General features: G+C 46.9%; 1 protein-coding gene across 1 annotated transcript; it reads right to left on the bottom strand.

Annotated features, from left to right (window-relative positions):
- Positions 1–6,139: 6,139 nt before the first annotated feature.
- ADD2 (adducin 2) lies at positions 6,140–34,948 on the bottom strand. Its single transcript, XM_032229522.1, has 14 exons — positions 34,766–34,948; positions 33,276–33,411; positions 32,317–32,468; positions 28,545–28,625; positions 27,560–27,709; positions 26,616–26,759; positions 26,035–26,133; positions 18,172–18,348; positions 16,687–16,944; positions 15,408–15,527; positions 14,294–14,383; positions 13,313–13,469; positions 12,944–13,075; positions 6,140–7,816 (listed from the first exon to the last, which is right to left on the bottom strand). Exons 1-14 carry the CDS (start codon positions 34,946–34,948, stop codon positions 7,506–7,508), a joined length of 2,190 nt encoding a protein of 729 aa, XP_032085413.1. The 3' UTR covers positions 6,140–7,505.
- Positions 34,949–66,790: the final 31,842 nt, after the last annotated feature.

Below are 66,790 nucleotides of genomic sequence, written 5' to 3'. Positions count from 1 at the left end.
TATTCTGCTTTATCCACACTACTTTTCCCAGGATGGTGCGCTGCTTTTTCTGGATTTTCCTGGGTGGAATTTAATGCCACTAGGAACTCTTGATCATTGGTCTGCACCTTGGCCCTTGTACACCTTTTTATTGTCCACTGCTGGTGGAAATGGAGTTTAAAGCTTTGGTGCTCCATCGCTGGAGGTCTTTAAGAAAAACCATTTGTCTGAAATCATATAGGGTCTCCTGCTCGAGCAGGGGGTTGGACTAGAAGATCTCCAAGATTCCTTCCAACTTGTTATTCTATATGTTTAGGTGGACAGGGGCTGAACAGACCCTCAAGTTGCCTCGGGAGATTCCTATCGAGCTGCTGTAGGGCAAATGCCAGAGTTCAACTTGCAGATGGTTTCAGTTCCTGTTGTCACCTCACATGGTCTGGAATGATCAAAAGGTTGCTGACCAAACAGCCAAGAAGTGCAGCAGGTTGTAAGGCCATGTTCATCGATTACAATACTTCTGGCAAGAATACATAATGCCTCCAAATAGAGAGTGCTACCAAAATATTTACCAGTTTAAAAGGGCTCCCTCCCCTCCCCAAATAGTTGTCCATTTTGTAACTGGAATATAACTAATAGAACCTAATTTACTATGTAGCCCACCTGACATTCAACTGCTGAGAAAAGTATAATCTGGAAAATGGAATTTCTATCTTTAATCTTTCAAAACAGACTTTCGGGCCTAGGAATTTAGCTTTTGGCTAAGTGCCTTGTGCTGGTTCATATAAAAAAAAGACATTTCCAAAACAGTTTGATATTCTGGTAAAAGTTTATTGGTATATGCTTTTTTTCTTTTTAGACCGATCAGATGAGACAAAAAGTTGTTTAAGGAAGTCTCTTCTTAACATTTAGCAATGTTTGGCCTAGACTTTTGGAGTTGGTGTTGGGGGTGGCCACCACAGCCTTGGCAGAAGAGTACAATTTTACTACCATTAGATGGTCAAGCAGAAGAGAATGAACAGCCAACTTTAAGGAGAAACATGCAGCAGCAAAAAGCAGAATGGCAAAGCGGCACCATTGGGAAGGCCTCAGCTGCTAACTCACTATATTCTTTTGAAGATAGTAACTACTCCAGTGTTTGGAAACAAAGTACAATATAAAAAGGAAAATATTAAATTGCCAAGGAACAAGAAATAAGTTGCCAGTCTAATTTTCTCAAGAAATGAATGTACAGAAATAAAAATACATGGTTTTGTGGACTGAGAAAGGAATCTTGAGTTGCACAAGTGATTGCCTGATAACAAAATTCAAAGGTAGACTTTACAATGTCAATCAAAGGCCAAAGTGGAAGATATCTTTATTTACAGAGGGAAACATTAAATAGCACTTTAAAGCAACGATTGTCAGACACAGACATTTAATTTTTGCAGCTCACTTGAGACATAGCATTATTATTACATTTCCTTCTGGCTGACCTGGGCCTCTCTGATAACTGGGGGTGGGTGAAAGACCTTCCTGCCCTTCTCGGATCTAGAATATGTTGCCCATCAACTCCCGTAACTCCCCAGGCCACTTTTTCTCCTCCTCTGTGGAAGACCACGTCCATGGACTTGAAACTAGATGTAGTCCAGCCATCTCTTAATACCAGTATGCTACACTTTAACGGTTGAGGTATACTCCAAAGGAGCTTTGTTAGAAGTGCTTGCAACCAATACGATCCAAGAATGAACTGCCTGCTACACAAAGATAAACCTATCAGTAGTTCTGGTTTGATGTTTGGTAGATATCAATCATAACTTCAGCAAAGCTATCATTGCCTTTTCCTTGTTTTAGAAATGTCAATTTGTTGTTTTGTCTCAACATCCTTGTTGACATGATTAGCTTTATCTCAAGCTATGTATGTTCTGCAATCACATTGTTTTGCAGATATAAAAAGTGATTTAGGGCACAATATCTTGCACCCTGAAAATCCTGCATCACTTCTGACCATAGAGAGACCATCTTGTATGCCTGTGTTTCCTGCCCCTCTCTGCCCATTTCCAGATAAGCAGTGAAACCCTCTGATTGCCCCATCAGCACCAAGCTCATTTGAGAGCCAGAAGATGTGAAGATGGAAGAGGCCAGGCTATGAGCAACAGATGGGCAGGCCTAATTTCAGTGCCAGTGCGAAAAAGAACTTAAATGCATAACTTTTTCACCTTGGATTCCTTGCTCAGATGAGCTTCTCTAGACCACCCCCTTGAAAAAGGCTTACTCAGCTTAACTGGAGAAACACCACCCACCGTTTCTGGATTAGGAGGGAAGCCATCAATCATCTGCACAGTACAGCAGTAATTGAAGTTATTTCAAAAGTCCATACTTGAACAGCTAACAGGAAACAAATGTTTCTGGGAACAGACTTATAAATGAATAACTGCTAAATTGACATGTAATTATATGGTGAGGAGTCTTTTTCTCTAACTTAAATACCTCTCTTACAAGTCCTGTAAAGCGAAAGGAGAGGTGGTTGGTATTTAATTACACATTTACTTGCTTATTATTTTCAAAGGGCTATAATCCATCAGGAACCCATTTAGTGAAGCTTGAAAAAGGGTATCTAATAGGATTTTTTTTAAAAAAAATCAGATATTATAAGGAACATTTGACTATTTAGCCAGATTTTTTTGCTTTGAGAAATTATGCGAAAAATGGAACTGACACCCAACATATAGTTGAGAAAAATGACTACATAAAATGAGAGAGCAGTGGCTAAAAATAAGGGAAATATCCAAGGTTTAAAGCAGGTAATCTCCGTTTTACACAGGGAGGAGTTTCCAGTTGCCTATGAATAAGAATGTGATTATCTCTAAACTTTTAATCTCCCCACCATCTTTCAGTTTCTCCTGTGTTTCTTAGAGCCCATGTGGGGCAAAAGCCTGCTACCTAATCAGACAGAAAGCAAGCCTCCCCTCAGTTGGTTGGATTCCCCTAGCACCAGCCACGCTTAGCTGTTCCATTGGTCCCAGGCAGCCCTGGCTGCCCAAACCCTCTTACAGGAAAGTGGACCTGCTGGCAGAGCTGCTGAGAGCATTCGGACCATAGTTCCCCCTTCCCTCCCCCCATTTTGAACTCTGAAAGGACAAGGAGCTTTCAGAGTCTCATTCAGTTTAATTCCTTCCTGCAAAATCTTCGCCCCTGGGCCTTGGACGCCATTGGCCTCTGCAAACACCACCGGAGCCAACTATGTTGCCAAGCAATTGCCAGGACGTTTGTTGTGGTCAGCTCTTAGGGAAAAATGGCATCTTAAGGTTTTGCATTTTGGCAGCATCCACTTTACCCCCACTTAATAATGGAATATTGGCTGAGAAAGGCCTTCCTTGTTCGTGGGGTTAATTCAAGGGCAGCATGAATAGATTGCTGGTGCCAAGAGGTACAGATCTGAATTGATCCAAGAGACGATGAAGCCCAGGTCAGAAAATCCCAAAAGGTCTTGATCCCTCTAATTTCCAGTGGACAATTCAGCAAGTACTTCATTTATTTACTTGATTTATGTGCCGTTTTTCTGTTTTCAGTGAACTGTTTTGGTTCAGCTGAAAGACTGTGCCAGAGCCCTAGGTGGTTTCCCAAGAAGACCAGAGTGAATCCCTAAGGTTTAGATTAGTCTGGTGTTCTCTCTCTCTGCTATTTCAAAAGGCCATTCTTCATCGGACTGCTTGGTAGTGGAAATGATAGCATTGATCGCATTTGTCCAGCTGCTGTGCTGACACACAAACTGTCACTCAGAATCAATTGCCTCCGTTGTTTCATCCTTTTGCATGTCATTCAAGCAACAAAATCAGGAAGGAAACTGCAGTTTGATTTAAATACCTGCTGAATAACTGTAATGAGTTCTGCATTTATGCCCATTTCTTTTAATGGAGTTTGACTCCTGGGATCCACAGCCCAGGGCCAAAACTGCTTTGTGGACCAAGCAGCAGCTCTTCAACCTGCATAGCTGGCCAGAAGCAACAGCTCAGAAAGGAACATGGGGGGGGGGCAACTCAAATCCCCCTTGGCCCCTTCTCAGGTGGATTCTCTCTACATGCCCATTATTAAATGGCTTAAAATAATTGGCTGGTCTGTGGAAGCACCAAAGACAGAGGTATTTTTATATTTTGTTAAACATCTCCAGCAGTTTACTTTGCATATTCTGAATTATTTACTTCTCAATTTCCTATTGACAAAAGGGAATTTGGTCCTTGTTACAAGAGAAATGAGCAGCTTTTTGCAAAGCACCAATTTCGAAGCACTTGCCTTTCCATCGAGTTGAAGCAGAAGAGGACTTGACTGTTTTACCACCAAGCGGTATTAAGCCTCCTCGCATGCGTTTCCACAGGCACGTACACAAAAGCAGCAACACAACATCATTATCTGCCACTTGAACTAGCTCCCTTCTGGGATGCAGAGCCTGACCTCGAGAGCTAAGCTGCCCTGTATTTTATTGCAGGGTGGATCTCAGGACATCTTCTCCCTCTGCAATTTGCAAAGTGTACGTTTTTAGGTAAGTCAACCCATCCTATGAGAAGATATGAAAAATGTTTTGCTGAATTGCGTTCAAGTGGGCTGCGCTCTCACTCGCAGCATCGCTCAGCTAAATGCCCCGTGACCGGCTCAAAGGAGCTGCTGGCTTCTCCCTTTTCTGTCTTTGGCTCTCAGGAGATTGCTTGGTGTGGGTTCCCGTCTGCTGCTGCCTGGACTTCATCCTGTGGCAATGGAAGCTGCAAAAGTAGCTCTATCTGTTGTATCCACCCCACCCCCCTTTTCTCTAGGTCATTTTAAACTTTCAGCTATTCCAACCACAAGGCCTAGAAGATGCTCGGTAAGGCCTGCTTCATGTTGCTGAGAGCTGTTCGTCCCCCACTCTCTCTGGCAAAATAGAAGCTCTGGTGGGAAACATTTAAAGCTCTTTATTACAAGAACAGGAATGGCACAATTTGTTCCAATAGAGCAAAGTTTTCCCCTCCAGATGATGCTAATTTCCACTTTACACTAAACTGTAATGTTTTTATTATATTGTTTTAGCACCTTGGAATAAGGTATCTGCAGGCAGAAGGCTGGCTGCCTTGTTTTCAGCCTGTTATTTCAATTCCTGCCATGAACCAGTTCTAGGAGATGGACCGTTTCTGGAACTGCAGTTGTTGGCATGACAGACTACTCCTAGCCTGCAAATAGTTCAGCAGCTTTGTTAGAAGTGCTTGCAAGCAAGGGGAGGGGAGGTTACTCCTAGGGGGGAAAGCCTTCTTTTTAAAGAATTGAAAAGCTGCTTCCAACAGGCCAATTTAAATGAGAGCCATGCAGCTTCCAGGGCCCTGTAGAGGGGAATCTTTCCTTCCATTTCACCCGTGGAGTTTTCTTCCTGCAGCCAGTCTGGGTGGGAGCAATCAGGGTCTGCAACAATCTGACTTTTCTTCCAAAGGCTGCTCAACCCCCCAAAGTCTCCATTTGAAGAAGGCAGTCTGCTTATGGCACGGAGTAGGCCCATGAATCTCTCAGGCTCCCTCCCTCGCCTTGTTTTTTGAGGAAGAGAGAGAGAAGAGAGCAAAACGGGAGGTGGGTTTCCTCCTGCCACACAGGTTTGGGATCCTGCAAGATCTTGATGCCTCTTTGCCCTTTTGAAATAGAAGGGAAGGAAAATGGTGGGGGAGGGGCCTTTGTCTGTGACGGAGCCCCACTGCCCAAGCAGGTGGGGAAGACCAAGGAAGGCTGGGATGACAGACAGTGGCTTAAGGGGGGGATGGGCAAGAGTTGGCAGAGAAAAGCTCACCAACTGACCAGTTCCACCCACCTTGACTGCCACTCTGTGAAATATCAGCTGGGACAGAAAGGTTGGCGAAGGAAATGAAGGCTACACAAAGATTTTGAGACGTTTTCAAGGAGGATCTTCCTGCCACCTCAAGGCCAGAGGCTGGTTCTGCTGGCTGGCACCACCAGACATACAAAAGGAAGTAAAACTCTGCCTCTCTATCCCAGCCGAGAGTTTATGAGCCATGCTAGACACCACATCACTTCTCCTGGCAGAAGCAAAAGGCCATTTCTGCACGGAATACATATTCTTTAAAGCAGAATGCAATCACAGAAAACTTTATCGCCACTTCAGTAAATAATTTATGCATAACAATATTCCTTAACGGTGCAGTGAGAAATTACTTCTACAAGCTTAATCCATTGCAATTTCAGCAGTACTCATTGCACAAGTTATTATTGGCAGTGTGTGTGTGTGTGTGTGTGTGCGCGCAACTATGTGCGTGCATGTGTGTTCTTTGCTCTTGATATTCCCAATGGACACAGTAGAACTTAGGTGACTGACATGGAATAATAGCTGGATGCGATGCAGGTGAGGTGAACTCCAGATTTCTGACCCACCTGAGACCCCTCGAGAAGGGGGTTCCATGGTTCCCTTTGGATGGCGTGTCAAAAGAGACTCAGCAGTCTACCTGAGAGGGAACCTTTCGATCTCAAAAATGGGCCGGGCAGCAAGGAACTTGCAGCCCAACTGCAGCCTAATCTGGCACCTTCTAAGGGTTTTGTATCACAGCTGCCCACTTTTCCCATTGCAGATGAGGAGTTGGGAAGCTCATCGATGCAACTCAGAATCTGCCCCAACTCAAGACACCTGGTGCAGACACGCAAGTGGTGGGTCCCCAGCACTCACGGAACCCGCTGCCTTCCCTTTCCACACCTCATCCACTCACCCAGATTTGCTTCTGTCCGTGGTTTCAGGGGGGCTGCTCAGAGGGGGTCTCTGGGAGATGGCACTCTTCCTGCGACCATCCAGGATGGGAACTGCTTGCTGCCACCCCCCGTCTCTGGGAGTGCTGCCCCACAGTACCCACCTAAGTCTCCTAAGGCCTTTGGGGCCATCCTGTTGCAGGTAAAGGAGGCTGGGGGTGCTGGAAGGCCTCCTGGTCAGATTATCCCACAATAAATATTAGGTTTCTCTGGCAGCTGCGGCTGCAGTGCAAGCATCCTTCTGCTCCTGAAGTTCAGAACAACTTTCATCAGGGAAGATGTGGCCATTTAACAAGTGTGAAAAGCACCCCTGCCCACACGGGTGCAAGCCCCCTCCTGCTTCAGGGCCACCCACGGGCCTTCAAGCAGCCCTTAGACGGCATTCCACGGCTTCCCTCCTTTGTGCAAGAGCAGCAGGCTAGAAGTGGCTGATGGGTATGTGAAATGCACCCACTCCCTCCCACACGGAACTTAAGATGCCCACAGATTTCTCTCAGGCGTGGTTGCATCTGTGGCTCCACAGACACGGGTGGAAGAGGGAAGATGCCACGGGTGCTTCTTGTCTTCCCCAAAGGCTCCACGAGACAGCCTCGAGAGGAGCGCCATGCCAAGCCGGGCTCCTCTTGGGGGCATTGATAAAAGATGGACCATTGCTGGGGAAGCTTCCCCTGTTATCCTCATGATGTCGCAGCGAGATCAGAGGGGGCAGCAGAAGGCAAGAGGAGGAAGGGGAGAAGAGGCGAGAAGAAGAGGCGGCCTGTGTGTGTGGGGAGAGGGAAGACTCAGGACTCTGCCTTCTCTTTCTTCTTGCTTTTCTTCAGAAAGGAGGGGGCCCGAAATTTCTTCTTCTTCTTGGAGGGAGATTTGGAAGGTGAGCCTTCGGGGCTCACGGGCCCACTGGTGACCAACTCGGTTTTGTCCTTTGGGCCCTCGGGGGTGTCTGCATTGGTGTTCAGCTGGCTGATCCCCTTGCTGAGGTGCTCTTCCACCGTTTGCTCGTCCTCTTTCCCGTTGACCTCCACCGCCTCCGGCTCAGCTTTGTCGGCTGCGGCAACATCAGCAGGGCCCTGGCTGCTGCCCGGCTTCTTCCCATCTTGGAAAGAGAGAGAAAGGAGTACTGAGTGTTTACCCCGAGGAGCTGAGCACCGAGAACCCAGCCCTGCAAGCCCCAAAGGCTGAGGCGGGAGAGGCCAACCAGGTCCGTGTCACTCCGGGCCTCTGGCAGGCTGGCTAAGAAAGGAAGGGGGGCAGGAAAAGCTAGGCCTTCAGCAGGGACAACTACGTGGGTGGGTGGGTTGCTTTGTTTTTTAAAGTCACAATGGGGTCCAGCCTGCACAAACACCTGTAAAAAGGCGCAGGCCTGCGATCCTGGGCCCGCTCTCCCCACTCCCCCATGGGCACCGCTGGTCTGGAGGAGCAGGCAGGGGGATGAAATGCAAAACCAGCCTCCCACAAGCTGGCGCCCTTGGAATGGGCTGCACAACCCCCTTCCCACTCAACGGGTGATGGGAAAAGAGCCCAGCATAACGGTAGGGGGGGGCTGTTGGGGGGTGCCTGGGGGCCAAAGAGATGCATCAACCAAGCTTCTGGATAGGAGGAGCAGAATCAAGAAGTCAGCCAGAACCCAAACTGTTCCAATGGAGTTGTGTGTGGCGGGAGAGAAGGGCCAAACTCCCCTCTGGGGGCTGAAATCCTGCTGGAGACTCATCCACCGTGGAAGCCCCCCCCCCCCGTTGCCTCTTGAGGCTGCGGAGGCCTCTGGTGGATGAGGCTGAACCCCTTTCTTAGCCCCCCCCTTTATTCTTGCCGTTTATGGAGCCGCCCTGGGAGAGACACAGCTGGTTTTTCTGCCTACGGAATCTCTTCCTCTCTGGGGAGGGCAGGATTTGGTTTTCAGGGCTTGTTGGGAGGCTGCATTTCCAAAATGGGTGTACAGGACCATGAATTTAGTAGCACCTAGATCACAAACTAGATGTGATTTAAATCAAATCCAGTGAAAGCTTTCATCGTAAACATCTCATTCTGCCATGAAACATTACAACTAGACAGCCATTTTTCCTATGCCCATAGTTTGGCGGTGGGTTGGGGGGGGGAATGCCATGGTACATTATTGAATCCTCAAGCTGCGCATATGCTGCTGTAGGCTCACCGGACCAACATCCCTGACTAGCAGGTGAATATCCCACTGTTAATGAGGGCTGAAAGACCACCTTGCCTGGGACCACCTGCTCAGGTGCCAGCAGATGGGAGATCTTAACTGGGAGTGCTACACTGGGATCCTCGGAGCTATGGAACAGTAGCTGGTTTCTATCTAGGACTGCAGACATGTTCTATGGACTATTGATGGCCACAGAGCAATGATGCCCACTGCAAACATTCAGGAAGCTTGCAGAATTAGGAGAGAATGCATCTCTCCCCCTCTATGTCAGACGTAATTTAGGAAGGAAACTGTCTTGAAAGGCATTCAACTGGCTCTGAGGTTTGGTGATGCCCAGGACAGAACGACAGGACAGTTGCTGGGCCAGGTGTCTGTGAACTGGGCAGCTCCTCCTCCCACTAATAGTCATGGAACTGCATAAGCCCCTTTTTTTAAAGGAAAAGAAACACCTGGACAAAACACCCATAATTACAGGCAGTTCATCTATCAAGTGACAGGTTCTTACAGTAAGAGGGGACCGTCAGGTCAATTTTCCTTAACCTGCTGTCTTCCAGATGTTTGAGAACTTCAATCGGGTTAACTAGAAATTCTAGAAGTTGCCCACTCAGCCTCCTGGAGGATTTGTGCTGGGGAATGTGACAGGAGTTCATTTGGTAGTAACTCCTTCCTCTTGTGTAGTTCTCCAGAACATCTAAGGCAGTCCTCCCCTAAACCTTTTGCAAGCTTCCTGCATGCCAGCTGTCACTTCCTGTGACCATCATGCCCCCCAATCTATGACTTCTCATGGGGCCTTTACTGCTCCAGCAACCCATGGCCTTGCTCGGCCCAGCGCGTCCCCTCCCCTCCCCAGGGAGGTAGCTGGAAAGGGAGAAAGCAGCCTCTCTATACTTACTAAAGTGACAAGTATTCAGAACCAGAGGCAACTCCTTGGATGAACGCAACACATGAAAAGAGAAAGGGAGACATTGTGGAGACAAACACGCCAAACACAATGGGGCAGAATGAGACAATGGCAAAGAAAAAGGGAGAGACAGACAGACACACACACTAGCACACCTCCTCCTCCCACCTAAAGGAGCCACATAGACCAGGACTTTCTAATGTCAAAGGTCCAACCCCAAGAGGAGGGAAATACAGAGTCCCTGGCCAATGACCTCCCCAACCTTTCCTTCTTTGGATGAGCAATGACCATCGGAAAAATTCTCCATCTTTTACTGCCAGTTCTAATTCAGTCTGAGAAAGGAATTAGTTTTCAAAATTTCTTTTGAAGGACAAGATAACTGGGCAAACCACCCTTGTGGGGCCCTTGTACTCCTTTGGTGACAGATGCCTGGTTTGGCATTTGTGGAAGGCTTCTCTAGTAAGCGACTGTGCCCCCCCCCCCAAAAAAAATCCCTGAGGGAGGGAAGCTATCCAGGGAATTCCCTCCACTGAAGCTCTGTGCCTGGGAAAGGCTGAAGAAGTCCTCCTCATAGTGACCCAGGAGTCAGGAATGAGAAGCACTTTAAAACAGTGTTTCTCAAACCTGATATCTTTAAGATGTGCCGAATTCAACTCCCAGAATTCCCAAGCTGGAATTCTGTGGTGGAGGTGCACATACCTTAAAGTTGCCAAGTCTGAGAAACACTGTTTTACAGACGGAATGCAGAGTTGCTGGCATAAGCCACACTAGATTGGTTGCATTCAGCGCCCTCAGTGGTCAGAATGCAGCATTGGAGACACTCTGCCCAGAGCCTGGAGTTTGATTTTGACAGAGCTTGAGGTGGGCTTTGGAGGTCAGTAAGAGGACCTGGATAGTTGGGGGTCAGAGGCTGACTCTGTAAACCGCTTAGAGAGGGCTGTGAAGCGGCATAGAAGTCTAAGAGCTACTGCTATTGTGAAGCCACATTTCACCAGTGTGGTCACCAATGATGAGACACCTATTATGGTGCAGATCAGGCCACCCTCAAACTTGACTTTTTAAAGATGTTTTCTAGCCATTACTTAAAGCAGGATTAGCTGCTCTGTCCAAAACCAGGCTTGATCTCCGTTATCTTTGCTACATCCAGAGATGCAATCTGGGTCATTGGCCTAAACTCTGGACTTGATATTATGTTAAACCAACGCAAATGAGACTTCCAATAGCTGACAGCAATGCGTAAATCCTGCAGCTTGGCGATAAAACAAGCTAATCAAAGGAAGATGGTGGGAAGCTATTTGCTGGAAAGAGCTAATGACTATTATTAACTCAATTTTTTTATAATGCAGACTGTCCTCATTGTTCTCAACAGTCTTGATATTTTGCACCAGGAGGAGGAAGAGGCTAATGTAGGATTGCAAGGTGGTGTGCGTTTTGCTTCTTTCTCACATCAGAAAAAGCCCCCTAGCAGACGAGGGCTACAAACGGGACAGATGGCTCCCTGGCAGCTTTTGATCTCAGCCTTGGCTTGTTTGCATACTATCTTCTTTTGTTTTCTTAGGAAGTGAAAAATTGTATGCATGTATTTAAATTTATAGAAATTCTTGTAAAGTTCCTTGGAGAACTGTCCAAGAAACAACATCTGGGGGAGAAATAGCAGACTGAAGATGAGTCTGTGAAAAATGGAGCAGATGACTGCAGCAGAAGTGCCCATGAATGGACTGGCTCTTTGTAATATCCTATATGGACACGGGGAGGACTTGAGATTGCCCCAAAGTGCTCCAGACAGTGGCTCTTTGCAAGGAAACTGCAAGAGGCCAGTCTCTGGCAGGTTTAGAGCTCTGGAAGACGAGGAAATAATCTCCTTGCTCAAGAAACTGCAGTGAGGGTTTTTGAAAGGATACTAGATTCGCATAGTTGGTTTTCTAATCACTTTTGGAAGTTACATTAACTGCTTTTCAACTTTTATTAACCTTTGGATCAACAAGTCTGAGAGTGCCAGGTGAATTTCCTTCAATCCTTACTGAAACTAATTATTAACTACAAGTTAACTACAAGTTTAAGAAATTAAGAATATATTTTATTTTTGGAACAAACAACAAATGTATGAAAAGAATTTTGATTTTAGAACTTTATAAAAAAAGCCAAGGGTCCAGATAAATTTGAAATAATTTTTTGGAATTAATTATAAAAAATCCTTCCCTTGGGGGAATGCTTTTGTTTTGATTAAAGAATTTTAAAAATGTCTGCCAGTATAGCTAAAGCGTGTCTAGAAGATAATATGGAAGAGGAATAAGTTTCTTCAGAAAAGATGGAGACAGATGTGGAAGTGGATTTACAAATGACAGACTACGAATGACATGGAAAAAGAAGCTACACTAGACATACAAGAGAAACTGGATGATGTCTTAATAAGTAAAATGGATATACAAATAGCAAACTAAAAGAGTGATTTGTATAATCTTCCTATATTGGATTTACAATAGATGCTTGTTAAAGCTTTAAAAAAATTTCTGAAAAAGAAAAAATGAAATCAAGATTGATAAAAGTAAAAGGAAGAAATATAAAATTGGTTTATTTGATCTAGGTTCAAATAGATATGTTGTTATTTCTGGTAACCCTTGATGGACTTTTGATGACCGGGACTGAATGACAAGGCCTTGAATGTTTGTTAAGAGGTAAGAGAGGGGATAATATATATTTATGTATTTTTATTTTTTACTTTCTGCACTATTTTTCCTATTTTTTATTTTACTTTTATGCTTGTATTAGTTTGGTTGTAAAATTTTAATAACATTAGTCATAAAAAAGAGAAATGTCCAAACGGTCAAGAGGGCAGCCACAACTCTTCTCAGGACTGAAAATCCCACCTTGATTTTTCTGATACACTGAGAAGCAGATCCCCCCTCAATCGTTTCTGATTATCTATTATGGCAGGTGATCCAGCTAGCAATCTTGAAAACGGGACCCCCTCAGGCCTCATTCGGTTAGCCACAGTGGCCAGACGGGGGTTCCCTGTCCTCTGCATCTAGTCAGCTCAGGCCAATCTCTCTCTAGGGTTTCTAAAAAATCCCATCCAAGCTGGTGTCCATCCCGCATCTGGTGTCCAGTCGTTCTAGAGATCATGATGGCCCTCAAATGTTTAGGCTGCAAAGGCGCCCTACCTTCCGGAGCTTTGGAGGGAGACCCGGCAGGGCTCATTGCCCCAGGCTTTGTGGGGCTCTTTTCGGGAACGCTGAGGGTGGATTCTTCAGGGGATGTCCCTTCCTCCTCTGGGCCACTGTCCTTCTTTTCCCCTGGAAGAAGACGGCAGAAGAGAAGAAGAACTGGCAACTCAGACTGGAAACAAAGGCAGTGGGGCAAAAGTCGTGTCTCCTGAGTTTCTACCCACCAACTTTTTGGATCCCCTAAAAACGTTCCCTGGTTTCTCTGAGTCAATAGTGAGTTCAGCTGTCCCTTCCTGCCTTCACTGCAGTCCTTGGGGCTTCTCAAGCCTGCAGCCTGAGTAGCAATGATTGCCCCAGGAAACTTACCATCCAGGCCCAGCTTCTTCCTTTCCACCTCCTTCTTGTATTCCTCTAGTTCCTGATCGGTTAGCTGGCTGAAGGGGTTGGGGGGCTCGGGCTCAAGAGAGGCCTCCACGCCAGAGTTATCCTTCACCTCTCCATCGGCCAAACGACTCTCGGTAGACTGAAACAATAGAGAAGCCACGCATGACTCTCCCCTGGCAGTTTTCATGCCACAACTCCCCACAACTGAGTCTGAAACCAACTTCCTATCAGCATCCATGATGAGTTCGTGTGGCTGGATGGTTGTGCGCACACAACGATGAAATGAGCAGTGCAGAGGAGCCTTTCTCCCTTTTGCCCACGTATCATGGCACAGCCTGTGCGCGTGAAAGAGCCGAGGGTTGTAAGGCATCCCCTGCAACCCTCCTTCTGCCATTCATCTGAAAGCAGCAAGTGCCTTGGGCCCCACCTTCCCTCGCTTTGGCCAATTTCAATTTCTGAAAGTTGGCAGGGAACTTTAGGAGCCACTCCACATTTCTGCCTGCCCCACTTCTTCCCCTGATACACAAATAAAAGAAAATAGGCTGCTGGTGCACACAGCCCTCCCCACTAGCAGTTGGGTGACACTCCCTGGAAACTTTGAAAAAAGGCTCCCTGCCATGGCATCCTTCTTCATGGTTGTTAAAAATCCTCTGCTACTTGCAATGTTGGAAAGCAGCTCAAGGGCATATTTGCAATGAGCTCTTCTCACAACAGGCAAATTTGCCTGGCAAAGCACGAGCCAGAGTCGGCCTTGTCTAGCTGGCATGAGGAAGAAAGTGCGTGGTGCCACCTCCCCCTCTTGGACCCAGAGCCGAGGGCAGAGCTACCCCTCCAGCCCGCCTGGGATTTGCTGCTTCCGCTGCCCATGGCTGGGGCTGAAGAGGCCTGAGAGGGAGTAGCACAGGCTGGGAGGAACTGCCAAGCCTGATGCTCCTGATGCCAGCGCCAGCCTGTGATGCCTACCGGGCTCCTGCTCTGCTCTGCGATCACGCTGGCCAGCAGCTGGGACTGGGGTCCAGCCGATTTCACCTCCTGGCGGTTCTGTTCTCGGATCTGCATGGAGACAGACATGCCTGTCATGGGGGAGGAGCTGAGCAGGGACAGCCCTTATGTGAAAGGCAAGGGAGGGGGAGGCAGACGTCCCCAGTGGGCAGAAATAGGCCGCTGCCCGTCCTCCAGACAGGGAAAGCCACTCGGGCCAAGGAAAGGGGGATATGGGGAGGATGGGTCTGCCTGATGGCCCAGGAGAGACCACCTCCAAACCACCAGCCAGTCTCTCTGGCCCCTTGCCTAGTGGCCTTCCGAGGCCAAGACAGAGAGGTGAAGAGTAACTCCAGAAGAAAGGGAGGGGGCCAGATGGTTCCCATCACTGCAAGGGAACGAGAGCTGCTGCCTGAACGGAGAAGCCATACACGGCGCTGTGTGAAGGCCAGGCACCATCCTTCCGATGATCTCACCTGCCTCAGTGGCAACCTGGTATCCTGATGCCCATGGCATCCTTAGTGTTGTTTGCAGTTGGGTGTGTGCGGGGCACAATTCCCCCGTCTCCTTTCACAGAGGCTGGGCAGAGGTTGCGACGCCAGAGGGCAGAAAATAAAGCCCAGCTCAAAGATGCCTTTGCCAGCAGCAAAACCGGACACTGAATCCCAGGGCTGGGAGGGGCCTTGGGGAGCTGCTGGCCCAAAGCCCCGTCAGAAGTAGGAGACGCGCTTGGCCCTGACACACATTCCAAAACTGGGTGGCACATTCAGCTTGTCAACGTAAAGCCTGTTTAGTCAAGGCCGCTTCTGGACGGGCTGGGCATTAGCTCAATTGGTGAAGGAGCTCAGAAAGGCTGGTTGGTTCTTTCTCCCTCAGAACCACCAAAGTCCCAGGGAGCCTGAGAGGAATCCAACCCCCTGATGGCCTCCATGGCTGGGAGGGCGAGCAGACCTCATCTCTGCAATCCCAACATCTGACCTGCCCGCTCACCCGGAGCCTCTGCTCTTTCTAGGAAGCCCTGGGGACAGCTGAAACCAGGCCCCAGGAGGGAGGGGCCACTTCGGACAGCGACCGGAGGAGCCAAACCGTCCTGTACCTTGTTCCTCATTTCCAGGACTTCTTGAGGGTCTGTGTAGAGAGGCACAAATTGGTTGGGGTTCTCGATTCGGATGGACATCCCACTGCTGGACTTCTCCACGTCCTCCGCTTTCATCCACTGGAGAGCATGGGGGAAACAAAAGAGAGGTTAACTGAAGGAAGGCCAGGGGCCTCCCTGGAGCAGCCCTGAGATTCCACGGAGGGGCCTGGAGGTTGGAGAGCAAGCTGGGTGAGTTAGCTTCCACCTGGGCCCTTCAGGGACCCTCAATGGCTGCCTCCACCCTGCTGCCGGAGAGGGTGGGGGAGCATGAGAAGGAAGGGAGAGGGGCACCTGGCTTTCTTCACCCACCCAGACAAGGCTCAGGGCTGTTTTAGGTGGTCAGGCAAGAGGGTGGAGATGGGGTCAAATCTAGTCAGAAACACGTTTTGCTAAATGTTTGATAAGAAGGTGGGTCCTGTGGCTGCATTCATAACTGCAGTAGGAAAATGTCCCCTTTTACTTTGCATCATTTAGTCAAGGCAAGAACTGCCAGCCTATCCTCCTGTCCAGCTTCTCTGGTCCCTGGGGGGGGGGGAGTCCTCTGTAGCCCCCATGGAGCAGCCTCTGACTCACCTGTGCCCAACTTCTCTACCCACTATCCCACCCTGCCTGCCTGGCTTTAGCTCTTCCTTCCAAGGCCCCAAATCTCAACCCATCCTGTGGCTTCCCAGCTGGGGAAATGATATAATTTGGCACCCAGCAAGGGCCTCTGGAAGCCCACAAGCTGGAAGGCGGGCAACCAAGTCCTCTTCTGGCTCCTGGACTCGGATGCTGCAACTGTCTGGGATGGACTTCGTTGGAAGGCAGGCGCCATGCAGCCATCTTGCAAAGACCGTTTATTAACCAAGGGAGGTGAGTCCCTTCTAAGAGGCTTCTGGATCTCCGGAATGGGTCTCCTTCTGTGGAAACAGCTGATGCCTGTGACTGCCAGACCAAGAGGGAAAGCTCTCTGCCAGGTCTCAGAAGATCCAACCTCTGAACTTCCCCAGTTGCCCTGGGGCTTTGCTCTCAATATGACTTTGCCAAGACCTGAGCTTTCTTCCCCGCAGCCAATTAGAGCCATGCTGGCTTTTGACCTTCCTGCTCTACTGCACTGCTCCTAAATCTACTCCCCACAAGGGGAATCCATAGTCCGGCTCCCCCCAATTTCTACAGTCACCAACAGGATGGTCGTCCTTCCTCGGCTCTCCTCCCCTACTTTGTGCGCAGGGCAAGAAGGTGCCCCCTCTCTTCTAACCGTGGCTTTGGATCTCTGGCCGCTGGCGCTGCCTTGGCTGTCCTCGGCCACCTTCACACGCAGGTAAGTGTTGGGCGTGTTCAGCCAGCGGGTCTTTTCCTTCTGTTGCTTCTGGGCGTGTTGCCGGAGGGTGGAGATGGGCCCGGCCTCCTCCTCGAAGACGAAGGCCGTGACAGTGGCTGGGATCTCCACCTCACTCTTGTGCTTCGTCTTCTCCTGGACAAATGGGTAGCGGTACGCATAGCCAGTCCGGTAGCCCTGGGAGAGAGAGAGAAGGAAGACACTGCACATCGCTGCTCCCACCAAGAGCCTGCCTGCCTTCCGCACCTCTGCCTGGGACCCAGTTCATGCAAATTCCAGCCTCTGGATTGGAACTCAAAACCCTGAAATGCCTCCTGTTTGGTAAACGTTCTTGGGCTGGGATTCTCCACCTGTGTGTTTGCCTGCACGGGTGACATTTCTGAAAACATAACTTTATGACCAATGCCCACTTTTACCACTTCTGCAGAGTCCCTCAGTCACAGGATCACCCTTACAGTCCGTACGCCTTGTTCCTGTGCCTGACCTGCTATTCTGCTTCCTCCCTCCCCCAACAGAATGGAGAGATTAGTGGAAGGGATTACAGAAGATTAAGCAAGCACACAATAGGGAATATATTTTGAAAGAAGGTGGTGGCACTGGCAGCCCCAAGTTTGCCACACAAACAGACCAATGTTATTCTCTATTGTATGCTTGCTTATTCTCTTGTAATCTCTTCTTTTCTAATTTCTCCACTCTACAAAGGGGGGGGGGGAATTCTGTAGGCAATCTTTCTTATGCCTTACAAAGCAGAGAGATTGGAGAAGATGGGATTATAAGAGAGTAAGCATGCGCACAATGGGAAATTTTGAGCTGCCACCACAAGCGTGTTCGTTTCAATGTCTATTTCCCACTGTGTGCTTGCTTACTCTCTTGTCATCCCTTCCTTTCCTTTACAAATGTAAATACAAACATTAATTTCCTTCTTATTAATGATCCCAGCACCAGGGTCACATTCCAAAAGCCAGCACATTTGCAGGAATGTGATTTCCTATTTAGCAACTGGTTTGTTTAGTGATAGAGCTGCAGGTCCCAATTAAAGCCACTGAATGAGGACTACCTATACCTATTTTGTCTTGCAAAGCTCTTTTGATTCTGAAAAGAAAGAGGGCTCTGGAACTTCATGGAGATGCTGGAAGACCACACGGAGCCTTGAAGTGAAGACAGCAATCATCCACCAAGGGTGCTTCGTGTGGACATTGTGTAGTCCCTCAATGGCTGAGCTCTTTTTTCTAAGCAGTCCCTGTCTGATGGGCCAGCAGAAGCCCTGCAAAACCCACCTGCTCAAGCTTGCCTCTTTCCCTCCAAAGACTCACTTTGGTTTACAAATATCTCCCCGCAGAAATGCCAATTTTATGACAAAGGCAGGGGACGTATTGGGGGGAGCTTCTCTGCTCGCAAACCTACTAGATTGTCCAGCATCCTCATTAGTGCTTCAAATTCATGCTCTCCCAGGCGGCTCTTCTGCATGGGCCCAAAGGTGCTGCCAGCCCACCGGACCAGACCCACATCGTGAGGCCTTTGTTTCTCTCCCTCCAAGAGGATGAGATGCTCAGGTCCACCGGCGCTAGACAAGGCAGCGACCTGGAGGAGGCAGGTGACAAAAGAGAAGCTGAGAGGCTCTTATCAATTCAACCACTGCTCAACCAACACCATATAGATTTCTTATTTGGGATAGTTTGAGGTTATGTGTTGGAAGGAGGGAGGGAGGAAGGAAGGACGGACGGACAATCTTGTCATGTATGATAAGGGAAATCCACACTTGAGCAAGGAGACGATTCTGGAGGAATTGCAAGTTATCATCAAGATTAGAATGTCACCGGGCTTCCGGTCTGGGCGTTGTCTGTGGGAGCTGTTTCGTTTTTAGCAGCTCTGGACCTGAGGCTGCATTAAGCTGTCTAAACAGCATCCATCAGCTGTTTGACAGATTGATTACCTCTCCTTCGGGCAAAGAAGGAGAGGTGAGAAGCTGAGTTTGGGAAGTGCTCCATTCAACCTCCTCCAGGAGATAAATCTTGGGTGTGGAAGGTGTGAGCCGCCCTATAACCCAGTGAATTCTCTGCACCAGGGATTTTTTCTGCCTTTTTGCAGAACAAAGCCATACGTCCACCCCCAACTCAACGATTGATTTATACCTGATTTCAACACGAGCAGACAAATACCGGAGAACTTCTAATTGTATGTATTACAGACTTTAACTCCATTTTTCTAAAAATTTCTTCTGATAAACTACGAGGCAGAAAGTCAAAGATGGCGCCAAACAGTTTTGTAGGCGTGGGTGTGCTGTGATGTTACCGATTTTCACAGAGCTCAAAGTATTATAGAGTTCAAGATCATCTAAAGATCATTAAATCAGTAGTGATTTATTAGTAAACTACAGAGTAATTACTGGAACAAGCGGCTTGCCTGGATTTATTAACTGGGTGCAAGATAAGATTAACTGAGGAAATGGCTTCTAAGCAAAAACCGATTAACACATCTAAAAGCGCTGGTAGTTCACCTGCTCTGGCATCTAAATTACAGTCATTACTCCCCTCCCAACCCCCTCCTACTCCTGCTGGGGAACCTTTGACTTGAGAAATACTGCAAAAAGTATTAAATGATGCTTTAAAAGATCATGCTGCCGTGATGGAAATTAAAATACAGGAAAAGATCTCTGTTGCTTTTAAGGAATTGTCGGAAGAAGTTATGGGTTCGGTCCAGATTCTTAATCAAGGAATTAGAGATGATATTTTAGAGGCTTTTAAATGCTTATCTGGCTACGTATCAGGAATCGAGGATAAATTGGAAGATCTTAGTGATTCCAATATTAACCTGGTAACAAAAATGGATGTGGCCCAATGCATGGTTGAAGATGCAGAAAATGAAATTATAATGTTGCAGTATAGACAGATGGAATTTGCTTTAAGGATAAGGGGCCTTAAAGAGAAAAACCAAGAAAATCTGAAGGAGATCTTCTCAGAAGCTTTTGATCAACTAATGGGACGGCCAGGCAAATTATGACAGGCAAATTGACAAGATATATCGTGTTAATTCATGGTTTGCCAGACAAAAACAACTCCCAAGGAACATTGTGGTGTATTTTGCCACAAAGGATACGAGGAATTTGATATTGCAAGAGTCTTAAAAACCAAGTTGCAAATTGGGGGTCAGGAGGTGACTGTTTTGAAGGAAATACCACCCAAAATGTTGAGATCAAGAAAAGTCTATGCCTTTTTAGTGGATGAGCTCAAAAACCATCAGTTACAGTTTAGATGGGAAGCTCCAGCTGGGTTAGCAGTTAATTACCAGGGACAAAAATATTGTCTTAACTCAGTATGGAAGGCTAAAGATTTTTATAGCAATATACTGAAGGCTGAGCTCCAGGACCCAGAGAAAGAGAACAAGAAGGACAGAACAGACAGAAAGATACCCACGGATCATTACTACTGGACCAACTTCCTCTGCCGGAACTAGAAGGAGCAAAGGAGGAAAGGCAAACCTGCGTGGTCACTAGGCGTATGGAACAAGAGTTAAAAAAGCAACAAACTTTGCAACCAATGCATGTAATGGTTAAAGAAGTCACAGATTTTAGTTCAGAAGTGGTGGGAGGAGCCAGGCCGAAAGCCAAACTACAGGATTTTCAGATGGCTCTTAAAAAGCTTCATTGTATGATAAAATGGGCTCAAAATATTGAGGAACCAATAATGTTGGATACATGGGAAAGAATTTGGGTAAGAAATGTGAAATTTACACAAGCTCAAAATCTGAGAGAAAATTTTTACAAGATGTTTTATAGATGGCATTTAGATCCTAAAAAGTTGGCTTCTATGTATCCGAATGTACAGCCTAAATGTTGGAGGTGTGGTTCTCTCGATGCTACATATTATCATATATGGTGGACCTGCCAAAAGGTTAAGGCATTTTGGATAAAAATATGGTGGGTCATGCAAAATGTTTTTAAAAAAAGGATAAAGTTTATTCCTCAGTTATTTTTACTAGGTATATGTACTGATTTTACAGTGGTAGAGACCAATTTGATTCTGCACCTGATAACTGCAGCAAGACTGTTGGTGGCGCAATATTGGAAGAAGGAAGACTTGCCTACAATCCAAGAATGGACATTGAAAGTAACAAACTTAGCTGAAATGGCTAAAATATCGGCATATCTCAAAGATCATTCAAATGAGAGATATAAACGAGACTGGAAAAAATGGATTGACTATATACAAAATAAATACGGGACTAAGAAATTCCAGTTAGCCTATGCTTAAGATCAGAAATGATTTAAACTGTTAAAAGTTAGTTCAGTAAGAAGAAGCTAAGTTCAATCTAGAATGTCATTAATTTCTTTATTTCTTTTTTCTCAATAGATTTTAGACTGTGTTAGTTAAAAATCCATACCGTGTACGGGTTCTGGGAAGTCGGGGGGGGAAGGAGGAGGGGGGATGGGGGGGTGGAGGGAGGGAGGGGTACACACAACAAAAAAAAATTGTATTTCAATGTCTTAATGATTGACAAATGATGACATATTTGTGTTTGTTTTTTTTCAAAGAAAACTAAAAAAGTTCTCATAAAAAAAAAAAAAAAAAAAAAGCTTCAGGGAGCTAAAGATGACAACTAAGTTCTTAACTTGGAACGTTAATGGCTTAAATTCACCACAGAAAAGGAAGAAAATAAATCATTATTTGAAACAATTTAAGAATGACATAATTTGCCTGCAAGAGACACATATTAGATTAACTGACCAGAAATATTTGATCAATGCAAGACTTGGACAACACTTTGTAGCCTCTGCCTCGGAGAAGAAAAATGGTATAGTTATATACCTAAGAAAGGACATGGAAGCTGAATTAATTGAAGCAGATTCCCAAGGAAGATATATTGGAATAGAACTGTCAGCCTCTGCTTTGCTGCTGCTTCGGCTGCCATTGAAACGGGGAGGGGGGGCATGGTATTTGGGAAGGGAATCATTATGTGCTGGAGGAAGATTCTAGATGCTGGCCTGACCATCTCACTGCGCATGTGGAGGAAGGGAGTTTCCCCCCAAGGTTAACTGTCCAGCATTCCGTCCTGGTGATGTTTTTTGAAGATATCTCCCACCTGACAGTTGGGTGAATTATAATTGGACTATGACTGGGGTGCCAAGGGGAGGGGATTGAACTATACATGATATTCTTTGCTTTCGCGCCTAATTAATCAGATTCAGCTTTGCTTCACTACTATTCGTTTGTAATTAGTAAAAGTACATTTAATTTCAAGCAAATGGAGTTGAGTGGTTTCTTTCCTGATTATTAAATGAAGTAGCACCTGACAAGAACTGGTATTAGAAGGGAAAAAGATGCTCTTAATGGGAATATATGCTCCCAATCAACAACAAGACAAATTTTACAAAATGTTCCATACTAAGCTAATACAATGGGACTGTAGATCCTGCATATTAATGGGCAATTAGAATGGAGTTCTAGATACCAAGAAAGACAAGAAGGGTCTCCTGCAAAACATCCAAACGCGAGCGAAATTACCTAAGTCTTTTTTCGATATGATGGATGATATGGAGCTAAGGGATATCTGGCGAGAAAGAAATGCAAGAGAACAGGATTTTACATTCTTTTCTCATAGACATAAATCTTTTTCCAGGATTGACTTCATATTAACAACAAATGATTTGCTTTCTAGGGTAAAAAAGACGAAGATATGTTCCAGAGCCTTAACAGATCATAACCCGGTTTGGATGGAGTTGGAATTTGGGAAGGAATCTAGAAGGTCTTGGAGATTAAATGAAAATTTATTTAGATATGAGAAAAATGTTAATGAATGTTAAAAACTGTTGAGAGAATATTTTGTCTTTAATATGAATAAGGACACATCTATGGAAATGGTTTGGAATGCAAGTAAAGCGTACATGCAAGGAGTCCTAATAAATTTAAATTGGTTACATAGACGTAAACAGGGAGGAAAAAGAAATGAACTAGAGGAAGAGATTAGGAAGAGAGAACAGGAGTTAATATTAAACCCAGGAGATAAGAAGATTAAAGAAGCAATTACCCTATTATGAGCGCAATTTTATATGCTGATGTCAGATCAGGTGGCTACTAATTTGTTATATGCAAAACATAATACTTTCTGTAACCTGGCAGATGGTTAGCATATTTGACCAGGAAGAAACAAAAATCTCGCAATATACCAAAAATGTATTATAAAGGGAAGGAAGATTTTCAACAGGATATAATCCAAAAGGCCTTCCTTGAATTTTTTATAGAATTATACATGAGTGACAAAATACAAGGTTTAGATATAGATAGATACCTGGACAAAGAAAAAATACCTATAGTTAAGGAGGAGCAGAGGGAAAGATTGAATCAACCATTAACCTCGGGGGAAATCCTCTAGGTAATTAAACAGTTAAAGGCTGGGAAAGCACCGGGCACAGATGGTTTGACAGCGGCTTATTACAAAAATTTACAATTAGAAATGGTAGAACCCCTTAAGGAATTATTTAATAAAATCCAAGTGGAAGGGAAGGTACCTCCATCTTGGAAGACAGCTTTCATATCCCTGATACGTAAAGAAGATCAAGATCTTAGTCAACCAAAAAATTATAGACCTATATCATTACTTAATATAGATTATAAATTTTTTACAAAAATATTAGCAAATAGCTTAATGTTAGTTATTCAGCAATTGATTCATAATGATCAAACCGGTTTTATACAAGGCAGACAAATGAGAAATAATGTAAGACAAATTGTTAATATACTGGAATATTTGGGAAAGAATAACCAAATCCCTGCAGCGCTTATATTCTTAGATGCCGAGAAAGCCTTTGATCGAGTGAATTGGCAATTTTCAATGAAAACAATGCAAAAGATGCAAATAGGAGAGTATTTTCTACAATCAATCAAAGCAATATATCAGGAACAAACAGCACAAATTATAGTCAATGGAAGTTTAACAGAACCATTTAAAATCGAGAAAGGTACAAGACAGGGTTGCCCCCTATCACCATTATTGTTTATTTTAACCTTGGAATTATTGTTGAATAAAATACGGGGGTCAGATGGTTTACAGGGAATCAAGATTAGGCATCAAAAATATAGACTACGTACATTTGCGGACGACTTGGTTATAACATTAATCCAACCAGAGAAATCTATCAAGGTTTTAATGAATATGATTAATCAATATGGCCAAGTATCTGGGTTTAAAATAAACCTAGGAAAAACAAAGATGCTAGTTAAAAACATGAACACTAATCAAAGGGAAGACTTAGAAAAAATGACAGGATGTGAAATAGTTAAAAAGATTAAATATCTAGGAGTCTACATCTCAACCTCAAATGGGAAACTATATAAGTATAATTATGAGCCACTACGGCATAGTATACAGGCAGAGATGAAAAATTGGGAAAAATTACAATTATCTTTGTTGGGAAGAATAGCAGCAGTGAAAATGAATGTCTTGCCTAAATTTCTATTTCTTTTTCAAATGATACCAATACTTTAAAAAGATGCAAACTTGCTAGGATGGCAGAAGGGTATTAACAAATTTGTGTGGGCCGGGAAGAAGCCGAGAATAAAACTTAAAATAATGCAAGATGTACGTCAGAGAGGAGGTTTGAAATTGCCAAATTTGAAATTATACTATGAAGCAGTAGTTTTATCACTAATCAGTGATTGGATTAACTCAACAGATCATAGAATACTTAACATCGAAGGGCATGATTTGGTATATGGTTGGCATGCTTATCTGTTATACGACAAGAAGGTGGATAAGAATTTTAGAAGTCATATTTTAAGGAATGCTCTACTGCGTGTCTGGAAAAAATACCAACATAAACTAAACGACAAAATACCTATATGGGCAATTCCCAGACATGCAATAGAGAATGTAAGTATAGCACAAAAACAGGATGTAACTACATATAAACAGCTTCTTACTATAGAAAGAGGTGTATTACAGCTAAAACCCTTGAATGTATTAAAAGAGGAAAAGGTAATCCAAACATGGTTTCAGTATGGACAGTTACAGGCCAGATGGAAAAAAGATCAGAAAATTGGTATTACGCAAAATGAGGATAATTTACTAAAACAAATTAGGGATCAAAGTCAAATGCATATAAAAAGGTTATATAATGTATTAATATAAAATGGATTCAGAAACAGAACTAGTCAAAGATTGTATGATAAAGTGGGCACAAAATTTTGAAGAACCAATAATGTTGGATACATGGGAAAAGATATGAGTAAGAAATGTAATATTCACGCAAGCCCAAAATCTGAGAAAGAACTTTTATAAGATGTTTTATAGATGGCATTTAGATCCTAAAAAACTGGCTTGCATGTATCCGAATTTATAACCTAAATGCTGGAGATCTGATTGTGTTGATGCTACATATTACCATATATGGTGGACTTGTAAAAAGGTTAAAGCATTTTGGATAAAAATATGGTGGATTATGCAAAATATTCTTAAAAAGAGGATAAAGTTTACCCCTCAGTTATTCTTGTTAGGTATAACTACCTATTGTACTGTTATAGAGACTAATTTGATTTTGTACTTAATAACGGCAGCAAGACTGTTGGTGGCACAATACTGGAAGAAGGAAGACTTGCCTACTATTCAAGAATGGACATTAAAAGTAACAAACTTAGCAGAGATAGCTAAAATATCAGCATATCTTAAGGACCACTCAGATGAGAAATATAAACTGGAGTGGAGAAGATGGATTGACTATATTCAAAATAAATACGGGACTAAGAAATTCCAGATAGTTTATGACTGAAAAAATGAGGAATAATATAATCTGTTTAGAGTTAGCGTAATAAAATAGGAGTTAAAGCTCAAATGAAAGATGATACTAACTTTCTTTAAGTTTATTTTAGAATATGTTTGTTAAAGATTTACACCCTGAATTTATTCTGGGAAGTCAGGGGGGGGAAGGTTGGGGGGGGTTGGGTTCGGGTGGGGGAGGGTGGGGGAGGGTAGGTAAATATTTGTAAGAGATTTTTTAAAATTTTCAATAAAAAAAAAGATTAGAATGTCACCAAAAATAGCATATTAGGAAAATGTTTTCCACAAGTAATTGACACAAATCTAACCCCCCCTCCAAGCAAGTAGTCATTATAGTGCTTTGACACGCTAACAAGAAGGGAGAGAGGAAGAAAATTCCATTGAGGTATATTATATTTGCAGGCATCTCCTTCTGATTAGAACATTCCCTTCGGTCTACTTCTATGATGCAAAGCAAGGCAGGAGGCGAGCGCCTTGTTTGGTTGCTCTGGAGCTCACCTGGACTTCACAGGCCGCCTGCAAATGGAAGACCTTGTAGAAGGCTTCTTCCACTGTGTCTCCAAGGGTCACCAGGCCATGATTCCGGAGCACTAAAACCTGCCCAAAGAAATAGCAAGAAACAGGTTCTGATACAAACAGCTAAAGAAGATGAATATGTATCTGCGATATGTATCCCGGGGGAGGGCCTTCTCTGTGGCTGCTCCGGCCCTCTGGAACGATCTCCCCGTTGAGATCTGGACCCTCACCACCCTTCCAGCTTTCCGCAAAGCAATTAAGACCTGGCTGTTCCGGCAGGCCTGGGGCTGTTGAATTTTTCACCCCATCCGAGGTTATGACTGTTGTTGTTTTTAAATGTGTCTGTCTTTTTATTTTTTATTCTGTACCCCCTTTGTTAGCTGCCCTGAGTCTCTCGGGAATAGGGTGGCATACAAACTGAATAAATCAAATCAAATAAGTTCTTCTCAATTCCATACCTCTCCCATGTTCTCATGCAAGGAAGTATAAATCCCAGTTTGGGCAGAGATTTAGTTGACATCCAAGATTGCATCAGAACTCAAAGCCCCCCTCCCAGGCCTCACCTTGCAGGTGGGTCCAAGGCATTTCTGCAACTCAATTCTGTCTGCCTCTCCCTCCATCTCACCATTGAAGTCAAAATACACCATGTCACCTGCCAGCAATGCATCATGGGAAATTGGCAAGAGGCCTTGTTTCATTGCGGAGACCTGTGAGGGAAGGAAAACAAAGATTTCCCTGTTTTGGCTGCACATAAAAAACTCTCTACATGCTTCGAATGCATTTCCAGATCAAACAGAAAACTATCCAGAATGAAACTCTCCTCCTTTCTTTACGTTAAAATACCTGCAAGATGCAAACAGAACCATTGACCAAACTGACTTGGAGTTGCAAGCCCTCCATACCTGGAGGGCAGCTAAGGAAGAAAAGTTGTCCTACAGACATGGGCCAGCGAGAGAGGCCTCCTTTTCTAAGCACCCCATGAGGGCCTCCTGTTGGAAGGAGGGGCAAAGCAAGTGGCCGTCAAGTCCCTTCAACATTCCCATCCTTGAGGGCTTCTTCCCAGAGGCTTTCTCCTCCCTTCCGGATGTTACCCCTGCCTCCCTTCCGGGTTCCTTGCTTGGTGACGTCCCAGGTGCTCCGGTTCCTCCTTTCCCTTCAGAGGCTGCGTGGGGCTCTGCCCTCTGCAGAGCATTTCTATGCCAGCTCTGGGGCGACATCAACATCTAGCTTCACACACTGCATTACCTCTGGATTGCCCACTATCCCGGCTGGCTCACACAACCCACACAAAACAGATCTACAGTGTAACACAAGGCACGGCAATGCATGATACAACTGTGAGAGTTGCATCTGGCTGGAGGAGTCCAGGGGTGAAGAGAAATGGGATGGAGGGCATCTCTGAGAAGATGCCTGTCTTGTCCATCCATACACCTGAAGCTTTGCTGTGTCTCAGCATTGTGCTAGATAGATGGACACCCGTCCCGTTCCCCCCCATCCCTGCCCTTACTGCGGTCGTGGCTGGTGTGTGCAGATGGATGATGCATCTCACATCAGGCCGAGCCGCGTAGATGGCCGAGTGCAGGCTGAATCCTCGGGGGTCGACTGGAAAACTGGTGCTGCCTTGCTCCACCACCTTCCCCAGGATGTTCACTTTAATCTGTGAAGTAAAAGGGGAGGGGGGAGGACATCTGATGAGAAGACGGGCCCCTTCCTCGGCTGACGTCTACAGAGAAGCTTCCTTCAGCCAGGGGGAAAAGAAGCAAGGAGGTCTGAGGTGGGGAGAAGATCCCGGGATCCTAAACTCATCTCAAGCTTACAGAAAAACCAGCCTGTGGCCTCTCTGGATGTGCCTCCCCTCTGGGCTTGCTGACCTTCAATGATTGTTGGTGTACCCAGCGTGTGTCTCCACGCAAAGTGGAACGCCTCTACTTCAGCAGAGGCTACCCCGGCCCCTCTGGGTCTGTCCCACTCCCTCTCAGTTAGAGAGATACGACTGCCGAATAATGTCCCTTAGGCTCCCTCCTCCTGGCTCCTCTGTAGGAAGAGGACTCCTCTCCTCGCCTCAGCAGGCATCTCCCTTTCCATTATTTTCTCTGTGTTTTATATCTTAACTTTGTTATATCCTACCCAGCCCCCAGGATGGAAAATTTGAATTGGCCCAAATGTTCCCTCTTCTTTGCCCCTGGTCCATGCATGGGAGATCTACTCAGGACAGAGTCTGCCATCCAAAAAAGATCTCTGAAGGGAGGGGGGAGAAGTCACCTACACGCGAGGCTAACATAGTACACTTGTGCACCCGTCTTCCAAGGGGCAACCTGTCAGTGAAATTCTAGAGAGGATTTTGTCACCTGTCCCTGTTTTCAGGATGAGCAGTTTCATTCCAGACAGGCTGCTCTTTAAAGGCAGCTGTGAGCGAAAAAATACAGCTGGTTGCAAAACTCCAACCTGCAGTCGCGGGAACAGAGCTTGACCCAAGAGTTTTGCATTCTCACCAAGCTGGATGCTGTAACTTCATGACAGGAGAGGCCTTCGGGACAAACCAGGAAATGCTCCTGTTCTTTGCTGACTCTCAGCTGTGAAAGGAAGGAAGAGTCAATTTCTCCTTCATTCATTGGTTAAGAACATAAGCAGCGCCCTGCTGGATGGGATCCCTGGACCATTTTGTCCAGCAGTTGTCACACTGGCTGGCCAATCGGCAAAGGAAGCCCACCGATCTTCCAGCAGATGGCTCTGGAGGAGGCTCCCCTGCCCTCAAGGCTAAGAGCCATTAATCCCCAGAACTTCAAGGAACTGCTTATTCCAAGAAATGTGTGTGTTCAACTTGATGCCCTTGTCATGGTCAGATCACTTCCTGCTGAGACTTGATTTTCAGAAGCTGCTCCCCCACTGCAGGGAGGTGGGGCCGATTAAATGGTTCCGCCCCAGGTGCCTGACTCCCTTGCCCACAATCCGACTGAGTCCTTGGTCGCTGCCTGGAATACAGCGGCGGCTGAGGCATTAGATCGGCTTGTGCCTTTGCGGCCTCTCCGCGGCAGTGGATCCAGGAGAGCACCTTGGTTTACCAAGGAACTCCGGGAGATGAAGCACCAAAAGAGACGCCTAGAGCGACGCTGGAGGGCTAGTAACTCTGAATCCAACCGAACACTACTAAGAGCCTTTATTAGGACATTTAGTGGCAACACAGGTGGCAAAATGTACTCATTTTTCTGCTCTTATTGCATCCGCAGAATCTCGCCCGGCTGCCCTGTTTAGTATAACCCGCTCCCTCCTGAAAGGGAGGGATGCCGGGGAACCCTTACAGGGAAGAGCTGAGGAATTTGCCCAGTTTCTGTTGGACAAAGTCACTCAGATTCAGACGGACCTGGACTCCACTTGGACAGTGCCAGTAGAGATGCCGAGGGAGGGCCTTGATCAAACTTTGTGGAGTGAGTTCCAGCTTGTCACTCCTGAGGAAGTGGACAAGGCCATGGGAGCGATGAGTGCCGCCACCTGTTTGCTGGACCCGTGTCCCTCCTGGTTGGTTTCGACTAGCAGGGAGGTGATACGAGGCTGGCTCCAGAGGATCGTGAACACCTCTCTTCAGGAAGGATCTTTCCCACCACCTTTGAAGGACGCAATGGTGATACCCCTCCTTAAGAAGCCTTCTCTGGACCCAGCTGTCCTCAAAAACTATCGTCCAGTCTCCAACCTCCCTTTTTTAGGGAAGGTTGTTGAGAAGGTGGTGGCCTTCCAACTCCGACGGACCTTGGATGAAGCGGATTATCTAGATCTCTTTCAGTCTGGTTTCAGGCCTGGTTACTGCACCGAAACCACTTTGGTCGCGCTGACCGATGATCTCTGGCGAGCCAGGGATAGAGGACATTCCTCTATCCTGGTGCTCCTTGACCTCTCAGCGGCCTTCGATACCATCGACCATGGTATCCTTCTGCAGCGGCTAGAAGAGGTGGGGGTGGGAGGCACCGTTTTGCAGTGGTTCTCTTCTTACCTCTCTGGCAGGTCGCAGTTGGTGTTGGTCAGAGGACAGAGGTCGACCCCTAGGCCCCTTAAATATGGGGTGCCGCAGGGCTTGGTCCTGTCCCCCCTCCTATCTAATATCTACATGAAGCCGCTGGGTGAGATCATTCGCAGGCACGGGATTAAATACCGTCAGTATGAGGACGATACCCAGTTGTATCTGTCCACCCCGTACCAACTCAGTGAAGCGGTGGAAGTGATGTGCCAGTGCCTGGAAGCTGTCAGGGTCTGGATGGGAATGAACAAGCTTGCACTCAACCCTGACAAGACCGAGTGGCTATGGATGTTGCCTCCCAAGGATAGTCCAGATATTCCATCTCTAAGCCTGGGGGGGTCAAATCTTACACACTCCTCCTAGACCCGCAGCTGACACTAGAACACCATTTGTCAGCTGTGACCAGGGGAGCTTTTGCCCAGGTTCACCTGGTGCACCAGTTGTGGCCCTACCTGGACCGGGAGGCACTTGAAATGGTCACTCACGCCCTCATCACCTCAAGACTCGACTACTGTAACGCGCTCTACATGGGGCTGCCCTGAAAAGTGTTCGGAGACTACAACTTGTCCAGAACGCAGCCGCGTGAGCGATACTGGGTGTACCGAGATACACCCATGTTACATCCATCCTCCGCGAGCTGCACTGGTCTCCGAACGCACTTCAAGGTGCTGGTTATTACCTTTAATGGCTTAGGAGCTGGATATCTACGATATCTACGAGACCGTCTTCTGCCACATAGCTCCCAGCGTCCGATAAGATCTCACAGGATGGGCCTTCTCCGGGTGCCGTCGACTAGACAATGTCGTCTGGCGGCTCCTCAGGGGAGGGCCTTCTCTGTAGCTGCCCCGGCCCTATGGAATGATCTACCCCCAGAGATCCGGACCCTCCCCACTGTCTCGGCCTACCGAAAGTCTACCAAGACCTGGCTGTTCCGGCAGGTCTGGGGCTGTTGACCTCTTGTATGAGGTCCAGCCCCACTAAGGCTGAGTGCATGTTGTGTCTTTTTATCTTGCCTTGTCTCTCTATTTTAAATTTTTTAGTATTCTTTTAAATTTTTTTATGTAAGCCGCCTGGAGTCCTTCGGGATTGGGCAGCATATAAATTTATTAAACTTTAACTTTAACTTTGATACTGCAGAACTAACAAAGATTCAAAATGGTTCACAATCCAATAAAAATATGTCATCAATTAATAATAATTAATCAATTATGTCCACATAACAAAATTAAAATTAAAACTGTAAATAAGGGAGTGGAAGAGGAGTAATTACTAATTATGCAGACTCTGGTAACCTCATGACTCCTGCAACACACTCTACATGGAGCTGCCCTTGAAGACTGTTCAAAAGCCACAGCTGGTTCAAAATGGAGCAGCTGGGACACGAATGGGCACTTCTTCTTACGCCCAGCTGCCCGGGAGGCTTCGCAACATGCACTGATGGCCACTTGACTTCCAGAGGCCATTGGGGTGCTGAGCATCACCCTTCAGTAGCCTTATGGCTGGTGGTTTGAAAGGCTGCCCGTCTCCACCAGTTTCTGCCTTTCTGGCATGGCTTGGTGGAGTGGAGGCCTCTGGCTTTGCCAGCCCTCCCAGTTAAAGCCAACAGATTCTACTTTATCTAAAGCTGCACAAGCAGAATCTTACAAGTCTAAAAGTATAAAGCTTCTACTCACCACTTTCAATAGCCTGAACCACGAGGGAGGAAGAATCCTCTCCCAGTTGCTTTTGATGATGGTTAAGTGACTGCAGGCTTCTGTCCCTCTAGCTTGATAGCCATAGCCCTTAGACTTAGATGCCGCTTCCCAGTGCTTTACAGCCCTCTCTAAGCAGTATATAAGAGTCAGCCTCTTGCCCCCAACAGTCCTGCCTCGAGGATATCCAAGGAAAGCATCAGCTCAGTCACTGGCTGGTCTGTAGTTCAAAGATGGTTCTCCAGGCTCTGCCTAATGACTCATGAAGGATACCCAACAAACAATCTCTTCATTCCACTACAGTGGTTAGAAGGCAGTTTTGCAGGCTAATTCTGCTGACTGCCAATTGCCAGCAATTTGAATCTCACCAGGCTCAAGGTTGACTCGGCTTTTCATCCTTCCGAGGTGGGTAAAATGAGGACCCAGATTAAAGAGGATCTTAGGCCCTTCTAAGACAATTGCTTCCTTTAAGCCCAAAGTGCAATCTTGTTAAAAAAAAACCTGAAGTTTTATTTCCACCCGCAACAAAGGCTGGCCAGGAGAGAGGAGGGTGGCATGACTCACCGTGACTGTGGTGCCGCTGAGCTGTGCCCAGCCATAAAGGTCCAGCAACCGGTAGACACCGCCAACTTTGCAGCGCATGAGCCGCTCCCCTTTGGCCAAGGACACAGAGTCCATGCTATGGAGGTCATTGATCGGGGTCACTGTGGAAAGGTCTGCAAAAGAAAACCAGGGATGGAATTGCCAGCGGAGCAGCATGAGGAGGCTTTGGGGCCGGACCACTAACTCAGTGGGTTTCTTCCTCCACTGTCGCTCAGGAAATCCCACCTCCCTGCTTCTTCCCCTCCTGTGCTGGCTTCAAAGTTTAGAGCAGAGATGCAACCAACTCTTTTGCAGACACTTGCAAAACCGGGGTTGTTCAGAGCTTATGCAGTGGTTGAAGATAAATTTTCAAACTGTATGTTTCTTTATACTGTAAGGAAACATTTCTCAATCTTGGCAACTTTAAAAGTGTGTGGACTTCTAACTCCCAGAATTCCCTGGTGAGCACACTGGCTTCCATCACCCAACCCAATTAGCAGCATGCAAAGAACGCAGCTGCATCAGGAGAGGCTGCCGCTTACAGCAGAAGCCAGTAGAGGGTTGTGTGGCCCAGAGTGGGGTCCCCTGTTGACTGGCAGCCTCACTGCACCCCACAATCTGCTAGAAGGACCTTCAAAGAATAGACAGTCACCAAGAGAGGGGATGGCAGCCCTGTACCTCCCTCTGTAACCTGGAGGCCCAGGGGAGATCTGGGTATAAAATCCAGGAATTAGCAGAATTAAACTCCAGGAAGAGCAGCCCAGTCATAGACGACCCCACAAGCTGGAGAGAGCCATTCTCAGGAAGGTGGGCAGGGGAGGTCAGGTGGGGGAATGGCAAGGAGCTCAGCCAACGTCAGGAGAAAGGATGGCAGAGGGGGAGGAGGGGGACCACTTGTTCAGAAACATGGCCCAAAGACCCTGGATGAGAGGCTAACGTACTCAAGGGCGATGGAGGGAAGACGGAGGGAGCCGTGGTGGCCATGAACTCGGCTATCTGCTGAAGGGCCCAGATGTTGGAGTTGTTTCCTTTCTTCATCTGCTCTTGGATGAGGCTCTCCAGCTCCTCCCTAAAAGACTGAAGACACCACAGAATAAATCCCAAGTAGCCTCCCAAGGTGGCTTCCAAGGGGCAGCTGCAACAGGTGCATTTGTCACGTGAACCTTTGGAAACGAGGCGGAGAAGCTCTCGGAGGCTCCCCTGGGATAGGAAGTGGCCTTTCTTGAAGGCCAAACACTGAAATTCCATGTAGCTGAAGTCTGTCAGTGTTCGGCTGAATTGTGACACTGGCTTCCTCTTCAAGTACAGCTGTCAGAATGTTTGTCTTTTTAAGATGCCACAGTGCACTTTTAGGGTCCCCCACTCACTGCCTTGACAACCAATGCCCCTCAAGTTCTCTCTAGGACCCCAACTGAGTCCAAAGTCCTTCCACACAAACTTCACTCCTAGTTTTCTCTCAAGCTTTCTTGGTCAGGCTGGTGTTGCAAGGAATCGCAGAAAACCATTCTGTTCTTACTGTTAAAACACCCCCCCCTCTCCCTGTGTGTGTGTTTGTGTGTGTTTGTGTGTGTGTGTGTGTGTGTGTGTCCGTCCGTCCCAGTGATGGCCTTTACTGTGCAATCACTGTGCCTTCAGCATGGAATTTTATTGGGATCCCAAAACATCCTTCTCCACTAGAACTCTCCTCCCAAATTTCATCTCTTATTTTCCATAAAAATCTTGTGAAAATCTTACTGCAGGCCTTCTGGAGATCTACTAACAAGCCCTGCTCTACACCCCCTGCGGTTCCTCTCTTCCACAGCACCTGCCGTCAGTTCCCTGGGCCAAGCCCGAGGCTGGCAGTCCTGCCCAGCATCTTATCCAATGTCCGCACCTAAAAGCTCCCCACAACCACCCGGAATCCTGTGAAAGATCACTGGAAGAAAACCTCAAGGAAGTAGGGCAAAGCTGCACCAGCCAAAAAGGGCCAAGGAAGAGGAAGAGCAGTTATTTCCACTTCCCTCCCTCCCGTCCCCTTCTCTGCTTCCTGCTGGACCCCCTTAGCCGAGGCCCTGGAGCCATTGCCATCAGCCCAGAGCGAGAAAAAAGAGCCCGGGATGCAGCTCTGGAAACCAGCTGTAGCTCTGGAGACCCAAAGCGCTGAGCGAGGGCTCAGGGTTCCCTCCGCTTCCCCCCTGGGCCCAGGCAATTCAGCCCAGGAGGGCAAAGGGCGTCTCTTCGGCTCCCCCCCCCTGCTCCTGAGCCCAGTGCAGGGACTGGGGGATTCAGCCTGAAGAGGGACCTTTGGATCCTAACTGTGAGGGCAGCCCAGTTCAGGGCAGGTCACGTGGCCCTCCAGGGAGGTTCTCCCCTCCCAGCATGTGGAGATCCTCTGCCCTTGCCTTGACCCTCCACATGCAGCTCGTGACCCCTCTGGGGGGAATCTACTCACGGGGCTCTGCAGAATCATGGTGACTCTTTTTTTCTGCTCCATCAGGTTGAAGTCTTGGCGCAGGTCCGCAGCCATGTTCCTGATGCGCAGGTACTCAGGGTCATCTTCCGAGAATCGGTCAAAGTAATGCTGGCTCTCAGCAGGGAGCGAGGAGACCTCCTCGGGGATGGTTTCGTCACTCATTTTTAAACTCATAGTCAACTTTGGGGAGCTGCAAGGAAGCACCAAAAGCCACACTTCAGGGGCATGATGGAATCTCCAAGCAGAACCCTCACAAGGGGGCCTCTAGAGAGGAATTCAAATCTGGAGCTCAATCCTCAATTTTGCCCAACCAATTCCCGGAGAGTGGGAGCTGTGTCCATTGATTGACAGTTTTGGTAGCTGGAAAAGAACTCATTTGCAATGAAACCAGTATTTATTTGGTTATGAAAAAGCCCTTTCTCAACTTACAACCGTTCACTTAGTGACCTTTCAAAGTTGCAGCAGCACTGGGAAAAGCAACTTACGACCATTGCAGCATCCGCAGAGTCACATGATTAAAATTCCGATGTTTGGAACTATCTTATACTTATGACGGTTGCGGTATCCCAGGGTCATGTGTTTTAGATACGAGGAGGCGCTGAGGTAAATTGAACAGGAACCTTTATTACAACAGAACTGACAGCAAGCTCAGAACATGCGCGCTGGACAGCGCCGCCTGACAGCTATTTATACTGATAGCTGTCAGGCGGCCGGCCAATGGGGTGGCTGCAATTCTCCCGCCGGCTGGCAGCCGCGCCGGGACCAATCAGCCTCTTGCAAGGCGTGGCTCGGCTGCCAGCTGCGTCAGGTGGACGCAACAATGTGACCACCTTTTGTGACTTTCTGACGAGCAATGGGGAAGCCAGATTCACTTAGCAACAGTGTCACTACCTTAACAACTGCAGTCATTCACCTAACAACCGTAACAAGAACGGTTGTAAAATGGGGCAAAATTCCCTTAGATGTCTCATGTAACAACATACATTTTGGGCTCCATTCTCCCTGCCCCTCCAGTACAAGAGTGGCTTCTGCTGTCTCCCTCCCACTCTCTAAAGATGGAGGCATGGGGCCTGTTGCCTAGTTACCCAGGTGTACCAACAATGTAAAAATGAAGACTGGTATTAAAGTAAGGCGGAAGCTAGAAAAGGCTTCCTTCCAGCCAAGGAGAATTTGCTGCCTCCTAAATGCATTGAATGTCTTTCTAAACTTGCCTTTTTTTCTAAGCACTTTTGGAAGGTGGTTTGCCAGAAAAGAGCAGGCCTGGGGATGGGCCTGGAGGGGCCCTTGACCCCAGAGAAATTTGTATTTATTATTATACTTATATGCCCAGGCCCTTTCTATTTGCAAGGCTCCCATTCTGGATCAGACTCTAATGATCCAGCTGGCCCAATATCGGGGGTCCCAGAGAATGGGGGGAGGTGGTGCTGCCTGCCTGTGGGTGCTCACTGAGGCCAGAAAAGGTGCCCATCTCTTTGAGGAAACCCCTCTGAGAATCTCCCTGGGAAGAGCTGGGCAGGGGAGAAGGGCCAGCCCTTGGGTGCATGCCATAGGGAGAGAAGGGCATCGTTGGGTTCAGAGGCCCCGGAGCCTCCCCTGGGGAAGAGGAGGGCAGCTTTAGAAGAGGCCACATTGCCACGGGACTTCAGAGTGAACCACGGCCAGGCCAGACACCCGGGAGGCTGTCATAGTCCTGGATAACATGGGCCCAGCGTTTTATACCATTCTGAATCACACTCAAAGAAACCAGAAGAGCCGGTAGGAATTTTAACACACTTATTGACCTCTTGTCAGCCTCTGTTTTGCTGCTTGCTTTCGGCTGCCATTGAAACTGGGAGGGGGGGCATTGTATGTGGGTGGTGAAGTGTCAGCACTGGAGAGATTGAATAAAGGGAGGTGTTCTCACCATCTACTGCGCATGCTGCAGATAAAGGATTGCCGCCCAGACCAACTGTCCGGCATACCAGTCTGATGATGTTTTTTGAAGATATCTCCCGCATGACACCTGTGGTGTGTACTGATTGGACTATGGGCTAAGGTTACCAGGGAGAGGGGGTTGGGTCACATATTGATATCTATGATTACGCGCACTTTTGCCTCAGACCTCTCTTTGCTTAGCTACTATCTACTCATGACTAGTAAAAGTACTCTTAATTCTGCAAAATGGAGTTGAGTGGTTTCTTTCTTGGTTACTGAGTGAAGCAGCCCATGACACCACTCCTCTCATTAGACGGGATTTTTTGCATTTTATAACCATGAAAAAAATGTTATTTGCAAGAGCAACAGGTTTTCTGAGTTCTGATAAGTCTGATTAATTAAGGATGAATTACCTCTCCCTGTTTAAAAAAAGGAATTCTCCTGCAGAAGCAACAACTCAACCTCATTTGCTAGAAACTAGGAGATTTTACTTTGCTTTGCATATGTCCTGTATGCAAAAAACATCCCTTCTATTCTAAAAGTAAAGGAGAAGAATGGATCCCAACCCCTTTTTGTTTAAACAAAATCTTTCCAGGGCCAAAACAGGAATGTTTTTTAAAGTATTTGATTGTACAAGGTAACAAAACTCCAAAGCAACCCAAAGGCTCAGAAAAAGGGGGGCATTTCTGCCATCCAATTGCAGTGCAAGTGTGATGAAAATCTCCCCCAGAATAATTGCTTCACTGCCTCTTCACAACTGAGCAGACGCATAAAGTCTGGGGGTTGTGAACTCTTCCACTTCAGCAACCTTCTTCATCTATAATAATAATAATAATAATAACAACAACAACAACAACAACTCCGCCGTTGCCGGTCCCAAGCCCGGATGAGAAAGGAGGAGGGTTGGGGTCAGGTTGGCATCTGGTCCCATAAAAAAAACCCGCCAACCCATACAATATGGTGAAAAAAATGAATAAGAATTCCATACCGCATCGGTCATCGCGTGGGTTAACAAGGGCCGCGGCAGATGTTGGGGTCCCTGGACATCCGTCGACAAGTGGGCTACAAGTGGACCAGCCAACAAAACGACAAAAATATAGTGCAGATGAAAACCGTGCCATAATGGCCTGTTACTACAACTCAGAGCCAGAAAAAAGAGGCTATTTAAAGCGAATGTATGAATTATGGAAACAACAATATCCAGATTCAAATGCTAGTGAACAACGACTAGCAGATCAAAGGCGATTTATTATACGGAATAAAGTGTTTAGTGAAGTTGAACTAGAGGAAATTCAGGCAAATTGCAAAACCAAAAAAACAATATCACAAGCAGAAATAACTGATATTCAAGACACAACTAAAGACATTATAGTAGAACTCCCAGAAGAAGCTCTCGGGGAGGAAATAACATCACCACCACTAGAACCAGTTATCACTGAACCAACTGATGAACTAACTCAAAAACAAAAAGAATTGAAGGATAAGATCATGGAGCATTTTCTGCTTAATGAGGAAAGGCAACGTTTACCATCACTAAAAACTGTGCCTAAGAAAATTTTGGCCCCTATCATGAAAATGGTTAATGCAGTGTTTTCAACAATTGAATCAGGATCCATCTTGGAAACGAACCAGTTAATGTACAGCGCAGCTGTAATAGTCACTAATGAACTAGGCATTAAAATCAAAGTACCTAGTCACACAACAGAAAAAGCATCAAAACCAAAGTGGAAAATCCGATCAGAACAAAAAGTAAAAAAATTAAGGGCAGATGCTAGTAACTTAAAGAACATGCATGAGCAACGGCTTAAAAACAACAAAACCATAGATTGGCTAATCAGAAGATATAGATTTGATACAAGAAACATCAATGAAGCTGTAGAGATTGTAAAACAGCGGATAACAGCAACAGCTAGAAAAATTGAAAGATATGAGGCACGAATCATCCAATATAAACAAAATCAGCAATTTCGATCAAACCAACGGCATTTTTATCAAAGTCTTAATGTGAATGGTGACACCAAAAGTGAAAAACCAGAAAAGCAGGCCACAGTTGAATTCTGGAAAGAATTGTGGGAAAATGCAAAGGACTACAATAAGGAAGCAAAGTGGATACATGACTTTGAGAAAAGCATTGGCAACAAACAAATGCAAGTATTAGAAATAACAACTGAGATGGTCAAAAATCGAGTAAAAAAGGTAAAGAATTGGACATCACCTGGAAAGGACCAATTACATGGTTTCTGGCTCAAATATCTGACCAGTTTACATGCAATATTGGCCAGGCAACTGAATGAAATTTTACAAAAGGGCCAAATTGATGAATGGTTGACAACTGGAAAAACATACTTGATTCAGAAAGATGCAACTAAAGGAACAACACCTGAAAACTACAGACCAATAACATGCTTGCCAACAACCTTCAAATTACTCACAGGCATTATTGCAGATAACATGATGGATTATTTGGAAACAAACAACATCTTGCCAGTAGAGCAAAAAGGCAACAAAAGAAGGAGCAGGGGCACAAAAGATCAGCTCCTAATTGATAAAATGATATTAGAAAATTGTAAGAACAGAAAAACGAACTTGTATATGGTCTGGACAAAAAGGCATTTGACTCACTGCCACATAGTTGGATCATAAAATGCTGAGAAACAACTGGCATTAGCAAAAATATTACATCCTTTACTGAAAAGGCGATGAAACAATGGAGAACTGAGTTGGCAGTAGGGAATGAGATCTACGGAATGGTTAATATAAAGCGAGGAATTTTCCAGGGTGATTCACTTTCACCTCTTCTCTTCATCATCGCAATGATCCCACTATCAGTAATCTTAAAAAAAATGAAATTAGGCTACCAAACAGCCAAAGAAGCTGAAAAAAATTCGCATTTACTATATATGGATGATTTGAAACTCTATGGAAAGTCAGAAATAGAAATCCAATCATTGACAAACACAGTCCGAGTATTCAGCACCGATATCTCAATGCAGTTTGGCATAGAAAAATGCGCCACTGTATCCATAAAAAGAGGCAAAATCACTGCATGTGAGGGAATTGAAATGCCCAATGGCCAACTAATTAAATGCAACGAAAATGAAGCCTACAAATACTTAGGCATTCTGCAGTTGGATAACATCAAGCCTGGAGAAGTAAAAACTATTGTCAGGTGAGAGTACACCAACAGAGTTAGGAAAATTTTGAAATCTAAATTGAATGGTGGAAATACAATCAAGGCCATAAATACCTGGGCAATACCAGTTATAAGATACACAGCTGGTATAGTTAACTGGACACAAGCTGATTTGGACATTTTGGACCGAAAAACCAGGAAACTAATGACAATGCACTACAGTTTACATCCACGTGGTGATACTGATAGATTATACCTGCCCCGAAAATCAGGTGGCAGAGGATTATGACAAGTGAAGCAAACAGTTGAAGAAGAAAAATATGCACTGGCTGATTATTTAAAAGAAAGTAAAGAACATCTATTAATCGAAGTAAAGAACAAAAATCTACTGAAGGCCCAACAGACGAAACAAGAATACAGAAAAGATGTGATAAAATCAAGAATGGAGAGTTGGCAGAAGAAAGCACTGCATGGCCAATTTCTGGAAAAAATAAAAGATAAAGTGGACAGTGAACAAACTTGGTTATGGTTAACAACAGGTACATTAAAGAAAGAAACAGAGTCACTAATCCTGGCTGCGCAAGAACAAGCTATCCGCACAAATGCCATTAAGGCCAAAATCGAAAAATCCTCTGATGATGCCAAATGCAGACTTTGCAAAGAAGCTGATGAAACTGTTGATCACATACTCAGCTGCTGTAAAAAAACTGCGCAGACTGATTATAAATTGCGGCACAATTCAGTAGCACAAATGATCCATTGGAATTTGTGCAAAAATTATAATATTAAAACAGCAACAAACTGGTGGGAACATCAGCCTGAAAAAGTCACCGAAAATCAAGATCTTGTGGGATTTCTGCATACAAATGGACAAAATACTGGCGCATAATACACCAGACATCACACTGGTTGAGAAAAACAAGGTCACAATCATAGACATCGCAATACCAGGTGATAGCAGGGTCGCCGAGAAGGAACAGGGAAAAATCAAAATACCAGGACTTAAAAATCGAAATTCAACGACTATGGCACAAACCAGCAGTGGTAATTCCAGTGGTAATTGACACACTGGGTGCTATTCCAAAAGCACTGGAATTACATTTAAAACAGTTAAAAATTGACAAAATCACCATCAGTCAAATGCAAAAAGCCGCACTGCTTGGATCTGCACGCATATTACAAAAATACATTATGACGTCCTAGGCCCCTGGGTGGGGCCCGACTAGTAATCAATGCCAAATCCGGTGAAACAACTGGCTGCTATGATACAATTCTGTTGTTGCGATAATAATAATAATAAATAATATCATTGCAAACCAAATTTATGGATACTTGGAAAGAAATAACTTGCTTCCTGTAGAACAGAAAGGATGCTGCAAAAATTCAAGAGGAACAAAGGACCAACTGCTGATTGACAAATTAATCCTAAAGAATTCAAAGAATAGACGAACCAACCTGTTCATTGCTTGGATAGACTATAAGAAAGCATTTGATTCAGTTCCCCATAGCTGGATCAAGAAATGCCTGAAAATCTTTGGCATCAGCAGCAACATACAAAAATTCGTGGAAACTTCAATGACCCTCTGGAAAACGAAGCTTATAGCTAATGAAGAAGTACTGGGTGAAGTTGAAATTAAATGAGACATTTTCCAGGGCGATTCCCTTTCACCCCTACTTTTTATACTCTCAATGCTACCACTGACAATCATTTTGAAGAAGATGAACTATGGATACGAACTTGCAAAGGAAGGACTGAAAATTTCGCACTTGGTGTACATGGATGATTTGAAACTGTTTGGTAAAACAAAAGCTGAACTGAATTTATTAATTTAAAGCACAAAAGAATTTAGCCAAGACATTGGTATGCAGTTTGTAATTGACAAATGTGCAACAATGGCAACCAAAGCAGGCAAGGTCATAGAAGATGATGGAATAGAACTTGAGAATGAAGAAATGATAAAGGCAGTAAAACCAGAAGGCACCTACAAGTATTTGGGGATTTTGAAGGCCTTTGACTTAATGCATAATAAAGCCAAGGAATTAACTTCAGCCAAGTACATTCGACGAATTCACAAGATATTAAAGTCCAAATTGAGTAGAGGAAACATCATAAAAGCCATAAATACCTGGGCTATACCTGTGATCCGATACTCTGCAGGAATAATTGACTGGACCCAGATGGAGTTGGACAGTTTGTAAAGAAAAATAAGGAAGCTTATGACAATGAATCATGCTTTGCACCCTAAAAGTGATGTTGACCAATTATATCTACCAAGAGCAGAGGGTGGTCAAGGACTCCTACAAGTAAAACAGACTGTGGAAGAAGAAAAACACAGCTTGAATGATTACATCCAGAAAAGTGAAGAACCAATGATTAAGGAAGTAAATAAAGGAGGCCTTTTAAAGACAACTAAGTCAAAAGCTGAATATAAGAAAGAAGTAATTGAGAAGCGAGCTGAAAATTGGGGGGGAAAAGCTATGCATAGCCAATACTTGAAAAGTATTGAAGGCAAAGCTGACCAAAAGCTAACTTGGAACTGGTTAAGATGAGGAGTCCCTGCTGGTGAAGTTGGACCTCAAGGGTCAAGTGGGCTTGCTGTTAATGTACCTCCCTCCCAACAGCGTTGCAGCAGCCCTCCCCTCGCTCCTCGAGTCGGTAGCCGAGCTGGCAGTTGAATTCCCCAGGCTTATGGTTCTGGGGGATTTCAATCTGCCTTCGCTCGGTGAACACTCTGATGGAGCGCAGGAGTTCATGGCTTCCATGACAACCATGGGCTTGACCCAAGTAATCCGGGGCCTAACCCACTCGGTGGGTCACATGCTCGACCTCGTATTTCTCTCGGAGCAGTGGAGTTGTGATCTTGGTCTGAGGGGTAGTGAGATCTTACCCCTGTCATGGTCGGACCACTACCTACTGAGGCTTGACTTTCGGAGACCAAACCCCCACTGTAGGGAGGAGGAACCGACCAGGTGGTTCCGCCCCAGGCGACTTATGGACCCTTCGGGTTTCCAGACGGAGCTTGGGGTTATTCCTGATACCCTCACCCACAGTCCGGCGGAGACTCTGGTTGCTGCTTGGAACTCGGCAGCGATGGAGTCTCTTAACCGGATTGCGTCTTTACGGCCGCTCCGAGGCAGTGGATCCAGGAGGGCCCCTTGGTTTACCGAGGAACTCCGGGAGATGAAGTGCCGAAAGAGACGCCTAGAGCACCGATGGAGATCCAGTAAATCCGAATCGAACCGAGCACTTTTAACATCCTGCATCAGAGCTTACATCCGGGCAATTAGGACGTCAAAAAGAACACACATTGCCTCTCTGATTGCTTCCGCTGAGTCGCGCCCAGCCGCCTTGTTCAGGATAACCCGTTCCCTCCTAAATAGGAGGGATACGAGCGATCCTTTGCAGGGCAGAGCTGAGGACTACGTCCAATTCCTCGCGGACAAAGTTGCTCGGTTTCGGGCGGACCTGGACTCCAATCCTGCAGAACCAGCTGAGGCACTAAGGGATAATCTGGTAGAACATCACTGGATTGATTTTCAAGCTGTTACCCCTGAGGACGTGGAAAAGGCCATGAGAGCTGTAGGTGCCTCCACATGTGTACTGGACCCGTGCCCCTCCTGGCTGGTTGTTAACAGCAGGGAGGTGACACAGGGCTGGATCCAGGCGGTTGTTGCCGCCTCCCTTTGGGAGGGGGTCTTTCCCCCCACATTAAAGGCGGCGGTGGTGAGACCCCTCCTGAAGAAATCATCTTTGGATCCAGCCGTCCTAAACAACTATCGTCCAGTCTCCAACCTCCCCTTTGTGGGGAAGGTTGTTGAGAAGGTGGTGGCCTTTCAGCTCCAGCGGTCCTTGGAGGAAACCAGTTATCTTGATCCATTCCAGTCAGGCTTCAGGCCTGGCTACAGCACAGAAACTGCTTTGGTCGCATTGACCAATGATCTCTGGAGAGCCAGGGATGGAGGTCATGCCTCCATCCTAGTACTCCTTGACCTCTCTGCGGCTTTCAATACCATCGACCATGGTATCCTTCTGCGACAACTGCGGGAGGTGGGGTGGGAGGCACTGTTTTACGGTGGTTCTCCTCTTACCTCTCGGACAGGTCGCAGTCGGTGTTAGTTGGAGGGCAGAGATCGACCCCTAGGCCCCTAACGTATGGGGTGCTGCAGGGTTTGGTCCTGTCCCCCCTTCTCTTTAATATCTACATGAAACCGCTGGGTGAGATCATTCGACGGCACGGGATAAAATACCACCAGTATGCGGACGATACACAGCTGTATCTGTCCGCCCCGTGCCAACTCAATGAAGCGATGGACGTGATGAGCCAGGGCCTTGAGGTTGTCAGAGACTGGATGGGGGTTAACAAGCTTGTATTCAATCCACATAAGACCGAGTGGCTGCTGTGCTTCCCTCCTACTAATTGGCCAAGTGTTCCATCTCAGGCTGGGGGGTCAAATTGTACACCCCTCAGATAGGGTCCGCAACTTGGGAGTCCTCCTGGACCCACAGCTGACTTTTGAACACCATTTGTCAGCTGTGACCAGGGGGGCATTTGCCCAGGTTCGCCTGGTGCACCAGTTGCGTCCCTACCTGAACCGGGAGGCTCTCACAACAGTCACTCGTGCCCTTGTGACCTCTAGGCTGGAGTACTGCAACGTGCTCTACATGGGGCTCCCCTTGAAGAGCATTCGGCGACTTCAGCTGGTCCAGAATGCAGCCGCGCAAGCGATCGTGGGTGCACCTCAATTCACCCACGTAACACCTATCCTCCGCGAGCTGCACTGGCTGCCTGTTGATCTCCGGGTGCGCTTCAAGGTGCTAGTTGTCACCTACAAAGCCCTTCATGGTATTGGATCTGGGTACTTGAGAGACCGCCTACTGCCAATTACCTCCACTAGACCAATAAGATCTCATAGACTAGGCCTCCTCCGAATTCCATCAGCCGGCCAGTGTCGACTGGCAACTACCCGGAGGAGGGCCTTCTCGGTGGCTGCTCCGACCCTCTGGAACAAACTCCCCGTGGAGATTCGTACCCTCACCACCCTCCAGGCCTTCCGCATAGCCCTTAAAACCTGGCTGTTCCGACAGGCCTGGGGCTAAAGACTAAAGCCCCACTCGAATGGTATGACTGTTGTGCTTTTTAACGATGTATGATCTTCATGTTATGTTTTGTAACTTGTCTGTTCTTCTCTTCCCCTGAATTGTGAGCCGCCCTGAGTCCCCTCAGGGAAAAGGGCGGCATACAAATAAAGTAAAATCAAATCAAATCAAATCAAATCAAAAAAGAAACAGAAGGCTTTATTTTGGCAGCTCAAGAACAAGCCTTAGCCACAAACTGCATGAAGGCAAAAATTCAACATGTTACCACCAACAGCAAATGTCCCCTCTGTAATGAGAAAGACGAGACAGTCGACCACTTGATCAGTGGGTGCACCAAATTTCACAAACTGACTACCTACAACGCCATGACCGTGTTGCTAAGATCATTCATTGAAAATTGTGGCAAAAGTTTGGATTTGAGTACAGCAAAAACCACTGGGAACATCTGGTTCAGAAGGTTTTAGAGAATGAGAAAGTCAAGATCTTGTGGGACTTCAGAATTCAGACTAACAGACACTTGGCCCACAACACACCTGACATAACAATAGTTGAAAAGAAAAAAGTATGGTTCATTGACATTGCAATACCTGGAGATGCACGAATTGAAGATAAACAGCAAGAAAAAATCACAAAGAGCGACTGTGGAAAAAGAAATCATGTGTTGTCCCGATTGTAATTGGAGCCCTTGGAGCAATACCTAAAGGGCTACCTCGCTATTTGAAAAATTTAAATTTATCAGACTTGAACATTCTGATTCTACAAAAAAAACCACCCTACTTGGAACAGCTTATATCCTCTGACGTTACCTTAACAGTTCCTAGGTCCTTGGTTAGGACTTGAGCTGTTGAGCTACCGACCAGCCCCAAAGGCTGTGAATCTCACCAAAGATTAACCACACATAATAATAACAATAACAACAATAATACTAAGACGACAGACACAGAGGCATTCCGAAGGGCCTTTGAATGTCTCCACCTCAAAGCTTGGTAGAAAGACGGATGGACAAGGAGCCTTAAGGAAGAGAGAGTCCAGAACACGGAATAATGGAGGCTCTCACCAGATAAAATGTGCTCCGATTCTGCATTAAAGAGGCCTTCTGAATTTAACTGGGGTTAAAATAACTAGCACTTCCTTGCAAAAGGCCCAGTGAGATGCCATGGATAGATTTTAGGGGCCTGGTGCCTGAAGTCTTATTCCCTGATTGGGACTCTTTCCTGGAATTTCAGGCATGCAGGTTTGTGCTCCAAAGATTTGAATCAGGAAAAAATATATTGGTAATTGCAATCCTGAACATACAGGTAGTCTTTGCCTTACGACCATTCATTTAGTGACCATTCAAAGTTTCAGTGGGACTGGAAAAGTGACTTATGACCATTTTCACACTTATGACTGTTGCAGCATCCCAGAAGTCATGCGATCAAAATTTGGATGCTTGGCAACTGACTCGTATTTATGACGGTTGTCATATTCTGGAGTCATGCGATCCCCTTTTGAAACCTTCTGACAAGCAAAGTCAAGGGGGAAGCTGCTCTTCCCTCTGCAGTCTCCCCCCCCCTCTGATCTCTCATCTGGTGTTTAAGGAGAGGCCGGAATACTTGAACTGAGGTTCCTGTGCTGAACAGCAGTTGGGTTGGATTGGATGGCCTCAAGGGTCCCTTCCACTCCAGGAGTCCATGTCCCATTCCAGTCAGATCCAGTCCAGTCTTAAAAACATTTTACTTCCCCATGGGCCCTTTCTCCCCTTTGGCCTGCCTGTCTCCGGTGCAGTTGCACATCCACTCCTCAACAGATGTGCCTTTGAGGCTGAAAAAATGCTCTCCTTTGACTGGAGGCCAGGACTTCCCGTGTCTTTGGAAGATGATCTTTGATCCCGTGAAGCAGGGCTCCTGAACTCTTCAGCCAAAGCACCGGAGGGCTTTTGATACAGTCTCTTCCTAAACTTCAAGAGTGACTTGGTGCCCTCTGGGGAAGCATTCAAGCAGACAAAATGAAGCCCCCACAAATCCCGCTTCTGCTGCCCATCTGAAATCAACAAGAATGTTTCTTGCAAGCCCTTCTGTGCCCATCCCCAGGCCAGGAGGGTGGATCAGGGTCTAGGATTTTAGGCAGAGGACTGGGCAGAGCCAGTGTCTCCCTGAGGCTCTGGCTGGGGAGCCCAAGGAGAGTCCATAAAGGAAGAGGAGTAGAGCCTGCAAGCCAGAAGTCTACTGGTCTTGGATAGCTTCTGCCTTTTCTTTTCTCCTGTTGCAAAATTAGCTGCAAATATCTAAAGATTGCATGCTAGTGGCAATTCAAAGCAAATGTATGCTTTGATCCATTCTACTCGCTTGATCTATTGTAAGTGGAGACGCTCGGATTCTTAATGGCACTTCAGGCAAAAAAAAACAGAGCTTACGTGACTGGAGCTATTATTGCAGAGGCTTTGGATTGCAAGTGAATTTCAAGGAATTCAAGGAAAAGAGAGTGCCATCTGCTTGGATCCTGATTGCCTATCAATCTGGGAAGCGAAAAATGGGATATAATGAAGGGCTCAGTTCTGCAACACCAAAACCATTGAAGGCTTCAAGATAAGGGGTGTTATTTCACACAAGGCTGTGAAGTCACAGAGAGAGAAGCTCTTAGACAAACAGTTCAGCTCTTTCCATCTGCAAAGCATCCTCACCGGATCCCCTCAGCCCAGCCTTTGTGTAGCAGCCATTTCCCCAGGGCAGCAGGCTGGTCTGGAAGCAGCAGAGGCCTCCTCTTCCTTGCTCTGCATCTGCTGAAGACATTGTGGTGCCCCTCAGCAAGTAAGATGCAAAGGCAACCCCCCTCCCAATCTGGCCTCTTCAGATGTGCTGAGAATTCTCCAACCGGGGGCAGCTGCAAAGTCTCTGGAGGGAGGCAGCTGAAGGAAGGTTTCTTTTCCTCTGACGTAGGAGGAGCAGGAGCCGCAGGAGACACAATTCAGATCCGCAGAAGCTGCCAGCTTGCAGGCTTGAGACAAGCACACGGATGCTGGAGCAGCCTCTGGGACAACCAATCCTTGCACACAGGGAGTAGCTTAGCTTGGAAACCTTGGCCCCATGCTTGACAAATGCTTGGGCTTCCTCTTATAAAGCCTGGATGCCTGGAATTCAAAATAGCATTAAGCTCTTAAACCATTTGCAGTTTGCCTGCTGTGCAAACAGATCGGCAGATGATGCTGTCAATAGGGCCCTGCACTGCATCTTGCAACCTCTTGAATCCCCGAGGACCTTTGCAAGGGTCCTTTTTGTAGACTTCAGCTTGACATTCAGTCCCATCATTCCAGCTATTCTTCTCCCTCAACTGATTCAGCCAGCTGTGCCTGACCACACTTGCAAAGGAATCATAAGCTTTCTAACAGACAGGAAGCAGCAGGTGGAAGCTAGCCAAAATCACATCAGATATCTGTACAGAAAGAGGGATGTGAAAATATCTGTGGACCCCTCACAAAGCAGAGCTGCTTAACTCATTCTTTGTACCATCAGTTTTCACACAAAAAGAAACCATAGCCACCTGCCAAAAAACCTAACTGTAAAAGACAGGCTAGAAATAAAAATTAAAATAAGCAAGAAAAATATAGAATACTTTATTGGCCAAGTGTGATTGGACACACAAGGAATTTGTCTTTGGTGCATATGCTCTCCATGTGCATAAAGAAAAAATAAAATAGAATACATTCATCAAGAATCATAAGATACAGCACTTAGTGATAGCCATAGGTTACTAATAAGCAATCAAATCATACTAGGAAACAAATAAAACAATATACATTGTAAAAATACAAGCAACATTGTTATAGTTGTAAGTGGGGAGAGATAGGTACTAGGAATGATAGTAATACAGTCTTAGTAAATACTTTGACAGTGTTGTGGGAATTAGTTGTTTAGCAAAGTGATGGCATTTGTTATTGTTAATTGCGTAGTTGTGTCCGACCCATTGTGACCCCATGGACAAGACTCCTCCAGGCCTTCCTGTCCTCTGCCATTCTCTGGAGTTCATTGAACCTCACGTTGACCGATTCAGTGACTCCATCCAGCCACCTTATTCTCTGTCATCCCCTTCTTCTTTTGCCCTCCATCATTCCCAGCATTAAGCTCTTCTCCAGTGTGTTCTTCCTTCTCATGAGGTGGCCAAAGTACTTGAGTTTCCTCTTCAGAATTTGACCTTCTAAAGAGCAGTCAAGGTTGATCTTCTCTAGGACTGACCAGTTGGATCTCCTTGCAGTCCAAGGGACTCACAGGAGTCTTCTCCAGCACCAGAGTTCAAAGGCCTCCATTCTTTGGTGCTCAGCCTTCCTTATGGTCCAGCTTTCACAGCCATCCATTGCAACTGGGAAAACCATAGTCTTGACTATACGCACTTTTGTTGGCAGAGTGATGGCTCTGCTTTTTAGGATGCTGTCTATATTTGCCATCACTTTCCGCCCCAGGAGCAGGCGTCTTATGAGGTGATCTTGGAGCCCAGGAAAATAAAATCCGTCACTATCTCCATTTCTTCCCCATCTATTTGGCAGGAATTGAGAGGGCCAGATGCCATGATGTTAGTTTTTGTAATGTTGCGTTTCAAGCCAACTTTTGCACTTTCCTCCTTCACCCGCATCAAGAGGCTCTTTAGTTCCTCTTCACTTTCTGCCATTAGAGTGGTATCATCTGCATATCTGAGGTTGTTGGTATTTCTCCCAGCAATCCTAATTCCAATTTTTGATTCATCTAGCCCCCTTCTTTTTCATGATAGGCTCTGAATATAAGTTAAACAGGCAGGGTGAAGGTATACAGCCTTGCCAGACTTCTGTCCCAATTTTGAACCACTCAGTGGTTCCATGTCCAGTTCTCACTGTTGCTTCTTGACCGGCACATATATTTCTCAAGAGACAAATAAGGTGGTCTGGTACTGCCTTCTCTTCAAGAAATTGCCACTATTTGTTGTGATCCACACAATCATTAGAGAAGACCTATCTGATCCTGAGAATATAAATCACCAAGACCTGATGGTTTACATCCCAGAGTTCTGAGATGTTGGCAGATGTTACACAGAACCATTGTCCTGTATCTTTCAAAAATCCTGCTAGGAGTGTATTGGTAAATTCCTAGGGAGGGGGGCGGGCTAAGGGATGCACGAGAGCCTTCTGCTGCCTGAGAAGAGATGAGCACCCAGGTCAAGTTCCTTGAACTGTTCCCAAAATAAAAGCACTACATGCAATTGGTGGACAATGGACTGTGCGTGGCCCAGGGAAGAAAAGGTTTTTTTTAACCTATGCCGGTTTTCATGGGAAAACCTCAGAACTGACTTTGCTTCTGCTGTACCTAGATGGATCTTTTAATAAGGTTTTAGTCTTGATGAAATCTGTGGACCAGGAATTCCTTTTTTAGAATGTGCCAACTAGGACGAGTGTTTCCTGGCTGGATGCCCTTCCTGACACCTACGTGTTCACAGCAGATATTTTCTCTTTGCACCGCAATAGTGAAATATCTGTCACTGCTTAAGATTGAACTCTCAACCTTCCAGGTGGGAGGCCAGAGTCTTCCTCTCTAGGCCACTGCGTCACAATTTTAAAAAAATCAACATTCAAACACCACAGAAAATGTCAGTTGGTCTTACTCGAACTGCATATCTCGAAGATGGTGTGGGAATAGTCACGAATGGGTATTAACACAGCCCTTTTGCCCTGGAGACTGAGGTAAATCTTGAGGCCACACCTCCATTCCTTCTTCAGACCTCCCAGATTAACCGATGGGTTGTTGCAGAAAAACCTGGGAAGGAAGGGATAGAAAAAACACACACACATCCTTCCTGCCTGGCCCTGATTGACCAACTGAACTAGCTCATGCCCCTAGCGCGGGGCGCCCTAACTGGTGGGAAGTGACTACTCCTGCGCCATCTTCGAGACATGCAGTTCAGGTAAGACCAACTGACAGACTCCGAAGTGAGGTGTGCGAGGAGTCACGAATGGGACATACCAAAGCTAGATGTCCTTGGGAGGGAATCACTAGGCCTGAGCCCCCCGAGAGTCCAGGACTCCCTGAAGGACCCTCCTCCTGAAGGCCGCCTCCGCGGAGGCATATGCCTCTAGCCAGTAGTGCCTGATGAAGGGCGAGGAAGAGGACCAGGCGGCAGCCCTGCAGATCTCCTTGATGGGAGCCTGAGTGGCCCAAGCCGCTGAGGTGGCAGCACTTCTGGTGGAATGCACGGTGATGCACTCTGGGACCTGGAGTCTTCGTGCCTTGTAGGCCTTGGAAATGGCCAATCTGATCCACTTGCTGATGGTGGCCAGGAAGACCTTGGCTTCCCAGGTGGAAGTCTGAAAGGAGACGAAGCGCCTGAAAGGCGCCGTGTACTTCAGATAGATGCCCAGGGCTCTTCTGATGTCCAGTCGATGCCAGGACCTTTCTCTATCCCTGGAGGGCTTCGGACAGAAATCCGGCAGAACTATTTTTAGTCCCTGTGGAAGGGAGAGTTGATCTTGGGCATGAAAGCGGGGTCCAGTCTGAGGACAACCCGGTTGTCTAGGAAAGTGCAGAGATCCTCTCTGCTGGAGAGAGCGTTAAGCTCAGATACTCTCCTGGCTGAGGTGATGGCAACCAGGAATACTACCTTGAGAGTCAGGAATTGGAGAGACACCCCCCTCAAAGGTTCGAAGGGGACCTCTGTCAGGGACTGGAGTACCGTGGGCAGATCCCATGTCGGGAATCGATGGACCACAGGGGGTCTCAGATTCGCCGCTCCTTTGAGGAAGCGCCTTAGAACTGGGTGCTGGGATAAGGGCAGAGAGTCTACCCGCCCCCCAGGACCGTGGAAAGGGCAGAGACCTGCCTCCTGAGGGTGCTGGGGGCCAACCCCTTTTCCAGACCTTCCTGCAGGAAGTCCAGAACCTGGGGCATGGATGCCGAGGATAGGTCAAGGCTCCTCGCCTGGCACCAATCCGTGAAGGCGACCCAGGAGGCATTGTAGATGCGAGTGGTGGAATGCCTCCTGGAGACCTCAATGGTCCTAATGACTTTCGCAGAGAAATGCCCCCCCCTTAGTTGTTCCTGCTCAAGCGCCAGACGGTCAGATGGAGCCACTCCGGGTCTGGGTGCTCCAGAGACCCCTGGTGCAGAGTCACCTCCCCCTGCGGCATTCTCCAATGGGGAGCTGTGGACAGGTCTACCAGGTCTGCTAGCCAGGGGTGACGTGGTCATAAGGGGGCCACTAGAACCATCTCTGCTCTCTCTATCACTAGCTTCCTCAGAACCCCGGGGATGAGGGGAAGGGGAGGAAAGGCGTAGAGAAGACCGGACGGTCATCTGCAGCGAAGTGCATCTGTGTCCATGGCAAAGAGATCCACTGTCGGGCGGCCAAACCTCCTGCAGATCTGCTGGAAGACGCTGGGATGGAGCTGCTACTCTCCGTTGTCGATTGTCTCCCTGCTGAGCCAGTCCGCCTGCTGGTTCTCTATCCCAGAGATGTGCTCTGCTCTGATCAATTGGAGGTTCCTTTCCGCCAGTTCCCCAGCCGGAGGGCCTCGTTGCGCAGGGCCTTGGAATGCGTGCCCCCCTGCTTGTTCACGTGGGCCTTGCCTGCTACGTCTGTCAGGACCAGGACATGGTGTTTGGACACTGTAATCTTGAAGTGACGCAGTGCCAGGTGAATGGTCTGCGTTGTTGTACAGGTCTTTTGGAGTCCAGCGGCCTTGGGCTATCTGGGATTCCAGGTGCGCTCCCCAGCCGAACAGGCTCGCGTCTGTCGTGAGCATCTTCCTTGCTGGCTCCTGAACAGTGACCCCTTGTCTAGAGCTGGAGACAGCCACCAACGGAGCGAGAGGAGCACCTTGGGTGTCACGAGAACCTTGAAGCTCACATTGCTCATCCCGCTGCTCTGGTGGGGGAGCAGGAACCACTGAAGTTCTCTGGCATGGAGACGAGCCCAGGGCACGATCCCTATGCATGAGATGAATTTCCCGAGAACCCTGGAAAGAAGAACTACAGGGAAAGAACGTGACTTACAGATCTCCTGAACCAGTTGAACAATGCTGTCCTGACGCTCCTGGGAGAGGAAAACCTCTCCAGACACTGAATCTATGATGGTCCCTAGGTGTTGGAGCCTGGTAGAGGGAACTAGGTGGCTCTTCTCAAGGTTAATCGAGAACCCTAGGGACCTCAGAGTGTCGATGGTGAGGTCCAGGTCCTGCTCAGCACTAGTTGGGGACCTGGCTAGTATGAGGATGTCATCGGTAACAATGAAGCCAGACCGGGATGGAACAAAGGTGACCCGCGGCCTCAGCCAGTACCTTGGTAAAGGTTCTGGGAGCTGATGCCAGCCCAAAGGGAAGGGCCCTATACTGGAAGTGGCTGCCCTTGTGAGAAAACCTGAGGAACCTACGGTGCTCAGGGGCGATTCTGATGTGTAAATAGGCCTCTGTGAGATTGATTGAGGCCAGCAAATCCCCCCGTTGGATGCCCTCTAGGAGGGACTTAAGAGAGGCCATCTTAAACCTACAGTAAACCAATCTGGAATTGAGTAATTTGAGGTCCAAGATGGCTCTCCACCCCCCTGAACTCTTGGGAACTAGGAACAGGTTAGAATAAAATCCTGAACCTTTCTCCCCCTCTGGTACCATCTCTACTGCCCTGATGGCCAGTAGGTGTTGGATGGCCTTGCCCAGGAGGGCCCGCTTGGCCAGATTTCTAGAGGAGGCGAAGGTTCGGAACCTATTCGGGGGCTGTGAGTGGAACTCCAGCTGAAACCCGAGCCCAACAGTCTGGGGGATCCACTCGTCTGAGGTGACACGATCCCAGTAATCCGCGAACAAGGAGAGGCGGCCGCCGATGGGGTGATCCAGAGCCGAATCACTTGAACCTGCGGAAGGGACGGCCGCTCCCTCCTCAAAAGGGCCACTTGCCCTGTGGCTGGCTTCTGAATCTGTCCCTGGAGAACTGCCTATCCCCTTGCCCGGGAAATCTGGGTGCGATGTACCTCTGTTGCTGGAACTCCAACTCAGGTGGGCGATAGGATGCTTTCCTGGGGTAAGGGGCCTGTTGGTGCTCTGACCTCCTGGTCGTGACCAGGAAGACCTTACGCTTGTTCTTGTCTTCCACAAGAATGGGATCCAGAGATGAACCGAACAGCTTGTCCCCGGTGTAGTCTGCTCCTGCTAGGTGCCATTTTGCCCAGGATTCTGCCTGCCAATGGCGTAGCCACAGCAAGCACCTGGATGCTACAGAGGAAGATAAAGCTCTAGAAGAATACTTTACCACATCCAGGGTGGCGTCCGCTGAGAACTGGGTGGCTGCCATTACTTTGGAGATGTCCTGCAACCGTCTCATGTCTGCAGCCGGGGTCCTGTCCAGCTATAGCAAGGTGGACCTGTTAAAAAAGGAGGCGGTGGCGGTCGCCCTAATTGCCCATGTTATTGCCTGAAATGTCTTGCGCATTACCATCTCTGCTCTCTTGTCCTCTGCTTTGAGGCAGTTAGAGATGTCTCCAGTCACAACCGCGGAAGATGAAGCCAGACTAGCGACCGGAGTGTCCACTGGAGGTACCTGTAGAGCTTGGGTGAAGGTAGCATTAAGGTTATAAAATCTGCGGTCATTGTCCCCTGGGTTGGAAAACGACCCTGGCTTAACCCACTGAGACTTAAGCACCTCTAAAAACAGGTCTGGAGTAGGAATCTCCTCCTTCTCCACCTGGGGCCTGTGAAATGGCCCCTTCTTGTTCCCCCTGCCTGTGCCAATGGATGGGCAGGAGATAGGGGGGGCGATAGGGGACTATGCCCTCTGCCCGAGCCCCTTGGGGAACCTGGGGATTCAAGCTGGGCCTCCTCCAGTGTGGGAAGCCTGCGGAGAGAGCGAGATCTGGAGGGGGACGGGCTGATAATGTCCCTGATTCTCCTCTTGGAGGCCCTGGCCACCCGGACCTCTTTGCCAGAGGTCTCCTTCCTCGCGGGCCTGGGGGTGCTTCTCTTGGCGGGAGACCTCCCTCTGGTGACTGTGGGGACTCCCCTAGAGGTCCCCTCACCCGGGTCCGAATCCCCTGGGGATCTAGGCCCCGCAGCACCCCCACTCCTTGCTGTCGCCACCATAGTACTCACGGTTACACTGTTCACCACCTCCTCCTTCCTGCCGGCTTCTGTTCGGCTGTGCGCTCTGTCTTCCTTAAGGCTGCGCGCCCCGCTGTGCTGCTGATCCACAGCTTAAATGCCGGCCCACCGCCAAAATCCGGAAGAGTTTAGGACCCTGCAGCCCTCTTCTGGCTCCAGTGGTGGCTTTTGAGCGCTCGCGGCATCCATAGTCAGGCATGCCGACCACGCGCTCCACTCACATGCTCCAAAATGGCAACGATCCAAGATGGCGACTACCGAGCCTGCGGACCGATCTCCTCTGAACCTCAGGAATGCTGGAAGATGATCTCTGCTGACTCCTTAGTCCCTCGATGCCTGGATCTTCTGCAGCTGTTTCACGCGGGCTCATGGCGAGGTAGGTTCCCCCCCCCTGCACTATCAAAGCAGCAAGGCTTTAGAGCTAGCAGCAGTTGAGCACGGATGAGGAGGGGTGATTCAATCCGGAAGGAAAAATCTTAGAAAAATCTTAGAAAAATCTTAGAAAAACCTAGAAGTGTCTTTGAAGTGAAGGAGAGTCAGGAAAACACTCCTTCTGGATCGGAGACTGAGGTTAATCTGGGAGGTCAGAAGGAGGAACGGAGGTGTGGCCTCAAGATTTACCTCAGTCTCCAGGGCAAAAGGGCTGTGTTAATACCCATTCGTGACTCAGATTTCCTGCACAGGAAGGGCCCCTCAATGTACATTGGACAGCTTCAAACAGATTCCTGTTGCAATGGAGTCCTGTCTTGGACCAACTTGCACGGCTGCTGCTGTCTTCTTCTGCAAATCTGGCCAAGTGCCCTTCATCTCAGGGAAGTAGGTGGCTGGACCAGCTTTGGGACCCTGGCGATAGCCTGAAATTGCTGGGGAGCCAATATTCCCTTGGTCCAGGCAGCTGCTGGTGACTCAGAACTGAGGCAAATATTGGAAAAGATCTGAATCGCATGTCTCAAGACAGAATTTTATTTCGACATCCAACTTTTTAAACTTGTTTGCATCCTTGATTGCACAGGTTTCCAGCAATCCCTAGACAGGCATAACTGTCCTCTTTGCCCCTCTTTCTTATTCAGAGCCTGGAGCAACCCCCGAAAGGCTGAGAAGGAAAATGGGGCAGCAGCCCTTCAAGAGAAGAGCTGCCTTCGCCTGGCTCCGAGACGCCCTGGAGCATAAAGCAAGTCTGTGGGTTTCACGCCTCCAGAGGCACAATTAACTTTTGAGATATTGCTCCGTGCAGAAATGGCTTTTCATCCCCGCACTGAACTTGGCATTTAAAAGAGTCCTCGGATGGAGGAGAAGCGGCAACGGGACGGCTGCCTGTAGATTTAAGAGCAGCTCTCTAGAGAGCTCATCCAATCCCAGGGCCTGGAATGGATTTCTAACCTTGAATCAATCATTTATATTCGGAATGTGCCTCTTCTAAGGCCCATCATCTCAGGCACACCGGCCCTCATCCTGGCACCCCATTAATACCAGAGATAAACTGTGTGATGCTCGAGGCACGTGGAGGCCTTGCAGGGGGAGAGAGAAATTACTCCATGGCAGCAGAAATCAGGGGGAGTCAGGGAGCCCCTTTCCCCACTAAGGATTTTTATTCAAAACTTTATGTGAGTTGGAAAATCCTTCTGATTTTCTGAGGCATGTGAGCATTTCTTTTTTTCTGGATTAAAACTTTTGCTTAGCATGCACCTGTTTGCTAAGAGGAAGAAAAAGGCAAGCAAGCATTTCACCTGACCCCTGCTTTAGTGTCCAAAAACCAGCTCAGTATTCCTGGACTGGCAGAGGGTGACAATCCGACAACTTCTCCTCACAACCAACCTCCCAGGGGCTGCCTTGCCTGGCAGGTGGCTCTCATTCGGGCACATCCTGCTGCATCTTTGCCCTGCCTCCCTTGAAGTCAGCAGGGTATCAGGGCGGAGGGCTGACGGGGGGACCTGGGTGGAAAGGTGCCCCCTCTTCTGAAGGGCACAATACAATCCCCTCCTGACCTGCTTGTATCTAAAGCTACTCTTCAGACCTAAACCGGGTGTCCAGGGGAAGAAACATGGGGTGGCCGGACCCCCCAAGACTCCGCAGGGCTTGTCAGCCAGGCAAAGAAAGGACCCTGCTGGAGAGAGGACTCCACCTGCTCTTCCAGGGGTGGGGAGGCCTTTCTTTCCACCTGGAAGACCTGAGAGGAGGCTAGGCTGCTGCCGGAGCTTCAGGGTGGCAGCCAGGACATGTCCAAGCACAGCACAGGGGAGAAGGGGCTGCCATCTTGACCTTTTTTAACTACCCAAGACTCACTTTAAAGAGACATACCTTAAAAAAGAATTCTGGGAGTGGAAGCCCACACATCTTAAAATTGACATGTTTGAAAAGCACCGCTCTAAAAAGTCACCTATAGAAACCCATGGGCAGAAGGGGCCTCCGAGGCTTCCTTCTCCAACTCCCTGGTCAAGCAGGAGACCTGATATCATTCTGGACAAATGGCTGTCCAGTCTCTTCTTAAATGGCTCCAGTGATGGAGCACCCACCATTTCTGGCGGGAAGCCTGATAAATTGTTCTCAGTGTCAGGACATTTCTTCTAGATTGGATCTCTCTTTGATAGGTTTCCATCCATTATTTCTTGTCCTGTCTTCAGATGCTCTGCAGAATAGATTGAGTCTTCTTTGGGGCAGCCCCTCAGACATTGGAAGACAGTTATTATGTACCTCCTCCCTAATCCTTCTCTTCAAAAAGACATACCTAGTTCCCTCAACCATTCGTCACCATACGATTTAGTCTCCACAGCCTTTATAGCAACGAGATTGGGGACAAACTAATTGAATAAATAAAATAATCTTTGTTGATCTTCCTGGGGTCTCAGCATCTTTTCTGTACTGTGACAACCAGAACTGGATGCAGCATTTTAAGTGGGGTCTCACTGGTGCAGCATAAACCGGTTTTATCATTTCTCGTGGTTTTGAGCCTTCAGCAAGATTCAGAAGCCAGCTCAGCACTTGGTTCCCCAAAAGCTTGTGCTCTGAAAGGGAAATGGGTCAGCCCCCTAATCTCTGTCATTCATCTCCCAAAGAACTGAGGCAATCGAGATCAATGGAGTTCTGTGAAATTGGTTGGTTGTGTGCTGACATTTCATGACACAACTAGAGAACATCATCAGTTATGAGGGAGGGTAGGGTTTGCTACCTATTGGTATGCTTACAGGAGCTGGAGTACAGGAGCCAATCCACTCTAAGTGAGCCTTGCTCAAGGAGAGTGGATTGGAGCCCCAGAGCCCATCGGCTCTCTGCAGTTAAACCCAACCATCTGGAAACTCAGCTCCCTGCATCTTGGTTGCCTTTAATTACATGGCATTTGTTGACAACAGAACCTTCCTTTTTAATTGGCCTCAAAGGGAAATTGAGCCTAACAGCTGACAGTAAATTAAAACATGTACTGTATATGTGTGTGTAATTCAACAGCTAGCAACAAAAACGAGGCTCTATTTCACAACAAGGATTATGTTGATAGTAAAATTGCTTCCTTTGCAATCAGACATAACGCGTACTTTGGAATGCTTTAAAAACATTTTTTCCCGAGATGGAAAAGATGTGCTTATTTATTTCTATATTACCATTCATAAAAGCATTTGAAGTGGCTCCCAATAAAAGTATAATAACTGGATTCATGTCACTAAAATTTTACAAAAAAGCATTTTTAAGTTTAGATTCACTTCAGGAATCACTTCCCACAATTACAAGAGAGAATAAATAATTTGCTTTCTAGCTTTCTTCATAGTTGGACTTCTGAGTGGGGAGCCATCATGCGCGCACGAAGCTCCACTCCCACAAGGAGGGCCCTTGAGCACAGGTGCTTGAGCTCACGCACGAAGCTCCACTGGCATCAACGGGGCTTCAGGTGAAAGCAGCCTCTGCTCACGTAAGTGGAGCTTTGCATGAGCACAAGTGCCCTCCCATCAAGGGCCCTCCCGTCGTGGGAGTGGAGCTTATCATGCGAGTGCAAGTACCCGCCACTCATATCAGTGAAGTTTCACACACTCACGCAAGGGCCAGCTGCTAACACATGAAGCTCCATTCATGTGCATGTGCCCACTGCTCACACCAATGTATGTGTGTGTGTGTGCGTGGCACTCACACATCCTCCCCTTCCCCGGGACAGGGCCGCCAAGGTGGAAAGTTTGGGGATGGCTGCATTAGGATGCCTAGGTCCTCCTCACAGTCACGTAGCAAGTATGAGAAGTTAATGAAAGCTTCGGGAAAGTGGGCGCACTTTAGATTGTGACCTCCTGTAATCAAAACAGATTAATGGGGATTGAAAGGCTGAGCACGAAGGGGAGGAGAAAATCAATACCGGGACAAAAGAGGAGAGAGGGAAGGGTAGAGCAATTGCACAGAATCCAGGCTGTGTATTTTCCCCATGAAAATGCCCGACCACCTGCCAAGAAATCACACGTTCATCAGTACCACTTTTGTCGCTGCTTCTGATGCTGCATAAAATAACTTACAAGGTTGCCATTTGCCAAAAAAATTCTATGGGGAAAAAAGAGGCAAATAAATTCACCCCTTTGCCAGACTGGACTGACTCCTTAAAGGGGGAAGAGAAATGCAACTTTCAAGAGAGGCGCAGAAGGAAATAAAATCTCTTTTGATGCTCAATCTGTCTACCTGTCACTGAGCTTTGTGGCTCGTTCACTGGGTACATGTTGCTCAGTTCAACACATCATTCTGGAATTTATTCTCCAAATGTTATTAAGCAGGGCCAAGTAAACTGTGCTTTCATCCTGTGCAAACTGGTGTGTGCGCATGTGTGCATGCATCCGTGTGTTTTCACCCCAGCTTTGGAGATGGGCAAAGGGACAGGGCTGCTTTCCTGGGAGCGAGAGGGGCAGGGAATCTCCTGTGGCAGAGAAGAGGAGCCGGTGCTCCAGGGAAGCCCAGGCAAGAAATCTCAAGAGGATACAGGCATCAAGAGCCTTCTCAGGGGTTTGCCCTGAGCTACTTCAGAGATTGTCTACTATTCAGCATTATTTGACTAGTTTATTCACAAGTTGAACGGGAGGTCTGGTAGCTGCTTATCAGATTGATAGAGCCTTGGGAGGTCTGGCCCACACCCAAAATGACAGAGGAAGATTGCCGACTAATCCAGCAGGTTGGAAGCTTCAACAGGGAGAAACATAAGGAATTCTATTTCGGGACACGTGATTTGGGGGATTTATGGCCTGGAAGCACAACAGCAGAAAGTTCTGCAGCCATGGAAATCCTGACAAATCCTTAACTTAATTTCTGTGCAGAGGGCTACATCTACAGACACACAGCACCACGTGAAGCCCACAACTGCAGTAATAAAGGCTATCAAACATGCATAACAACTCCAATCCTTCCCCCACTTTCACTGCAAGGCATGCCTCCACATTCACATTTTAAACCAAGTGCTGCATTTGTTACAAATACTTACAAGGCACCACAATAATTGAAGCAATGCTGCCGCTGCACTGTCGCAAACCTGGATGTGGGTTCAGCATCAGCCTGTCTCAAACTATCTGGTGGTTAAAACCCATTCTACCCATTGATAAACTGCCTATTAAGGTTTGTATACCAGTATTTTGAAAACACATATTTAACTTAATAATGCATCTAAAGTCCAACCTCAATCATGATGGATGTTATTCCATGTGCACTTGCACCGCTAACACCTTGCTCAACAGCATTTTGTTTCTGCAACACAACCTGCCCAAAGAACATGTGGGGAACCTTTTTCAGCTCCTCAAAATGTTCTGCTTGTTGTAAATTAGGAAAGTGAGCTTGTTGTATTGCATTGGATTCTTCTACATTAGCCAGCATCTCTGGCTTTCCTTGTTGTCTAGTCTAAAAAAAATAGACCATTTTCATCAGTTACATTCTTCTAGTCCAACACCCTGCTCAAACAGGAGGCCCTATACCATCCCAGACAAATAGGGTGTCCAGTCTCTTCTTAAAAACCTCCATCGATGGAGCACCCACAACTTCTGGAGGCAAACTGTTCTACCAGTGGATTGTCCTCACTGTCAGGAAATTTCTCCTTAGTTCTAGGTTGCATCTCTCTAGATTAGTTTCTATCTACTGCTATTAAGCAAGAATTACTTGTATTTAACCCAGACTAGCATTGAAGACCTCTTACTAAAGTCTGTGTAGCTTTTCTCCTTGATCTTGCCAAGGAACGTAGGATTAGACATATACGTAGTTTGCTTAAACATGATTTCTTCTTCGTAATTGGCTATATTCACACATTGTGCTAAGCATAAACCGTGATTTACAGTAGCAGGAGTTTTATGGGGTCATAAAACAAACTCAGCCAAGTTCATATTAACTATATTAAACTGCACGATGGCTGAACCCAACCAGCAATCTTCTTTTCCTCATTCTTCAGCAGCCAAAACAGCTTGAAATGCTGCCCATCGTGGTGCCCATCCTCAGGTTATTAGACGGAGATTCATCATCTGACACCATGTCAAAGCTTTGGGGCCACTAAACAGCCCCCCCTTCCCCCTGAGAGTAAATTCTAATTTCTCTAGGCTCTGGTCTGTAGGGAAGGCAAAAAGACAACGTTCCCCCCCCTAGGTTCACCTTGACTCTAGAATGGACATGCCCACATTGTTTTCTTGGAAATACCAGCCTTCTGCTCAAGAAATCAGTAAGAAACGCAGTTGACTGAAAAGGTCACACAGCTAGAATAGTTAATATTTTTATAGAATGCAAGGATCATTTTCTCAGCTGTAAAAAATAGTAATGAAACAAATGAAACCATCTCAGCACACGCTCCCAATAATTATACACGGCTCTTGAGTGCGGAGGCGCTGCCAGTGGAAGCTCACAGCTTCTCCCCAGAAACATTTCTGGCTCTCCTGGTCAAAAGTTCCCAGGAGAGACCCCAGCAAGCCTCCCATGCTGCCCCCTAAAGGCAAATGGCCCCTTTGGGGGCTTCGCTCCCAGGAGCCCTGGGGGAAAAATGTTTCTGCTTCTGGAGGAATAGACAGCAGTTGGCTTCTTATCACAACCCATTAATCCATGTGTCCGACAATATGTAGCATAATTAAAACTATATAAAATTGTAAGCATGGAATATCAGTACCACATATATTAAGAGTGTGGCTGTACACCCCTCCATAAATTAATTTTTATTTTTAAGTGACAAAAAGGGAAGTCATCTTATTTAAATATATTTAATTGTACATTACAATTAAAAGCAATTATACATTTTATTAACTAATCTTTGACCTGGGCCTGCATAGTTTTGGAATTCCAGTCCTTGACATGCCAATAGATAGGCTGGCCCGTATTTCTTCCTCAGCAGCTGTGCAACCCAAGTTTAATACCTAGTAAACTCTCATTCTCCAAATAATGTTCTTTGTTTCCTAATCCAGTTATTCTAGATTTGTAATTGGTTTAAAAGAGAGAATAATGTTAAGTTCTCAGCATTACAAGATTGCTCCTACATTGGCCATTTAAGGAGAAGAGGAGATGAGACAAAGATCAAAAGAACGATCAAACAGAAGAGGCCGTTTTGTCCATGCATTTCCATAGCCCTGGAAGGGCAAATTGTCCACTTTTGGGGCCATGCCCAAAGAGCTCCAGGGCAGGATTTTCAGAGCTGAAAGTCAACTTATTGACTAGCAACAACATGTAATTTCCTTTTTTCCATATAACTTTTTCAATGCCCTTTAAACTAGTGCTAAAAATAAAAAATAAAATGCAATCATCAAATGATATGGTTTTAGTCCAACTCCAAAGGCCGAACTTCTAAAGGGTGAGAGATGGAGGCCCCACCAGGCATCAGGATCAGCCACCAAAAAGCTTCAGCTGCAGGGAAGGAGGCATCTCTATGCTGGCGAAGGCTGGTGGAAAAGACCCTGGAGCTTTCATGCTTCCAGCAGAGCTGGATTTTCCTCCTCACAAAATCCTGCAGGTTATAAAGGCTGACCTGGAGACTATCCCCCTATTTCCAGCTATGGCCCTCAATGGCCCCAAGGAAGCTGAACCCAGAGTTTGATTTCTTTCTGGCCAATGCAGAGGCAGCAGTTGGTGTGTGTGTGCTGCTTTTCGTGGCCCAATTGTTCTCTTGCTGGGGGGCCACGGGGCGGCCCTTCTGGGAGCTCCCCGGGGCCTGAAGAAGCAAGAGTGATGCAGGATGCTACTGGCTCCCCCTTCTCCCTGGGGCATCAGAGGGAAGGAGGGAGGGGCAAATCCAGACAGATACGGGTGTCCTCACCATATGACAATTGAGCCCAAAATTTCTGTTGCTAAGTGAGACATTGAGTTATTGACCCATTTTTCAAACTTTCTATGAAGACAGATGCAAAGAATGGATTCAGCAGCTCTGCTTTCTCTCTACTGCCTGTTACTTCCTTGCCATCTTCTCCCATTATTGGACCCGTTGTTTCCTTCACTTTTTTTTACATGTTGAAAGAAACTTTATTATTATTATTATTATTATTATTATTATTATTATTATTATTATACAATTGTATCACAGCGGCCAGTTGTTTCGCCGGATTTGGCATTGGTTACTAGTCGGGCCCCACCCAGGGGCCTAGGACGTCGTAACGTATTTTCGTAATATGTGTGCAGATCCAAGCAGTGCGGCTTTTTGCATTTGACTGATGGTGATTTTGTCAATTTTTAACTGTTTTAAATGTAATTCCAGTGCTTTTGGAATAGCACCCAGTGTGCCAATTACCACTGGAATTACCACTGCTGGTTTGTGCCATAGTCGTTGAATTTCAATTTTTAAGTCCTGGTATTTTGCGATTTTTTCATATTCCTTCTCGGCGACCCTGCTATCACCTGGTATTGCAATATCTATGATTGTAACCTTGTTTTTCTCAACCAGTGTGATGTCTGGTGTAATATGCGCCAGTATTTTGTCGGTTTGTATATGGAAATCCCATAAGATCTTGACCATCTGATTTTCGGTGACTTTTTCAGGCTGATGTTCTCACCAGTTTGTTGCTGTTTTAATATTAAAATTTTTGCACAAATTCCAATGGATCATTTGCGCTACTGAATTGTGCCGCAATTTATAATCAGTCTGTGCGATTTTTTTACAGCAGCTGAGTATATGATCAACAGTTTCATCAGCTTCTTTGCAAAGTCTGCATTTGGCATCATCAGAGGATTTTTCGATTTTGGCCTTAATGGCATTTGTGCGGATAGCTTGTTCTTGCGCAGCCAGGATTAGTGACTCTGTTTCTTTCTTTAAATAATAATAATAATAATAATAATAATAATAATAATAATAATAATAATAATAATTGAAATATGCTGCAAGACTTTGTTCATTCTGAGCCTTGGCTTTCCTAACTTCATGAGAATGAACCAGATCTCCTCTGACAGCAATAGGCAAGGACCATCAGGCAGCTGCCCAGGGAAGGTCAATCGTACTGGGACAGCTTTGGGGGAGAAACTGGCATAAGAGGAAGGAGATGGAGCAGCCATTGTGAAGAGGCTGGATTCACGCAGCCCAACTCACCCCATCAGGATGGTGCTAAGTGAGGAGTACTGGTCAAATTACCTAGAGTTTCTTGAGAGCAAAACGTGTAAATTTACCAAACAAATCAAACAAAGTCAAGTGGGTTTTCCTATGAGAATCTGGCCCAGATGTGAAAGTGCCGGTTTGGCGGTGGGGGCTCCCAGGCTAGGGAACTTCCTGGGAGAATTTGGGTTGGTTCTGTGAGGAAAATTAGCTCTTGTATTGCACAGAAAGATAAAATTCCATAAATGCTGTAAATCATGTAATTCCCACCCATAGAACAAAGGGCCACGCAGCCTTGGGCATTGGCTCAGTCCTGAAACCAGCAACCAAACCCTGCCTCCCCTGGCTAGTCTACTTCGACTTTGCACAAGGTAGGTGTCTGATTCCAGGCATCTGAGTAGTAGCCTGGATCTCGATGACCCCTGCCCCTGGGCCAAGCTCCGAAGGGAACCTTGGGGCTGCAGTGAGCTCACCTGCCAGCTGAGCTTCCTCTCCTGTGGAAAGCAAAGTCAAAGTGAGAAAGACCCCCCTTCTTACCCCCATCTTCTAATCTAGAGTTACTCCCTCCCCTCCCCAGGAAGCTTCCAAAGCTGCAACCTGCAAGGGGGGTAGGGGTGCATGGAAGGCTCCCTTTTCACATCTACAGGCACATCTGCCACTGCTGCTGCTGTTGATGCTGCCCTCCCAACTGCTCAGGTTCTCCGAAGGACTCCCTTCTAGCATTCATGGAATTAAAAATCGGGTTTCCTTTTTGGAAAAATCCCACTCAGAGGGGACCCTGCAGGCTCCCCTGCTCCTCCAAAGGAACGGCCATAATTATGACTCAACAGAATGAGGGCAAGGAAAGGACCTCCGGGCAGTGTCTCTCCTTTCAAAAGCAGCTGCAAGCAGAGGCTCTCCATCAGTCGGCATGTGTGTTGGTTGCATTTTGGATCAACTAATATTTAAAGCTGAACATAACCATGGAAACAGAGAAGTACCTTTCTCTAAGGCACGGGGAGCGCTGGCAGCTGGAACCTATCATGGCAAGGACATATTGCGCAATGCCAACCCTTCCTTCAGGGTGATGTGACACAGGAAAGGCTAAGCGGTCATTTCTGCCGGCAAGACATGAAATGAAGCTATGGAGGCCAAAGTGGAAGGCTGACTAGGCACCTGTGGCCTTCGCGGGCAGGGATTGGGGAACAGGGAGAAAGAAGGTGGCCCAGAGAGCAAGGAGGTGGCAAAATTAGCCCCAGGAGTTTTACACTCCAGTGGTCAAGCTCTACTGCCAATGGCAGAAAGATGAGACACAAATCTCCTGGATCTCACGTTAAGAGGTCTGCTGCAGATTCCTGGGGTGCCTCTGTAGTTCTTCTTGTGGAATTATAAATGCTCAACTGTTCAGCATGATGCCTGTAGCACTCCCCTCTCTGAAGCTTCATGGCTGAGGTATTGAAAGGCGGGGAGAAACCTGGAGAACAAAAGCCAAGCCCCCATCCCTGCCAGTTGCAAGGGAGGAAGGGGTCCCCACTCTGAAGAGAGATGCCAGAGTCATGTACAAAGTGGTAGAAAAAATGGAGCAGCAGTTGATTGGATTCGTAGTGTCTCCTGATTGAGCAGAGGGCTGGACTAGAAGATCTCCAAGGTCCCTTCCGATCCTGTTATTCTGTAATTCTATCAGTATTCTATCAGTATGTAATTCAGCTCAGGCTGAAGCTGGACTACTGAATTAATTGAATAAACCATGATTTCATTAACCCTGCAACAGCCTGCCTATAAGCTCTGGCTGCCACTTCAGGGAGAGGGGGAGGGAGAGAGAAATCCCCTCCCCCTCAGGGGTATCCTCGGCTTCCAGGAAGCAGCGGCCTCCTCCGGAGAAGCCGAGGGCCCCCCTTGCCCCCCCCCCCCCGCAGAAGGGCAAGGCCCTCCTGAAAACCAGCAGCTCCCGCCGGAGTCAGGGGAACCGGGATCGCAGCCGCCGGCCCAGCTGCCCCTCGCGCATCCTGAGCGGCTCCCAAGACAACAGCTTGGGATGCGCATCTCCCCTAAGGGCGCCACCCCTCCGCTGGCCTGGAAGAGAAGCTGCCGAATGGGAAAGGAGCCCGAGGGGAAGGTGGGACCCCCCCAACCCAACCCCGCGGAGGGTGACTCACCAGCCCTGCAAGGAGAAGGCGGCGCCCCCCCCCTCTTATTTCAAAGACAAAAGGAGGAAAGGCCCATTCCGCGCTCTCTCCGGGGGCTGCTGGGGGGGGGGGGCACACACAGCCTGGGATGGCACTGACGGGTTTTCAGCCCCTTTGCCCAGCAAA

This window comes from Thamnophis elegans, chromosome 13, assembly GCF_009769535.1.
Source record: "Thamnophis elegans isolate rThaEle1 chromosome 13, rThaEle1.pri, whole genome shotgun sequence".
Classification (NCBI taxonomy): domain Eukaryota; kingdom Metazoa; phylum Chordata; class Lepidosauria; order Squamata; family Colubridae; genus Thamnophis; species Thamnophis elegans.
The sequence above is the reverse complement of the archived record's forward strand: the minus strand, read 5'-3'. Positions and strand labels throughout refer to the sequence as shown.

Bases quoted from the DNA above. Each gene is read 5' to 3' on its own strand.
- ADD2 (XM_032229522.1), bottom strand. From the start codon at position 34,948: ATGAGTGACGAAACCATCCCCGAGGAGGTCTCCTCGCTCCCTGCTGAG. The intron at 27,710-28,544 runs GTGAGAATGCAA...TTTACTTCACAG, and splicing joins AAGTTACAGCATCCAGCTTG to ATTAAAGTGAACATCCTGGG. The intron at 13,470-14,293 runs GTAGGCATCACA...CTATTGTTTCAG, and splicing joins CAGAGCAGAGCAGGAGCCCG to TCTACCGAGAGTCGTTTGGC.